The sequence below is a fragment of the Scophthalmus maximus genome, chromosome 17, assembly GCF_022379125.1.
Source record: "Scophthalmus maximus strain ysfricsl-2021 chromosome 17, ASM2237912v1, whole genome shotgun sequence".
Lineage (NCBI taxonomy): Eukaryota > Metazoa > Chordata > Actinopteri > Pleuronectiformes > Scophthalmidae > Scophthalmus > Scophthalmus maximus.
The window spans coordinates 18,599,383-18,671,471 of NC_061531.1; the positions used below are offsets into that span (position 1 = coordinate 18,599,383).

At 46.9% G+C, this 72,089-nt stretch overlaps 1 protein-coding gene across 1 annotated transcript; it reads right to left on the reverse strand.

Annotated features, from left to right (window-relative positions):
- Positions 1–7,574: 7,574 nt before the first annotated feature.
- Positions 7,575–54,203, reverse strand: grin2ca (glutamate receptor, ionotropic, N-methyl D-aspartate 2Ca). The gene is made up of 13 exons (XM_035616523.2): positions 54,118–54,203; positions 39,400–39,847; positions 30,245–30,846; positions 26,255–26,369; positions 22,226–22,437; positions 18,207–18,375; positions 16,381–16,534; positions 15,957–16,082; positions 14,661–14,890; positions 12,446–12,606; positions 12,143–12,330; positions 11,157–11,389; positions 7,575–10,102 (listed from the first exon to the last, which is right to left on the reverse strand). The coding sequence occupies exons 2-13, from the start codon at positions 39,829–39,831 to the stop codon at positions 8,477–8,479; spliced, it is 4,248 nt and encodes a 1,415-aa protein (XP_035472416.2). The 5' UTR covers positions 39,832–39,847; positions 54,118–54,203; the 3' UTR covers positions 7,575–8,476.
- Positions 54,204–72,089: the final 17,886 nt, after the last annotated feature.

The following is a 72,089-nucleotide window of genomic DNA, read 5'->3' on the forward strand; positions in this document are numbered from 1 at the left end:
AACACCACTATGGGATTTTGCTGAAGACATGTGTTGGGTGAAAATTAATTTCTTGGAAAGTGCAAAGCGGGAACGACACTTCTCTCGCAGAGCAGCATCCTTGCTGCTGCGGCGGCAGCAGCAGCTGGTGGGTTAAGGACATCTCCGCGGTCGTTACCGATAGAAGGGACAAAGTGGTTTTTCGAGATTTATCATCCCTGAAAATCTATCAATGCTTAGATAATGTAACGGCATGTGGGCAATCCTCATCATTTCGCAGGTAGAGGCGGTACCTCACGTCGTTAAATCCCTCCAGTTGATATATCCAGTAAAGTCAGTTTGTAAAGCCATAAAAAAAGGAAAAATTCAAAAAGGGGAGGTGGGGATAGGGGGTTGGAGGTAAATGGATCTGTCGATGGAGTTTTGATTTTTACCATGATTACTCACAGGCTTCCCAACACAAAAAAAAGGGGAATAAGCAAAGTATTTTTTACACTTCACCTTGGCGCCGGCACCCTCTCATTACCAGGAAGTGAGCAGCTCCTCCGTAATGATCCCGGCCTGCCCTCCTCTCATGTGTCCCTCACAGACACGGGAGATGAGATGGAGGAGGAAGGGAGGACCCCATTAAAGCACTCCCATTGCCCTTGCACCAAGTCACAACCAAAGACGAGCCGTGCGAGAGGATTAAGCGCATGATGAGGGGCGGTCACGTGCCGCGATGTGGGATTTTCTTTTTGAAGGTCGATACCTGCCGGCATCAGAGAGTGGATGTCACGGATCGGCTCATCGGGTCTGGTTTTCAACAGAAAGCCAATATTGGCTTTGTTGACAGGCCGGCGCCATACACTGATCAAACACGAGCCGTGGCCTCGCAGCATCTGGAGAACAAGTCGCACGTCGGCTCAGGCTAACGTGAGAATCTGAAGATTTCTCGAATCGCAACGATATTGTAAATAGTCCTCTGCCTTTTTTTGAGTGTGTTGCTCAAGGTTCAAGTGGTTTGTGCTGATTTGTGAGCTGCTCTCGAGTCAGCTGTGAATCCAACAGAGGTGTAAATATGTATTGTGTGTAATTACTGATGGAGATGGCACAGACTTTAAGGTTCTGCCCCGTAAAGGACTTCAGAGTGACTTTGTGGAATCTGTTTGTCCTAGTTTTTGGTTTCATATTTCAGCTGTTGGACTTTAAACTTGTCGGTCAGTGTCTTTGCTCCCCACTCTTCTTCGTCAGTCTGTCGAAATGATTCTGTTTCTCGCTGTTTTTGTTTTGCTGTCGGAATTTTGGCGATACCCGAGTTTGGACACATGGCAAACGGTGACTTTCTGCTCCGGCTCGCATCCTCTTCTTATTCTCATCCACACACACACGTGTCCTCACACCACCCCTACCACAGCCTCAGAGTGACTCTTGATTTATGGAGTGGTAGGCAATTTATTCAATGTGTGGATGTCCCAAGAATTCAGATATGAAGCTGCTCTGTGGATGACGGAGACTCGGAAGGAGGAGGGAGGGTCGATACCAGTCAGACTGCAAATACTGGGGCTGTCTTTGTGAGGACCAGTTTGAATGTTGCAGAAAGATTTGGGTATTAGGGAGATCTGGGTTGCTAATAATGTTTGTTATCTGAACCGAAATGGTTTTAAGTAAGGCTTAAGTAGAGCAGGAGAGCCAACATAACCTGTAACATTTCCATTATAGGCCGGAGCTCAGAGAACATGAGGGAACCTGGAAGATGCAATCGAGTCGTTATAAGTACTGCGATAAATAGTTGACTTTCAAGGTAAGTGCTACCCAGGCGAATTTATGTATTTCCATAAAAAAGAGATCAGCATTAAAGTTCCGTCCCTTTGCCACAAACATCAGTGCCCTTTGCATGTGCCGAGTGTGTGTTCTGTCGTTTGTACCGTGAAGAGGAAAAGGTCCGTTTTCCTTTTCCATGACCACCACACTGACATGAACACATACTCATTTGAATGCGGGCGCCGTGTGCCGCAGAGCAGATAAGTGGCGGAACCTCAGCGACCTGACGACGGTGTAAAGGAGGAGGGAGGAGAGAACGAGCAGAGGTCACGAAATCAATTGTGTTTTCCAAACGGTCCCGAGTCGCTGCTTTTTTTCTGTTAATTGATCAGACTGCGGCTTAATTAATGGCGTGCCACTCTAACGGAGGATGGTCATCAACGGCACAAGGTCGCCGGGGAAGAGAGATCCCGACCCGAGGAGCCGGAACAGCTGACGTGACAAAGAGGTCGACGTACAGAAATGTTCCTGGAGCGTGAAACATTCAACACGACTCACTGCCGTCACATCAAAAAAAAAAAAAAAACATTGTTCAGTTCGCGCCATCGAGCTGATGGTAGGACGCGTCATGGGCACCGAGCTGTGTGGGTGAACGGCAGGTCACCGGTTTGAATGTCCGGGCCTGATGGCAAACTGTTTCGGATGCAAGCGAATGATTACAGGGTAAATGTTAACCAGCCTGTGGTTTTTAGAGGTTTACGGCCATATGGTCATCCACATTTCAAGGGTACGCGACACACAAGGTCAAAGTCTGTGGAGCAGGTCACGACGAGCAGGATTGAACAACGTCCACCCCCGACCTCCTGCTCGTGCAGACTCCCTCCCTGCATCAGCTGACAGCTTCCTCCCATTCTCCCCCCGTCATAATCACGGTGGCCTCTAGATGGCGCCTAACAATGTAACAATTCACCGTAACCTTGGTTTGTATGAGGCCCTTCTTTTAGCACACAGATGACGAGCGTGCCCTTCAGAGGACGCCAGTCTCATTCTTTACCCAAGGGATATCTATGCTGAGATATTTTATACTAGGAGTTAAATATATAATAAACTTATTTGTCCCATCATTTTGGCAAACTCTGTTAAAAAAAGAACATCCCTGCAGGAAAGAATAATACATAATAATCAAGTTAACAGAAAGGGATTTGAGACGTGACTTGAATGTATCTAATATTGTACATTTAAACTTCTGACTGTAAACAATACATTTTAAAAGCTATTTTTTTAAATGTATGTTTTTCAAATTGTGCCTCTACATGGTTTAGTGAATGACACAGAACAAAAAAACTTTACTACAAGCCTTCAGAACAGCTTCAGCTTGTCGTAGATTCTGTGAACTCGGGATGAACTTTCCTTTTTGGGGGGATTTTTATAACACTGCCCTCTCAGGAATGTTACCCATTATTTTCTTTTGGAACATCATATTTTTCAGCTCATTTGTTTGGATTTTTCCTTTTATTGTGTCTCCTCTCTGTGCGACAAGTCATTAAACTGCAGGTTGGCTTTATCTTCCCTCTGCATGCACATTCTTGAGAGAAGCCAAACATATGATTTTATGTCCAAAATCTATTTGATATGAAGCAGAATTGCCCCTGTAAGCACTGAACACTCAACTATATTCTGTGGTGCATCATCCCATTCCCCTGCTGTCCTGGCACCGCAGACACTAACGCGTGTGGCCCACCATCTTGTCCTGAGAGTGCAGCTCAGAGGAAAGCCCCTGCGGGACCCCGACTCAACTGCAGGCCTTGGGATAATGGCTGATGGAAATCGGGCTCCGTCATGGCCGCCAATCTGCTCCGCTGAGCCTGCGTGGGCTCCTGGCCCCGGCTCACTGCCGGTCCCAGCGCATTGCCCCGCGGTCTGCTCGGTCACTTGCCAACCCCGGGGCCCAGATGCCGCGGCATCTGCCCCACAGACACAGCGTAATGCTGATGCCCCCGCGGGCCCGGTGGACCGGCCCGCTGCCAAAGGACTTGGATCCACCAGGCGCCTGTTGCTGGCCTGTGTCCCGTGGCTCGTGGATCCATCCTCAACAAAACTGCTTCGTTTCATTCACCCGGTCCGGAACGTGTGGACATTCGTGAACGACGTGAAAGGATGTTTTTTTGTTGAATGATAAGATGGAGGAGAAAACATTTGCATAGATTAATGCATCAAGATTTTCTTTTTCTTCTCTGTTTACTTTTCCCCCGCAAACTAACTCCAGCAACACTTTGAGAGTAAAGGAACAACTTCATTGTCAAACTTGGAAGAACTTGAAGTTAGGCCAGAATTCCCTCTCATGATCCCCCCCCCCCCTCCCTTTTCTAAATATGAATGATCCTCTGAAGGTTTAATCTGAGACGATGCTCAGGTTTGGTTGGAGGCGTTTTGGACCTTCGACAGGAGACGAAGCTCTGACGCATCTTTGGGTTGTGGCAAGTTTCGCTTCCAATAAAACAGATAAAGTTAATTAATCCTTATTTGCATGTCTCGACAAACATTTGGCCCATCACTCATGGGATTACATACCACTCTTTATTAAAAAAAAAAATCTTATGTTTGTGTTTCCTTGGAAAAAAAGCAATGGAAAACAAAAATTTAACATAACTCTCCATGAAAAGTTTATACAAATAACTATGAAAATAATGATAAATACACTTATACCTACATGATGCTCTTCCCATTTGTACATTATGGATCATGTATAATGATTATAAAGAGCAAAGATATGAACATCTTTTACAAAATGATCATAGACTGAGAATATTGATCCGCCCACCCCTCCTCTACGTAATGGTTCAATATTTTATAATTGGCGACATTGAGGGGGTCAACACCGTCGCTTTAATCCATACCAGTCGCTTCACGGCATTATTTTATTCTTCCATTAGCCTAATCTAGTGATGCCTTTGACCGGATGTCCACAACCCACCTCCCTCCTCCCATGGGCTGATGAAATGGATCCAGGTCATTCATCAAAACTACATGGACACGTTTCCCCTAATACCACACACACACACACACACACACACACACACATTCAACTCTTCACCCATCTACCAGAGGCCTGTCGAGGTCCGACAGCCGCGCAAACCAAAACCCACCGAAATAAATACGGTCAATACCAAACAGCGTTTTTTTAAACAGAATTATGTTACAACCAAGTTTTCGGCAAGTCGCAGCAGCGACTGCGTTCCCCCCGCTGCATGAAGGGGGTCATTTGAAGGTGACACGGTCGACTTTGACGGTCGCGATCCGGCGGAATAAAAAGTTGAATCTTTTTTCACGCCCCGTTTCCCGTTATTCTGTCCGGGCTCCCTGCGCAGAGCTGTCATCCCTGCGGCGGACGGGGAGTTCAGGGATCCGTCAGGCGAACAGCGGGCCTCGGCCTCCGCCCCTGGTCCACACACACACACACACACACACACACACACACACACACACCATGACTGTGCTAATGAGAAGGGCCTCGACGGGTCAGTGTGTGTGTGTGTGTGTGTGTGTGTGTGTGTGTGTGTGTGTGTCGGGCTCTGAGCCAGCTCTTTTCCGTCCAGGTGGTTTGATTAAACACTTCGCTAACACGCCGTCTGCGGGTTAAGTGAAGGGGTCGAGGAGAAAGCGCGAGGGGCGGAGCAGAGGCAGCGGAAACGCAGAGTGCAAGTGAAGCATTGTGTCGTAGTTGTTGTTGTTGTTGTTTGGTTTGTGTGTTTTCAGGCGAACAGACTGCATGAACAGATCCGTATCCAGGGAAACCAACTGTAGGTGTTTTTTTATGGCACGTTGTGTTTCTCTCAACGTGTGAAAAAAACAAGAAGAATCAATTCTTCCTCTCCTGCGTGGAGGAAAAATGATAAGATGAAACACCACTCACTTCTGAGCTTAGTTTGAACTCTCACTGACCTCTGAGTGTGTGTGTGTGTGTGTGTGTGTGTGTGTGACCTATGAGATGTCCTCATTATGAAGTGACGGTCTCCACAACTGCACAGAAACGGCCCAAAATGAAGTTGGCACGACGACCGCGGCGCGGCGGAGCGTTGGCAGCCAGGCCAGGAATCCAGTGTCATTATGTTTTTTTCCTGGCGCCTTCCCCGGCCCGTTCATCAGGACTAAATTACCACTTAGTTTCCACTTTATTACTCCGTCTGACAGTGTTCGTCTTAATGCTGTTTGAAAGCGACGCGTCATTTTTCCCCCTGATTGATCCGGAAAATGAGTGACACCCGTCACGTTGATCCGGTGTTTGTCAGTGTTCGCTTGTCCACGTGAATGCCTAGACGAACATCCTCAACCAAATGGAACGTTAGCACCGTGGTCGACTTCTCTCTGGCCAAGAGACACTCAGATGTGCCCACTGAATAGATCTAACTTTGACGTGTTCAACGTGCTGAAGGGGAATCAAGAGTGAAATCATATTCAGTAACGCAGTCCCAGACTTTAGATCTGAAAAAAAAAAACATCCACTATTAATGAGGTAAAATTGGAAGAAGAAAAAAGAAATGTCTCGCATGGCTCGTCCCCCGTACGCGCTCCACCACTCCGAGAATTCGTAGATCGCGGCGCGCGCGAGGGAATGAGTTTGTCACGTTGCGCAGCGCACAGATCACAGAATTAAACATTAATTACTGTGTGAAACTTATTGGAGACCGCTCTGGCCAGTGAAAAGAGCTCGTCCATCCATCTGCAGAACATTTACTCACTGCGTTTCCACAAATTGGTTTATTCAGCCGGGAGTCAGTTTCTCACACGTATTAAGTGCTCGTGGCATTAATCTCTCTTTGTCCAATTAGGAGCGTCGCGCTTCTTTATGATCCTGGGCCTCAGTCTGTGATATCAGGGAGAGTGCGCCAAGCCGAGCGGAGCAACTTTTCCACTGTACAGTCCTGCATATTGATGATAAATATAGTTATTGGCTGCACACACTGGAAAATAAAGGTCCTAGTGATATAAATATCAGTAAATCCATGCACTTGGTAATATTTACATCATAATTCTTATAATAATTCTAATAATTCTCATCCCAAAGGTTTTTTCATTGATGTTATAATTCTCAACCTTCAGTTGGTGAATCCTGCAGAGACCCTGCGTGTGTATTGGTCTTTTTGAACGTTGATCCTTAAGTTCCACTAATTTCTTCACAGGGAAATCCCAGGTCCTAAAATGGTGTAACACAGTTTACGTTAGAGCTGCAACAGTTAATAATGGATTTCTAGATGAATCGCCGTTGACGTGTGAAGCACACGTTTGTGTCCACGCACCCCGGAACTTGGCGCTGTGTGTTCAGCGTGCTCAGAAATACATGGTTGTTCATGCTGCTGTTCTCCAATTCTGCTTCTGGTTGATTATTATGTCAGTTTGAACTCTTGTGCTGCTGGTTTGTATATCTGCTCTTAATTCTGAATACATTTTTGCTTTGGTGGCTGAATTAAATTCATTTTCTCTCACGCTTCTTGTTCGGCACTTGCGCAGCTGTGATGATCTCACGCTATTGATTTGTGCAGTGACGGAGCATCAATCCTGGTTATGTTAATTAAATAATGCAATGTCTTGTTCCCCCCTCAAAGCTCACTGAAGTCGTGCTTTTGGCAGAGGATTTTTGGTGAATCACTTTTACGGAAGTAAACCCGACAGTTGTCCTGCGCCCGAGACCGTATATATATAAAGACCGACGACATGACAGCTCCCCAAATAAATCCAAATCATCTGCATCGACAAATATCTAGATTCATCTATCTCATCCACTATGGGCTGTTCCCAGGTAATGGCTGGAGGAGGCATTTTGTCGGAACACACCAAGGTCAGAAGTACAGACATTCATTATCAACTTTGTATTTATACTGTATTCACATAATCACCTGTTCTGTGTGAGTTGACAGAGTTGAAATCATAAATTGTGTGTACAACAGAGCACAGGTAAAAAGTAGAGTCACATTCATTACATCAGCATGTTTTACATACAGATCGAGATGACAGATGATTCCAAAAAGGTCCTTGAGATGACCTTGTTCTTTATTATTAAAGGGAAGTGAAACATTGGAAATACACATGATATATATCTATATATATATTTTAAATAATAATGGTTTTCCCTTTTTTAAAATCCTAGTCAATTACAGTAATGGACTAAGGAGCAGAAAAGCCCCAGAAGCAACTTTGCACCCAAGGTCGTGGTGCTGGAAAATTCACAGAAGAGATGTCAGGGGGTTTGATGACAAAATGATCTTGATGATTGATCTCTCAATTGAAATGGTGAAATGGTGAGTACTGAAATGATGGTGGGGGGGGGGGGGGGGGACATCTGAAGTTGTACTCAGATTGAGAGGCTACAGTATAATATCTCCCAGTAGTCTTTCACATTGCAACACATCATTTAAAAATCCTTTAAATAACAATCACTAGGTTAAATTTTTTATGTATTAAATAATTTCCTAATAATGCCTTTTCTTTTTTCTTTTTTTTTTTTTTTTGCTATTATTAGTTTGGCTTACAAAGTCCCAGCATCAATTCACTTCTCAGTGTCTTCACCTTTTACATTTTCGCTGCCTAGGATATTTATTGCACTCATAATTGAGAGTCGGCGCTCTCAAATACACTGTTGGTGTAGAGTTAGATTTTTGCTTTAACCAGAGGCTGAAGGGTGAACCCCCCAGGCATACCCCCTCCTCAGAGGGGACTCGGCGTGAGAGCCGATTGGCGGTCCAGTAAGGATGGTGGCTCAGACCTCAGACTCCAGGCTGGATACCCTGCCCCAGGGCTTTGGCACATAGGGACTGTTAACTCTCCGCGCCACCAACACCTGCCTCCGCTCTCTGCTCGCAGGGCCTGGGTCCTCCCTCTTCCCTGTGGCGTCGTAGGCCCCGAACATATTGTTGTGGTACACCACCTGCCTGTCACTCATACGAGGCAGCATTGCTGCGTTGTCAGGGCAGTGGCTTGCGCAGGGGAACAGGTGGCACATGTCCTTGGAACCGTCGTACAGGTGGGACGGTCCCTGGGCCAGTGGCCCCACATACACTGGTAAGTCTGTGTATGAGTTCAGGTAGGTGGAGTAGTGTCTGTGCACCACTGTGGAGGAGGAGCGGCGCAGGGCGGCGGCATTCTGCAGGATGGCTTCCCTGTACGAGGGCAGCCGGGTGGACTCGGAGTACTTGAGCTTTTGCTTGTATGGGTAGGAGCCCATGTGCGCTGGGTCCAAGTACGCAGGCTCAGCAGCCAAGGGGTAGCAGGACAGGTTGTTCCCCAGACTGCCATATAGCTTGTGGGGTTTCGGGTTGGCCACTACCACCCGTGGAAACAAGTCAGGCATGTCTGCGCGGGCGGAGGGAGATTTGGATGTGGAGGGCTTTGTTTCGTCTACCTGATGGACCCTGTCGTTGCCCCATGTGGCTCTGAGAAATGAGGCTCGGCGGTTGAGTTTGTCCTTCCCCAGGAGTGGTATGTCATCCGTTTCGGGCTCCAGATAAGACTTCATGCAGGAGTTGCAGCTGGTGCTGCTGCCGCCTGGGTAGTGTCTCGCGGTGCAGGAAAGGGCAGCAGCATCAGAGGCGTGGCTGTTGAGGAGTTGATTTGCCCTCAACTCAGCAAGGCAGGATCGAGGTTCATCGTAGTCGCCTCTCGCTCTGGGGTCTGCAGCATCAAACACATAGCTGTGGGACCGCCTCCTCCGGGTCACACAGTCAGGCGGGTAGCTAAACTTCCTCCTTATTGGCCCTTTGTGCTCCACGTAGATATCGGGCACCTGAAACTCCCTGTAGGGAACAAAATGAGTCGTGGGGTGCCGCGCCGGATTCTCCACATACAGCCTGCCGCCGTGGTGGGGGTTGGCTGAACCAGAGGGAGCAGGGTCCCTCATGGCAATGTGTGGGCTGCTGAGGCTGGAGATGGGCAGAGTTCTCTCCAGGACGTGCTGACTGCTGCGAGCGGGCAGCGTGTAGCGGAGTGGGGTGGGCCGGGTCACCACGCGGGGCTTGTCGAGGAGGGGCTGGGTGGAGGTGTCCCCGTAATGACCTGGGAACGTGGGTGTGAGGGCCCTGTGGGGGTAGGGCGAGTGGTTGTCAGTGATGCTGGAGATGTAGGGTAGACGGCCGTGGGTCATGTCCGTGGCCATCACTCGGGGTGGCAGGCCGGCCCGCACATTGTCGGCCCCCCGCCTGCTCCAGCTCTCTAGTGTTTTGGTGGCGTTGTCCAGCGAGTTCTCCACTCTGGCGGAGGACACCATGTCCTTGGCCGTCTTCAGCATCTTCAGCATATTGGCTTGTGTGTAGGTGGTCGTGACGTCCGGACTCGGCATGCTCCCGTTGCGGTCAGATTGCTCCACTCCATTGAAGCAGCTGTAGATGCCCTGCAGGGAGACGGAGAGGTGAATTTACTATTTTAAAGCCTTATCAGATTCCAGAATGAACCGCGACGATCCACTGAGCTCCCAAAAGTCTTTCAGGCATGTTTCACAACTGTCGTCTTGATTCATTTTGGTCAGTTTCTATAGAATATCCATCAATTTAAACTGAGCAAATTAAGTGGAAAACAAGTCATATAGAAAAACTGTCAACGCAGAAAGAGATTCATTGTTGTTTTTGGGTAGTTTTTATGTTAGAGTTTGAAATGTTGTTAGCACGGCCGGATCTTACAAAACCCCGGACCAAGCATATAAATGAGTTGCTGATCATGCACCCACCATGTCAGTTCCTCCATTTTTTATCCCAGTGGCTTTATTTTACTTTCAAATTTGTGCATCACTTTGGAATTCTTAATCTGACCTCTGACTGCTGTTGACACACAGATGAAGGTGTTTTAATGGGGCAATTTAAATTCAATTTCTCGGGCGTGACGACCATCACAATATTGCAGCAAGTATCCATGAAATCCTCTTTTATTGCTTTCAACTCATTTTTTGTCTTGTTATATTTTTTTTATATTGTTGTCCCTGAGCAGAACCATGGTTCTTCACTGATTTGATTCGACTGCACCGACAATATTTGTCAAAGCTACGTTTTGAAGGATACCCCGGAAGGACGACAGCAGGCTTCATAACTGCATATTATTCATGCAGCGAGGCCGTCGCATGCGTAACCATCACGTCGCCTGCAGCTTCTGTCTGCGTGGTGTTTTGTAGCTTGTTTGGCCGTAAGATTACTTTAATTTGAAAATGTTCATAGAGCAAACACAACTCGGCTATAAAAGGAGCTGTAATCTTCACTACTGAAGATTTCACATCCACAGCTGTTACTGGAAGACACACACGAGCGTTTATGGAACGACACAAGTTGTACTTCCCATGTTGCTGCGTTTACGTCCTACATTTCATTGGCCAAATATTTTAAACATTGCATAAAGGTTATAAATGCTGTATATTGCAGTGAAGTGAACCGATGTGCGGTCTCTGCAGGGTTACGTACTCTGCTGATAGCCAGGAGGAAGTCCAGGCGCTCTGACTTGCGGACCGAATGACGCAGTTTCCAGTAGAGCAGGTGTTCCCACGCAAAGACCAGCAAGCTCAGGCCCATGGCCACCAGGAGCATGTAGAAGACCCCCGCCATGTTGTCAATGTCCAGCTTGGTGCTCATCACCTCCTTCTTCTCGTTGCGGCAGATGCCCGTTAGCCAGACTGTCTGGAGCTTCTGCGTGTCACCTGTGTGTGAGGAGCACAGCATTACGGTACAGGCTTAATCCCTTGTTTGCACAACTGTATTATGTAGGGAACTTTTTAAGTGAGTAATGAAACATTTGACAACCTCTCACGAAATGCATTTCCATGGGATAATAAAATGTCCTAACCCTTCACCCCAGGTTGGGGGTATCCTCAAGGCGGTTTGGCTTGAGGATAAGGCTTATTGATAATCTGCTAATTTATTAAATCCCTGTATATGCCAGGTTATACTAGATAGTCCAAATAATGTGAAAACTATTTTCCCCTACTTTTAGTTTAGCCTTCACAGCACTTTGTGTGTGGCCTCTCGGTTTGACATATGCAATGAGCTGCATAATCCCTCTTACCATTTATTGCATATTGCTGCCGCAGGTGATCAGGCTTCTGCCAGAGGCTTCAAAAATATTTTTGCCAGAGGAACTCAGGCTAGCAGAGAAACTGTCCACATTACAAACCACCTCTTGAAACTAGATTTATCGACACACATTCATGATTTGGTTTAAAATGTTTACTATCATAACATATTGTACCTTATATTCATACTATTTCCCCCTTGACCCTTTTATAGTTTTTCTTTAAAAATGGCAGTTTTTATTGATGAAAATTCATTAATTCACATTTGGGTTTATGGAAAAAAAAAAACACTTATTGTAGCTATTGTAACATTATTGGTGATATTCAATGAAATCCAGGATTTCTCCCCGTGCGTCCTGCATGTACATATAAATAAATTACCATCAGCCAGGAACTGGAGCAGAGCCAGGTCGATGGGTCGCTTCCAGCGTGAATCCTTCTGCAGGGCGATGCCGTAGCCAGTGGTGGCAAACACTTTGCCACTGCCAATGGTCACCAGCTTGCAGCCCTCGTCTTTGCCAGCCATGTAGTTCAGCACAGCAGCGTCATAGATAAAGGCATCCAGTTTCCTAGTACAGAAAAGGACTCATGACCCTTTGGCTCCGCTTTACTTTTTCCAGTTCTGCTGTGTGTATGTATATAATATACATGTATACCGTATTACAACGCTTGGCAGACACCTACCCTGTTTTGAGGCTGTTCAGGGCATCCTCTACTCCCTTCTGGTTGTATTTGACCATGTGGGAGTGCATCTCGGGGTAGTTACTCCTTATGTTGCGCTCCGTGCTGCCATTTGGGACCGTACCAAAGCGGAACGGAGGATACTGCTCCTGCGGCTTTTGAAACTGTCGAGAAAAGAGGTGGCGAGAGGGTTGAACGGAAAAAAATGAATCTCTGATATTGATGGTTTTGCACAATTTTTCATGTTCAAACATATATGAACTGTCATTGTAGAGTCCTTGGCTTATGAGCATATGGTGTTTGTGTTTGCGATGTCCGTACGGCACTCTGCGTCGTGTCGTTCTGGCCGTTGGCCCAGATGAAAAGCTCTGAGCCACTGATACACTGACACTCACCACGCTGGCGGTTTTGTCATTTCCTGCCACAACCTCCGAGTGCTTTCTTTCATGCTGCTTATCTCGCCGGCCTCTCTCGCTCTGTTCATTTACACATCTAACTCTACAATTCAAAGGCCTGACTATCAGGAGAGGAACTCTTGTGTCCCAGAGGGATCCGAGTTTCTTTCATCCCTTTCTTGTCTGCGGTGAAAATTGAACTTCTCATTTTATTCTTCTGCTTTTGGCAGCACTGTATGCATTTAATTAGCTGTGGGGGCAGGAAGTGGGACAGGGTGGAGAGGCAATCGACAAAATTGCAGTTTTTCATTAACCTCAGGCAGATATGCTCGCGGTACGTTAGTAAAAGGCGCTCTGTTATCAAACTCTTGAGCAATCTATCAAGGTCAAGTTTATCCCTGAGAGTCTTTAAAATCTGTCCTCCGTCCGTCCTCCATCCTCAAAACAGACTAAATTAAAAAAACTTAAAAAGATCAAAATGGTAGAAACCTCGAACTTCCAGGATGTCAAATTGTGGGTTTGTGTAAAGAGTGGACAGTAGTAGTAGTAGTAGTAGTAGTAGTAGTAGTAGTTGTTACAACCAGGAACTATGAAGGTTCAACAGAGAAAGGATACCATGCCGTCAAGTGATAAATGACCATTACACAAACAACTGCGTTTAGGTTATTACAATGATGTGTGTCGGCGAAGGGATAGATTGCGGTCATGGCTATGAGATATGTCGATTGTAGGATGAGAATCTGTGTTGCTCTGAATGGCTACGCCGACGTCACCTCTATGAAGACATCCTGCTATTTTTGACCTTTGTCGAGACCCACGGGAGGTCTCTCACAAGGAAAATGTTAACATGTGTTGCTCAAAGTGTTTGACCAAAGGGCTCGTGCCCAGCTCCCTGGGTTTTCCTATTTTGCCGGCAACATTTTCTGCTCATATAGAACAGAGATGTAGTGCGACGCAGACGAATGGTGGACAGGAGGAAGGGCGATGTCAGAGTCAACATGATGTGTTACCCCCCTAGCACAAGGACTTCCTTGATAAGTGAAGTGTCCGCTCTGTGGGGATGAAGTAATCATCTGCCTTAACACAGAGTCGCTGTGCTCGACTCCATCACTCTCTCCTCTGATGCAAGGTCACTTTCTGTGGCTTCATCTTGTTTCCTCATTTACATTTACTTAACCCGAGGGGTTCACACACAGCTGGACTGACCGGCGATTCAACCCTCCTTTTTCCAACACGGGATGCTGTTAATCTGTGGACTCGCTCTTGAAATGGCTCCGTTTCGTTCTCCGCGTATAGCGGAGTCAATATATAATGAGACGAGAATTGTAAACGCCTGCCAAAGTCATAATGAGCGGTGGACAGCTTGGTCTTCTTTTTCCACAAATACCTCCTTAATCCTTTCAGTCGCCTGCGGATCAAAGAGTCGACAAATCATTTCTTCTGCTGACGGTTTAACGCGGATTTCCTTGTCAGTACTCGTATAAAAAACACATCCGCAGGCCAGAAAAGTATATGCAAAAGGTACCAGAAGTTATTATCACCGTCTGCTCCGTAAAAAATCCTCTTGTGTATTTCATTCAAAGGCCTTTCACAGTCATTCCCGTCTACAGAGTCTTGGATGTAAACCAAGTCCAATACTTAGTCAATGAACTCCTTGTCCAACAAATATCTGAAGGCCCGATGGCCCAATGGCCGAGGGCCATCAGATATTTGGCAATTTTCCTCTCATAGATCTACCACACACCGCAAAAATAATCCCGATCTGTACGTCCAACAACAACACACACACGGGACGGTCGGCCGCGGTGGCGGGGGCTCTGTACCTTTTTGTCGCTCAGTCCCGAGACGGTGTCGATGTACTGCTCCTGGATCATGAAGGCGGCCAGGTTGGCCGTGTAGGACGCCAGGAAGATGACGGCGAAGAAGGCCCAGACCAGCACCATGATCTTACTGGTGGTGCCCTTCGGATTCTCGATGGGCACCGAGTTGTTGAAGACGATTCCCCACAGCAGCCACACGGACTTCCCGATGGTGAAGGTGGGACCGCCGGGATCTGAGGAGGGTTACGGTACAGTCTGAACGTGGTGGACAACGCTGGAGGAAGTACACTCAGTCCTGTACAGTGACTGCAGCCTAATGGTCCCATTATTAGTATGACTGCCAGAGCTGTGGAAACGTAAATGTAGTTTCTGCTGATTTATCCTCCCTTTTGTTCCCATCTAATTTACATTAAGAGAAATCATGTATTATGTTCAACAAGGACATTACATCAGTCCCCCCCGCAACCTTTTATTGCCTATTTCACTTTAGAACAAATCTGAATTTGGACGGAGCCAATGTGCACATCTGTCACAGTTGTGACTTGGTTGTGTCTGAAAGAAAACTCGGTGTCCAAAGTCCAAAGTAAAATGTATCAAATTGATTTTCATGTCGCCGCTACGTGAAGAGAACAAAGGCATCTGAGAAAAGATCTGGAGCCGAGCCAGGAGAGGGGCCCCCCTGTTGGCCTCACTTCATCCATTAAAAGATATTTTATAGACCACATGGCTCCGAGATGAAACCGCAGTGTCTCAATTTTCCAGGCATTGATCCGACATGTGGCCACTGTAGAAAGTCTTTAGATTCGCAGGTTCTCCGGCCCCTGGAGTCGAGTGTGTGCCGCGGCTCTTTGTGGGAGCGCAGGGATGCGGATACCCTAACGAATTACTTAAATCACATTATGCCTTTCCATTTCCTGCTTTTGTCTGCATGATGGCAAAATAAAATTTAATTTTATTGTGATGTATCAAACTGCGTATTCAGAGCAAATTTAAAAAGAAAACCATTTTCATCGTGTGAATACAAATGTACAAACAAAAACTTCTATCCAACTTCATTAATGTGAATGATGAGTTAAAGCTACAGTGTGTAACATTTTAAAGAAGTTATTCGTTGTCCATAACTATGTGTTCATATATGTATAATCGTATAATGTAATAATAGTTACGTGAGGTGGACCCGACCTCCGTGTGAGTTGTTTGCTACGTCGTGGCGAATACGGTTGTTGCACAAAACGGTCCAGAATTCGTCGCATTCGCGTTGAATTTTCAGCGTGGCCAGGGGAGGGAGGTGAGACTCACCTTTGGCAGTGACCAGGCTGCGGTTGTACCCGACTGGACTGCAGTATTCAAAGACGAAGACTGTGATGGCCACGACGGTCAGACACATGACGAACATCATCACCCACACGGCCGGACTGTACGGTTCTGCAAGGGATCAGAGTGGCCAAGAAGCCAAGAAGAAATTACATGTAATAAATACAATTAATATTAAAACTGCAAAAATAAGACAATAAAAAAAATTGTTATAATACAATGCTATTGAAGATTATGAAGAAAATATAATCATGGACAGTTTGACCAGAAAACTATTAAAAACTATTAAAATACAATATTATTATGTTGATCAAAATAACAGACACTGCAAAAGACAATACACAAAGTGAATTAAAAAAATAAAACGATATGCAAAGCCCTATGTTTTCATTCCTGTCAAGTATCTTACCCAAAAAGGCAGATGGTGAGACCGTCCCGTTACTTCTGGCCACCATCACACTGATCCCCGTCTCCACGAACGGCACCGAGAAGTCGATAATCTCCGAGCGCTCTTCGTTTATGGTCAGCGAGCCGATGGCCATGTCCGCCCGTTTGTAGAACACCTGTGACGGGGACGAAAGTCGACAGATCATCTTTTTGTTGTGGCTTGAAAGTGCAAACGTTTGCCTGGCGCTGTCGTAATTTTGGTAATAATGGACGCCTGGTGACCTTTGAGTTAAATCTCATCCGTCGCTGATGTCAACACACGCGCCGACACAACCAAACATGCCAGACGGACGGCGGCGGTGACATTTCCACGTGAAGCTTGATCCGCCATCTAATCCATCTCTAATCCATTGTAAAGTATTGTTGTATATAGTGTAATGTACTAATATACTGAAGCATAATGTCTGTTACGTAAGGCAGGAAGTGGAGCTACAGTAATCGCTGCGGGGCAAAGGTCGCTGATGGTCTTGGCTGAAGAGGAAGTGATGCTATTTTCGATATGAGGTTGTGAACCTCGCAGCGTTCCACTGGACTCCCCGTGACTCCCTCTCCTTTCAACTTTCAGTCCGACCACACCACTGTTCATCATGCTGATGGTAGATTTACACTGCCAGCACTAATGCAGACTGTACGCTCCCCTGCGGAGGTCGATGCCTCATTGGGCACAGTCCCTTGTTTCGGATGGAAGTCGTGGGGAAAGACGCAAACCGATGTTGTGTTCTCCGACTCCTGAAGAGGAGGGCGGGTCCGGAGCGACCTGACTGTGGTGATTACTCACATCGACACGCCTCCTCCTCCTCTTTCGTACAGTTCCTCCTGCACCCACCACAGTGACCTTGCAACTTGTCCGTGTCCTCACTAATCTTGACTGGATATTGCTTTATCCATTTTTTAAATGTAATTTTTTAGCCAAAGCAAAAAATTAAAGACTCACGTCTGAGGTTTTCACTTTGACGCGGGACTCGTAATGAAAGAACAGGATTCCAACTATTACTTTCACCGGGTGTCAGAAGTTAAAAATTATGATTTTCATACGTACAAACTAATGTTTTACTGTAGGTTTTGTGAGCAATATGTTGCAACTTTAAACTGTTGTGTTTTCGCTCCAAGACAATTTGTATTAACACGTACAAATCTTCATTCAATCCGCGACCTGGTCAATACAACGTAAGTAACCGAATAACTTCCATTCTTTAACCTGGTATATGGTTTGGCAGCTGTCGAGGTTATTAATCAGTCAGGGAGGATCTGAGGAATGATGCTCAAATGAAAATATGAAACATAGGATCCAGCAGTCTCTGATGCAGAAGTCAGGATGTCTCATCCAGATATTGCCAAGATCTCTTGCAACATTGTGAAAGTGCAATATTCTAATCCTGAAGTTTGCTCCTTAAACCTTTTTCTTCTAAGGAGCAACTGAATATTAAAACGCCCTTCGAAAAAATAATATATTTTCAACTCTAATTCACTGACGTCAATGCGATTAAAGGAATATTTCCCCTGATGTGCTCATCAGAAAAGTTCCCGTGCACATTCAGTTTGGCACATTCAGCTTTTCACACGCAAGGCCAATGCAATAACTGTAACGGAGCCAAATCTGAACCTTTCAAATAACCTCAAGACTCCGTGTCGCTGACGACGGGAACGTCTTCATTTAATGTTGGCTCTCTGAAGCAGCGGACACGTGTTTTGCTTCACTCTGTCCCGTTGAGAACCAGCCAACGGGAGAATCGACCTCGTTGGCGATCTTCAACTTGATCTTTGTGTAAAACCAGCAGCAGTTCTTACCTCGCCGATCATCCCGTTCCAAATGCCGCGGACCAGCTTGCCGTGCTTGCCGTTGGTGACCAGGTAGAGGTCGTAGGAGAACTTTATGGTGCGGGACAGCTTCTTCAGGATGTCGATGCAGAAGCCCTTGCAGCACAGTTTTGTGTACGCCTCGGTGTGACCCACAATGCTGAACGACAAGAGAGGGAGAGTGGACGTCAGTGCATGTGTCATTCCTGCGCTGTCTCTTTAACAACTGTCTTTCCTTCCCCCCGTTGTTCTGGACTGCTTAGTTGTCATGGTTATGGATGATGCTATTAAACCCTCGTTATTTTATCAATTTGAGGGGAAAAAAAATCTATTGTCATAGCCAATAAATGATTTGTATGATGGGAAAAGCTTATATTTGAAATGAAAATGGCTCCTTGTGAAACATTGGCAATTATTTTGATTTGTAGGGTTGATATGCGCAGAAGGGGAGAAAGAATAACCTTGAACAGGCCGTTATGTGATTATAGCAGAGCTATAATAATGGGAAAAAACACATGTAAGATGATAATCTTATGCAATACAGCAGCCCAGCAGTGAGCACTCGCTTACACGAGGGACAATGCTCTTATTTTTCTTAACAATGTACTCATTAAGGTAATTTAATAAAAATTTGAATACAGTACCTCTGTTTTTTTCACATACAGAAACATTACGTAGTAAGTTTATATGGATACAACCGTATTGTCAAATCAATAATAGTCATTTGATATTAGTAAAAATTTCCAATTTCTTCCGATACTGAGCAATATCTGCATGTTTTTCTATTATCCCTACACAGAAACCAAAGAATCTGAAGAATCGTTAAATGACGTTGAAACACAGATTTCCGATGATACACTGATTTCCATGAGAGTTTATGGCTGCGAAGGAACGAGAGACGGAGAAGTCGATGTAGAGCAGGTGGAGAGGTGAGTGGGGAACCGGTCCACTCCTCACCTCTCCACCGTTTCGACTCTGACGTCAGAATTATTCGCGGACTGCAGTCGGTGGAGTTGGAGCTCGTCCACGGGCTTGTGCATTATGTGACGGCCCCGGCAGATGGACGGACAGCTGGGGCGGCACAAAACAAATCTGACATAAATGAATCACAAACAAACAGTTGCAAGACCAGAGGGGAACTCATCGCTCGGGCTGGGTAATGGCAACTTGGCCATCGCCACCAGTGTTTAAAATGTTTCCTGAAGAGTAGAAATCGAGCAGTTAAAACATCGATACGACGCCAGCAAATTAAAGGATCAATCCACGATTCATTTGCATTTTTCCACTCTCAATCGGTGGACGTCCTTAGATGCTGTACTGTGAATGTATTTTTTTCAAAATCCCAAGAAGACGTATCTCCCTTGTCAGATACCCACTCTGCTCGGAGCGAGCCCCCCAAATTCACAATGTGTTCAGTGGGGAGTAAAAAAACAGCTTTTCTCCTCCTGTGCTGTGAAGCGGGAGGTCACTGGCAAATAAGCTTGGTGCATTGACTGTGACCCAGTGCGTATATCTGGAAAGCAGTTCTTTACTGAGACATGGCTGCAGGTTATGGCTGCACACAGAGTGATAAGGAGAAAGGAGAGGGGGGATTGGAAACGCCTGTGAACAACCCGATGATGTAACCTTGGACGTGTTACGATGAAAGGCCGTCTGCAACGGAGTCAGCGAAAACTCGCTTGATAGTCGCGTCTTTGCATTGACTTTGTATGTGATCTCTGGAGCGTTCATTTGCTTTGGCAGAAACCAAAATGGGCACACTTCAGAGCATACGAGGTGAGCAGTGTGAGGTGATGTGGCAGCGAACCACTGAGCCATGGACACGATGCAGAGAGCACTAATGACATGTCACCCAATCGCCCTCCCCGGGACCGTCGTTCTGATGGATTCTGCGCCCGACCGTCAGGGCCAGGAGGCGATGAGTCAAGCAGGCGCGGCGGCGAGCTGGCAGATCTGAGCCACGACGCTGCCTCAGCAGACCAGCAAGTAAACACAGAGGTCCCAACATCCCCCTTCTCACCAGCTGCCTCTGTTCAGGGCCGGGCCCCGAGTTGGCTGCCAATCGCCCCAAAATGGGTCTTTGGGAATTTCTTGTGAATTAGTCTATTAGGTAATATATTCAAAGTGTGGACATTGTTTGAATAATGTTTTGGAGCTGCTTTATCAATAGTGGCAGGCACCAGCATTTGTCCGACAGTTATTTCCCCGTATGCGCGCTACACTGTCAGTGGCCATCTGTGTAGCCGTGAATGTCTGTATCCCATCTTGAGAAAAATCGAAGCGAGTCATCCACAGCTCATCTTCCTTGGTCAATACCTGTGAATGGATCTGCAGCACCGTGTGCCGCGAGAGACGACCGGCCGACTGCAGTCCAAAGACTCTGGATTTTTCCTCATCCCAGCGGAGCCCGTGTCTGATTTAACGGGAGAGGAGCGTGTGTTAACTGCTTTGGGCTACTTTCATTGTACGTTTGTCAGTTGTCTCTCAGGACAGACAGATGAACGAATGGCCAAGGCGCTGAGAGATTGAAATGGAAAACCCACATTGACTGATGACTTTCCAGTGAGGAAGCGCTGATGTGTGTCTGAGATGTTGAGGGGCCATTGGGGAACTTGAAGGTTTGGAGGAAGTTCAGATAATTAAAGGTGGCTCTGCACAGACTATCAGGAAACACAATTCTCAGCTTGACTGTAACTAAGGGTCAACATTAGTTGACATTAACAACAAGAGACGGACAGACTGGGTAAATAGCTGCTCAGAAATGGAACCAACAGAATAGGCGCTAATGGCAAGAATCTAAAGATGAGGCCTTCGTCTCACTATACACAAAGACCTGAAGCATCTTCACACTTCACCGTTACCTTCGTTGCACCGTCAGTGTCTCCTTCCGCTGACCCAAAGTGTCAATTGCTCTGTTGAACCTCCACCAAAAGACTTTATCTGCTCCTGCCCTGAATTTCCGTGCAGCTCTGTGAAAATGTTCCGTGGTCCGACGAGGGGAGGGATGCACTTCTCACGCCGGCAGAATGATTTGGTCAGCATGAGCGATAAAGCACCCCAGTCGCTCTGTAACGCCGAAGGCACGCCATCTCAATCTTCCATTCCCCTCGTCTCGTTAACACCATTGTCAGTAATGGATAATGGCCCGAGCCTCTCTCCACCACTAATGAACACCAATATCAGTATGCAGGTGTTCGGGATTGATGACATGGCCTAATCGCCCCCCGTCTAATTGATACCCTACCCTGCAGCACATATATTTTCCCGATTGGGTCAGAAGGTTGATCCCTGGGATATTGCTCTCTGGCCAAGCAGCATAATGAGTATCTCAGCTCATTGAGTGATAAGAAGCCATGCCTGGGCTAATGGCACGGGAAGAGCCTCTTAATCTCCCACCTAATGGCACTCTCAAGCTGGATACAAAATCAATTGGGCTGAGCATGTTAACATGTGAGAGTGCATGTGGGACTGTACCGTGATGTAAAGACGGCTTTCTTTGAATGTTTGACTTGAGATGAGCCGCGCACATTGCACACGATTTGCGAATACTGATGCAGCAAACGCTGACGGACTGCAGAGAATCTCAAAATCCCTCATATCCTTTAACATCACCGTGGTTGAGGTGCTATAACCAAGGCACCATCTTTGGAGTCATTGAAAAGGTACGACCCGAGGCCACCGCTCCGGTGTGAGGGGTTGGAACGCAGCCCCGGCTGGTGAATAGAGATCTTTGCCTCTCGGCTCAGCTCACCTCTTCAACAAGATTGGTCTGGTTCAACGCCGGCTTTACCGATGATGCTGCAACGATTACTCTCCGTTTTTACCCTTGTGCCCCCTACCCTTCGATAATGAAAAGCACGACAAGAAACCACAAGCACCTGACCATATAACTGGACAGCAACAGTGGAGACAGGAAACCAGGACTCGAACCGGGGACCAGGTTGATGTGTAGGTGCCGTTTTTGGCTCGTTATGCTGGTGTCAGTGTTGTTGAGTGACAGCACGACTTACGCCTCCGTTTTGTTGGACTGGCGTCGGCAGGGCACGGTGTTGCTGACACATGTACCCGTCAGAGGGTCCACCGCCTCCACGATCACAAAGGGCCGCTCCTCCAGCGTGGCCACCGTCAGATGCCTGTAGTCGGACACGGGCTCCAGGTAAGAGCCGTAGCGTGGCCACACGGGGTATCTCATCTGCAGGATCCCCACCTCGTAGGTCCCCACCTGAAGGAATATCAAGGCAGGAGGGAGGAGGAGTGAGTCGACGCCAGCCAGTTGAGCAGCACAGACATAAGACGCAGGGAAACGTGGATTCTCCTGAGAGAACTACATAACAACAGTTGATAATTAAAAACCTGTTAAACTTTGCAACAAAAACACAGATATGAATAAGTACAGGTGAGGAAAACAAATGAAAGAAAAAGCCTTTTCCTCCTCATATATCTGATGAAACCTGTGAGCATAACCATAATCTATCACAGCCCCCGGTGTTATCCCCAATCCTCTGACTGTATGCACTGTTATCTCACATCTTTGATTTGTGCAAGTGGACGCGGTGCAGCGAGGAGAGTTTTTTTAGTTCGTAGACAGTTTGGATGAAATTGATTTTTGTGTCCCTGGGGAGGTGGAGAGTGCAAAAATACATCTAATGCATTGAAAGCAATTCCACCCCCTGCTATATAAACCAGGCCGGCTAAATTTAATTGGATTGTTGTGGGGGGAAACAAGCGTTCAAGCGAGACTAATACATAATCAAGATCTGGAATTAAACATTTCAAGCTCACTTATTTGAAGATGCCACGACCTGCTTAGTGTCACGTTCCGTTAATTCGACCGTCTGTCTCTCGACTGTTTGAATCAGGCTGTGGAATGAAGGGATGAAGGTCGCCGAGTACCAATCGGGGGAAATATCCCAAAATACAATGTTACATTCCACTGATTGTTAACTTTATGCTGAATCAGACGAGGCTTTTTAATGCTGCTCCGGCTGCCCTAATTCAGAAAAATGTTTTTTTCACCAGATAGTAATGAGAATTGGCCACAGTTGGTTTTTAACTTTCTGAGGGTTTTTTCTTTTTATGGTACAGTAAACACAACCGCTATGATGTTTCTGTCACGTACTGTTTTCACGTGCACAGAGCGATTACACTTGTTATTTATCAACACAGTTGTGATGTTGTATGGTTATGTAATAATCTCTTAATAAAATGAGTTAAATTATTAATATTTTTAAAATGTTAGCTGAAGCCCAACCCCGTAACGAGTAAATGCTAATTAATGGGATTAATTACTGGCAAATGTGTAAGGATTGTTTTTTTTACAAGGCAGTGACTGATAAGAAATTAATTGAATCATAAGCTTTACAATATTTAAAATGTTTTGGATTGTTCACCCAGTGAACCCAAGTGTAAACCAGGGACTCCTGCATATCTCCTCCTTGGATCAATGAAGTATTTCAGATTCTATTTAGCTTTCAACACAAACGCAAGCTCTTTTTTGTCATGTGATGAATTGTGTGCTGAGCAGTTTTGCGTCTGGTTATTGCATTTCCATTTTAGTTTGAACTTTTTTCGAGGACTTTATTAGTTGCGCTGCCTCAGCGTGGTGATTTAACAACAAGAGATAATCTAATATCCTGATAACTTCCCACAGTATAGTCCTGCTTACCCCTGATCTCACAGCCTGTGCACAGTGTTTTAGTCTTTTAAAGCCCCAGCGTCACAGATCTATAAGGCAAACCCGACTCGTGTCCAATATCATCATCTTACCGCTTTCTGAAACATCACGCGCAGAGCTAACTGCAGCTTTACAGCTTAAATGAACATAATCAAATACCGCATACGATTAACGGAAGACGCGTTTGGAGTCTGGAGGATTTTGAACACCTGGATTATTTCAGACGTAGCAACAACATGTTATTTCAAAACCATAAGCACTTGATATTTTGCCGTAACAATCTCCACTCTCGTGGGTTTTTTTTTCGGCTGTTCACAAGATTTCGGAACCTGGCTGCGGGGATTTGGTCCCATCCAGCCACAAAGGCATTAGTGACGTCGGCCACTGATGTTCTGTCTGGCTCGCACTCGGCGTTTCACTTCAGCCCGAAGGTGCTGGATGACCTGGCTGTGCCACACAGCTGGAAAAATAAACCCCTCAAATATTGTTGTCTATACCTTTTAGAGGCTTAGACCAAACCATGAAAACAGCCCCAGATCAAGAATACATGAACAAGTGGGCAGTGCCACTGTACAAATTTGTCCCTACAGTTATTTGTTCCATTTAACATCAACTGAAAAATGTGAAACCAAATTGATTTATTTTTTTAAATTTGTATACAGAAGTGATTTGTTGATTAATATAGTCATGCCGTTTCTTTTTTCTTTGTAAGTGGGGATACAATAAATCCATCTTCATATCATCTGTAGAATATTACTTTAACCCGGGAACCCTGTAATCGGTTATGATATCAAATCCTCCATAGGTATGACAGGAAGTTGACGTCTTATTTATTCTTAATTCTTTATTTGCATCCCCGTCTGAAGGGGAAGGAAAAGGAGATGGGAAAAGCGACATTTTAAAAGTCAGTTTATTTGAGAAAACGCTCGTTCGTGCCGCCGCCGCAAATTTTATTAACTTCCTGAAGAGCTTAAAAAAAACAAAAACACAACAAAACAACAAGTGTCAGTGTGAACAAAATGTTTCTCCTCCCACATAATCTCTGCTGTTGACGCAGGAAAGGGAGACAATCCTGTCTGATCGCACACCGGTCAGGACAGCTTGTCAAAAGGAAATGAAACAACTGAAGGTGCAGGTGCGTGTGTGTGTGTGTGTGTGTGTGTGTGTGTGTGTGTGTGTGTGTGTGTGTGTGTGTGTGCGCTCTTCACTTCAGTTATTCCTCTCTCAGTCACAATGATCCGTTCTTGCTGTTTAAATTCCACTACGCTCACTGGCAATTTTTCAAAATCAATCACAATTTCAATTTAATTTCAGGAAAGTAAACGCATACTAATGGGTTTACTTTCGAAATACCTTCTCCCAGCAAAACAGTTTCTGTCAATATATATATCACGAGCCAATGTCCCCGTTGTAATTGCACCCACCCACCCCCCGACACACACACACACACACACACACACACACAACTGTAATCAAAAGCCAATGTCTGATTCAACAATGAATTCATGTTTCACTGGTGTGCGCCTGTAATTACAGTTACATAACGCCTACTGCCCATTATATCAAAAAACACCACAGAGCAAAGTAATTTCTGTTCTGAGAAATTCGGTTTTTAATTGGGCCACACTGTGCTTATTGATTCATACACAAAATGGCTTCCGTCTTCATTTGACGCTCAAACTGCCCGTGTGCCCCGTCGCAGCGTCCCGTTAGCTCGGATCCTCGACACACATATTGGAAATTAATACTTTTGAACGTGACGTTGAACCGAGGGCTGCTGCCTTCAAACATGCAAACATGCATGATATTGTCATGATCCGCAAGGTACAGAACTATTAAGTTATAGTGGACTCTTTAGTTTGTTTATTTTATTATTCCCCTTAGGTTCTTGATCCATTGTTGTTGTTTCCTGTTTTATTTTGAAGTCCTTTTCCTTTTGTTGCTGCACTTCCTTTCCCGTGTCTTGTTTCTGGTGTCTTTGTTTTTCCTGTGATTGTCTGCACCTGTTCCTAATGTGTCTCACCTGTGTTCAATTTGCCCCGCCCACTTGTGTATATTTAGTCTCTGTGCTTCCCTTCGTCCCCCCCCCCCCCCGGCTCAAGTGTTTTGCCACTGACTACTTTTTGCTACATTTTGTGGACACTGAGTTGGATTTAGTTTTTCTTAACCTCGTAAGTTTGTTTTCTTTTCAATTTATTAAAACATTTAAGTTTCACCACCTCTGCATTCGGGTCCAGTTCCTGCTCAACCCTGACAGATATGAAACTGCGACCGACAGAATTCTCAGTCGGGCGCGTCCCTACTTAGTACAAAGAGGACAATGTTCGGAAATCGCACGGGGGAAGACGCCACGCCAGCGACTCACCTTGTCCCACAGTCGCTCTCGGTCCAGAGTGATGATGATCATGGCCGGGTTCACCAGGTAACCGTTGCTGTTGAAGGAGAAGTCGTTGTGCTCCCACGTGACGTTCAGCATGTGTCTGCGGAGAGCGAACCAAAGAGAAAGATGTTGAGTCACATCGCGAAGAGAAACCGCTCGTCGCCACTGTGGACTGGATGTACTGGGTGAGTTGAAGTCCACAGGCCACGATCCATCTTAGTCACGTGACACGTGCAGTCTGACGACAATAAAAGTGTATATTTTAGAATGGAAGATTTCGGTTTTAGTAAAGTAACGAGAGCTCGACAGTCGTCGTATCGCGGCTCCGTCGATCTGGATCTGGATCTGGAGAGACCAGATTGTGGGACGTTTTTCTCACGTAGTCTTGGTTTCAGAATCGTAATTGATGTAAATTATGCCCAGAAACATTGAAAAACCCGCACATCATAATGTCCCAAAGATGTTTTCAGAAGTTATTCAGTACAGTGTCACATGGAACTTCTCAAATGGGAGCAACGTTTCAGATCAACATTTTTTTTTTTTTTTTTTACCTTTGGCAAATTTATTAAATCAGCATCAGCATCAAAAGGAAAAGCCTGGTGCTTTTACCTACATTGTCTTTTGCAGGTGAGATTAAAGACATTTGATGTTGTTAATCTTAAGGAACAGGAACCTGGTCAAAGATGAGGTATGGAATATTAATATTAATATAATCTGGTCATTAGTATGAGAAACCAGCCTACTGATCCAAATTTATTGACTGGTTATCATGAAATTATTGTTATTTAATGAGCCAATTACACCAATCACACAGAATAATACCTTTTGAATTATTTAAAGTATTTTCAAGAAAAGATTTGTCACAGATTTAATTGACTATTTCTAACATTTACAGACTTTGAATTCACTTTAAGGCATATAAACACGCTGCATTTATTTTCCAAATGTTTTCACGTCGGGCTGCTGCAATTATTTAGAATTATTTTTTTCAATGAATAGATGAAACATTAGTCTATTAAATGTTAAAGAAACGTAACTTCTCAGAGATTTAGGTGAAGTTCTCAAACGTTGCTTTTGTCGAGACAATTAATCAATTATCAAGACAGCAGCAGGTTATTTTTGTAAAATCGACCAGTTGATCAGCCCTCTAACTGGGCGTTGTGATGGGATGACGTCATCGAGCGGCGAGCTGCCCTCCTCTCCGACTCGTTCCTCTCTCACCTCAGCCGCCCCCCCCCCCCCCCCCCAGCGGAGGTGTTGAAAGCCCCGCTGGGGGGAGAATGGCCTTCACCCTGGTCCGTGTGAAAAGCCTATTTGATCTGGTAAATCTGCCATAATCCCATTAACAGGTGATCTGACTCGTTAGCACAAAAAGAAAAAAAGAAAACCTACTTGGTGGGACAATTTAGAGGGGGGAAAAAAGTCTCCAATGGAGTGAGGACAAATGTGCGAAGGGAGGGGGGAGGGGGGGCGTTAATGTTTGATTTGGCTGACGACCGAACATAAAGCTAATAGACAGAGCTTTGTTCTGTCTCGTCGACCTTCACCGCCATCCAAATCCCACCTGCTGGGTTCAGAGAGACGGGATTCGTACGGTATCAAAGCGTGACATGATGATTCCCCATTTACTTTTTTTTTTTTTTTCTTTTACAAAAGGAAAAGTTGCGTCCCCTTCGGCTCTGCGTAAAAACTCTGAGAGAAAAATGACTCGTGACGTCAGAGGGAGATGGCGACGCTTCATAATGCAGCAGGAGTGTGTGATGATGCTCGCGTCCCATTTGCAGCCCCTCGGTGACCATCTATTACAACACACACTCTCCCTGAATAACCTTGGCTTATATGAGCCAAAAGATGATGCTGGAGTTTTCTTTTTCTTCTTCCGGCTCCACCCCTTTGCTGATTAAAACCTTTTTTTTCCAGCAGCCAAAACAGGATTTGCTTCATATCCCGTGGCGCAGATGGCGTCAGATTGCTCCTCCGAGGCAGGGGTTTAAATGAAAAGAAGCCCCGCCCCTCGGCGTCCAAGAGATGTATAGTCGGGGGGCGCTCTGTGTGAGATAGACGGCAGCAGCAGGGAGAGGGACGGTCGCCATGAAATGTACTCCACAGCGGCAGACAGATGGGGAGCCATGAATAAATAAACGACTGTTGACCTCTTTTTTTTTTCGCCGGGTCTCACAGATGATATAATATCATAATCAAATCAGAGCGGTTACGTCTCAATGTGACCCCCTGACAATCAGACGACATTCTTCTTTCCGCAATGAGCTGATACTAATAAAATCCGAACTGAGACCATCGACGTGTAAATGAAGATGGACGACGCGCCTCCACCTCCTCCCGCCGTACAAAGATGAAGCTGAAAATATCTCAGATAAGGGGCGTCGCCATCTTGGCGCTCGTGGCATCAATTGGAGCGAGAGTCTGCGCAGTAGCGATCGTGGGAGATTTGAAGGCCCGGTGATCTCAGCTGTCAATCTTCACGTCTCAACTCGTCATAGCATCAAGTAACAAATTAAAAACCAAACTTGAACATACATCAGTATAATAAGAACTATACCTAAAACCTTAAAAACGTATTAAACGTGTACTTTGTCTTTTAAATTTGGTTAATTGTCGGGTTTATGACCCATACTGCCGCAAGCCACCAGGGGGCGACTGAGATGATTTGGCTTCTCCTTTGTCGGGGGCCTATCGTGTCGTCCATCGTTCTTCAGTCTCTGACTGAGCCGGTGAACGAGACCGTCCTCTGCAGGAGAAGCAACAGACCTGGTCGTCTTTTCCCGTCAAGTCCAGATCGGGCGTCCGAGCGAAGGCAGCAGTCTCGTGCTGTGTTTCCGCAAAACCTCGTAGAAAGGCGGCGTTGGACACAGGAAACTGCCGTTCGCCCACAGTCAGTATTCATTTCTTTTGTGAAAGTTTCCATTAACCTTCACCAAAGTCGCTTCATTTATCCAAACCCCACCGTAGAAGTGACAGATGAGCTCGTTCTCTCACCGGCACAGTGGCGGGAACAGTTGTCTTTTTTTTTGGGTTGTTTTTTTTGACAATACTCTGGAGTTCAATTTGAACGTTAAGTGTTGTGTCTTGTTTATGATCACACACAGCAAACAAGTCACTGTAAAGTACAAGCGAGACGGTTGAGAGCCGCGAGGGTTCCGTCGGCCGTCAGCATCATTAACAGGGAGCCGCGGCGACGTTATTTCCCTGGGAAGAGATTAGGACCCGTAACTCACTCTGCCCCGTTTATGAGCGCGAGTCGTCGGGGGGCCTGTGGCCATTTCACTAAATGTGATCGCTGCCTTTTTTTAATGTCTTTTAACACGCTGGGACGCATCGTGCTCTGGGCCGGTAGTTCTGCTTATGTACAAGAAAAAAAATCACAGCATTTACGAAATGTAAATACTAGTCCACAGAAAGACAGTAAATCCTTAAATAAATGACAGCGTTCAGATAAGACAAAGTACTCGGGAGTGTGGCACCGGGACAAATAAATAAAAAGCCAAAGTCTCAAAAATAGGCCGGGGATGAAAAGATAATTACTTCTGCTGTGATAGCACGACACTGTAAATTCAGCATAATGTACATTTTTACTGCACCAACTCATACTCGCCCGCCTGCCGCGGCAAGTTTCCCCTTTATATTATACTTATGCCGTACACCGGCTGTGTACAGTTACTTTAACTTTGCGGTTGCTTGGGTCGCTGCTGAGTTATCGTCGGTCGAATGTCCCACTTCCTGTTCTGTTTCATACTTGTGGCTTAATGGAAAAGTGTGTGATCTCTGAGCCGCTTCAAGGCTTTTTAATTTGAAACATCTGTGCAGAAAAGCTTGTGAGCCTAAATTTATGAAGAGACAACAGGTAAACTAAACAAAAATGAAGAAATGTTGAACGAGTGAACATCGTCAACACCAAATGAGAACGGGTGGTAGTATGAAACATCATTTTAAAAGGAGAGATAAGCGACAACGCACCTGAACAGCGTGTCATTGGCGGCCGCCGGCTTGACGGGGTTGTGGCAGTCGCTGTGGTCCTCGGGGACGAAGCCCCTCTGCTTCCGAAAGCTCTGCACGCCTTTCACCACGATGGCCACGCCGTCCCGCACCCTCTTCCTCAGGCTCATCCTCCAGCGGTCCGTGATGATGCTGATGAGCCCCACGGGGAAGCTCTCGGGCGGGGGGATGTCCGGGTTGCCCACGGCCAGGCTGGGGATAATCCAGATGTAGCCCGGCCCCACCAGTCCGGCCCCGGCCGCCATGGAGAACAGGTACTGCGCCTCCTCGTGCGAGCAGTACACCAGCAGCACCTGCGCGTCGATCTGCTGCAGCAGCCGCCCCGCCCGGATGTCGTTCATGCCGTCGGCGGACATGTCAAAGGTCAGCACGTCCTGCAGGTCCCATATGAAGTAGCTGGTGTCGGTGAAGGACTTGACGTAATCCACGTAGGCTTCGTAGCCCGGGTAGAGGCTGGTGATGACCACGAAGCTGTCCCAGTTGTACTCCTCCATCACCTTGAACATGCCGTTGATCTGCTGCTCCATGGAGGAGCCCAGCTGCAGGAAGTTGGAGCCCTCGCCCTGGAGAGACAGGAGAGCGCGGCGTCAGTAAGAAGAAGACCTCTGTGGCCACTCAACCCGCAGCACGAGAGCAACGGGCGGCATTAACGTGTCTGGAATTCAAATTGTGTAATGTGCGATGAGATCCCTGGAGGACGCGCTCCTCCGAGAGTGCACACACGTGTGATTTGCACCCAGACAAGTCACGGACAGTGCGCAGCGAGTTGCCCAGCCACTGGGGACCGTGGTGCCGCTTTGACACAAGCTGTTTTATATATTTTTTTGCTCTTCCAGGAGCCACAGACTCATTCATCACTTAAACGCACGTGTCTTACTTTTGCCGTGCAAACGCCCGGCTGTCATCCACACGTGCAAATTCAGAGGGATGGCACCACAGCAGCGGCGCTCCCTGCTCTGCATCGCATCTCTTCTGCAGATGCATTGACCTTGGAACGGGAACGAACGTGGCTTCTCTGGTTAAACACTATTATTAGAAGAGGTGGGCAAGACTGATCTGGGTGTGGCCAAAGATCCCTTAAGAAAGACCTTCCCTGTGATCTAGTGTGGAGTTAAAGTTCTTGGATTTTCACAGCAAAGAATCGTCTTTGATACGTAAAAACCATTTGGTAAATTCGTGGAATCTCCTCATGCACGAAAGCAAAAAGTTGTTTAATTTGTCGATTTATAATCCAATTATGCTCTCAAAAAGAGGGTAATGCTGCTTATTGGAAATGTGGCACAAACCCATTTATAATTGCTTCATATTGATAAAGAGGGTCATCACAAGTTATTATTGAATATCTGTATGTTATCTGCAAATACATATGTGAAAGGTCAATAATGATTTTTTCATTTTTTATCTTTTACGTCAAATCAAAGCTGCTGTTGTAAATGTTAATAAGTTGGTCATTTTATTGATTCAGGTCCCGCGCCGCATCAAATGGATTTTTCACAACCTTGCAGCCTAAAGGCTTATTAGTGGTTTACAGCTGATCTGTTAACAATTACAGGAACTGGCGGTTTGTGAGCTGCCGTTTTTTTCAAGCCCTCAAGTTTTTTGCATTTTGACCAGCGCCATGTCGGTTTTCGTAGAATTGGGGGTGTGGTCTGGCTGAGAGCTCGTCCACTGCACGCCCACCAACACTTGCACCGATTGGACGGTACCATCCGTCAATCTACGCTACGACGCTAAGACTTGATACTATAGATTGAACCATAAACATCCTCAGTAAAGTGTTTACTGACGTTATAAATCCAGTGAGGAGTAAGAGTCGTTTTCTCATAGACTTCTATAGAAACAACCAGCAGAGTCGCCCCCTGCTGGTCAATCCAAAAAATACTTCAGCTACTTATTGCAGCTGTTGGTTGCAACTTGCACCAGAATAAAGAGCAACATGTGACACAATTGATACCCCAAGTCACAGCAACTGACTGGGCCAATATTTTGACGTCATAATAACTGGTAAACAGAAAGGGAGAAGATTGTGACCATATTTCCTGCAGCTTGACTTGTTGACATGGAACCATACGGCGATAATTTGAGACGAGGTTCAAATTCACAGGAGACTTACTCGAAGAGGAGGAAACCAACGACTCAAACATAAAGCATCAATACACAATTTGTCAAACATTAACAATAAACATTGGTCATAACTTAAAACCCTTTTATGAAGAGATGCTTCTCGTCGGTGGGTGCGTTCGGCCAGCAGTCGTTACTTCACAGTAATTATGCCGAGGTGTCATAATTAATGTGACAGTGATGAATCGATGCTGCTCTGCATGTTGAACCATTAGCTTCAACGGGGGATTATTGATTCTTCGGGGCCGACGCCCAATTACTTTGCCTCGTCTCCACCACCGCGCCACAAACCCAACAGCATCATTACACGTTTGAGGCGGCGTGACATTGGTGTGTGACCATGCTAAAAAAAAAAGAGAAGAGAAATCCATGTGTAAACAGGGTTCGTTATTGAGTTTGAGGATTAATGATGAGACGTGTTTGTATTAATGGTACTGATCTGAGAATGACCCTTTTTTTGCCTCTTATAACTAGAAAGTAGAAAATGCACATGTGTTCCGACGCCGGCGTCATCGTGCGCCACCTGAGCCACCGGCTCCTCAGAAAACAGGAGGTCAGGAATCCTGAGACTGGAAAGAAGCCAGTTTCCTTCTTTTTTTATTATTTCCTTTTTTAATTTAGCCCGTCTCCTCGCCGTCCTTGAGAGGAGCTCAGTGATATTGTGATGTACGAGCATCTTCCGATTTCCGACGTCACAGCTTAATCCGTCGACTCTGACTCTCCGTGCCTGATAACATCTCCGTCTTCTTCTTCTTGTCTCGTTTCACGTGTTTCCTCAGACTTCTTACGTTCCCCCAAAAGCTCTGAAGTGGCTCTCCCATTACTCACTTTGACTGATATTAAATTCCGAAACATAAAACGTAAAAATGGCTGGATTCATCTGTTAACTCATCAATATCCATAGAAATCACGTCGGCGTCTTTACTCGGAATCGGCTCCCGCTCGGTGGAAAGGGGACCTGCAGTGGACTGAGATGGATTAGACTGCAAACAATCCCTATACTGTGTGCAGGGATCTTATATGCAGGTTAGTCACGGAGAGGAGTTTGAGAAGATCGTATGAATCTGCTTATTTTCTCCCCCTCCTCACCGTCCCACAGCAAATCTGTCAGGGTTATTGCCTTATTCCTAGTACGTGCTGCATCGTGTTCCCGCATCTGCAACAGTGCACACTCGGTGTATTCCCTGACATTTGCTCAGGTGTCTTTGTTTATGCGCAAGTCACAGTGTGTTGGCTTCGTTTTAGAAAACTGTGACCAAATGTGTTCGGAACTGACCCTGTCCGCAGCTCCATCCATCCATCGTCTAACGCTTTATCCATTTAAAGGTCACGGGGGGGGCTGGAGCCAATCCCAGCTGACGTTGGGCGAGAGGCGGGGTTCACCCTGGACAGGTCTCCAGCCTATCACAGGGCCACATACAGAGACAAACAACCAGTCACTCTCACATTCACACCTACGGTCAATTCAGAGTCTCCAATGAACCTGACCCCATCCTGCATGTCTCTGGACTGTGGGAGGAAGACGGAGAACCTGGAGAGAACCCACGCACACACGGGGAGAACATGCAAACTCCACACAGAAAGGCCCTGGTTGGTTTGAACCGGGATTCGATGTATTGCTGTGAGGCGAAGGTGCTGACCACTACACCACCGTGCAGCCCACTATTTAAATCAGCTGAGGATAAAAAAATACAAAATCAGATTTTGGCTAATTCATTGAAATGAATACTGACAATTCCACGTGTTTCAAATATCCTTTAAATCCAAAATCACATTGATTCACAACAACTGGCCACAACGGCCCAGTAGAGTCACGGATATTACAGACCGCGGTGGAAACAGTGGAGTTTAAATCTCCTTGTGGACGATTTTCTCTCATCTCACAGCACATACAGTACGATTATACTGGCCAACACTGTGCATAATGACTGTAGATTATAAACGGAGGCGCGTTTGTAAATGGGTGTGGACCGCGACTCTGTCCGCTCCGTAAGCCGCACTTCCACAGCGTCGTTCACAGAAGCTCTCAGCAATAGTCCACGGTCCCAAAGAAGATTACAGCCGTCGAGCAGAAGGCTTAGGCTTCTCAAGGCCCAGATTAGATTCACCGGGGTGAAAGAACTCGTGTCCGTTCGCAAGTACGGACGCAAAAAAAGTCTTTGCGTTCAACTCTGACTTTTTAACCCTTTCGCGTATTCGTCGCGGCGCGCGGCCCTGGAATCTTGGAACCGACCCGTCGAGCGAACGGACACTTTGCAGGCTGGAGATTAGCTGTGGAGATGCTGCGAAACCGGTCTGAGTTTCAGTCAGATGAGTGTGTGACGCAGTGATTATCTCTAAACCACAGCTGTTGAAATGGGAACAGTGGCGACGTCGCTGAAAACCAACTGGGAGGAAAACAACAACCTTTATTCGCTGTAATACGCTTGCTTGATGGCTGAAGGTCGTTTTGAGTGACTCAGGCTCAATGATGTCTATTGATAGATTTTCATCCATGAACCCAAAGGACACAAGATTAACGTCTGGCCTGCTTGAGGTAAATGTTCTGTGGCAGTGAGTGAAATGAACACGGAGCAGAAAGAAGAGTATGGTTTCCCCCTCCCCCTCCCTCTATCCCTACGAAGAGTGACTTCTGGCCACGGCTCTTCGCTGCGACATATGTCTGCCTCCGCCGCACAGCAGGAAGTGCCCGGGCGCCCACCTTCCTCTCCCGTTGACGTCACGTAGATCCTGCACGGAGACTGGGAGCAGACTCACGAGTCCCTGGTCCACTGTCACAAGACACAAATCACTGCATAGTAGAGAATGTTTTCAACGTGCGATTCTGTAGAAATCAAATCTGTAGCCGTGGTTGTCGCTATCTTGCAAACGATATCCAAGTATATCAGCCCACCGTGACCATTTTTTGTGGGTGTAATTACTTCTGAAGGACGTCACCGCGTGTGTTTTTATTTATTCAGAGATCATCACGGCCTTATACTGTCGCTGTCGACAAAGGCCAGGAGGAGCAAGGACATCCATATTAAAAAGAACACCTCTGTGTCTATTGACCTGCCGTCATCATCTCTCACAAACGTTTCCCAAAGAGTTTGATTTTCCAGAACCTCAGTAAAAAAAAAATGAATATGAATCTAAAAGCGGCCATATTCAAACTTTTAAACCACGTTTAGCTTTTCTGGGTCTTTTGTGTCAGCCGTGATTAACGCCATTGATTTTCCCACCGTTTGCCCACTAAGCAGGGCCTGTGGGAAGAGATTGATCTGTGAAGCATCTAGCTTTGTTTTTCCTTTTGTCCGTCTCAAGTTGACATGGCCGTTTGAATGAATGGGTCTTACTCTATAGCCGCATAGATAAGCAATATTTGTAGTGGGGTGAACTTTACTCGATACATACTCGTCATTGTTTCCCGTTTCTTCTTCCTTCTCGTCGGGATAGAGAACAAGAAGAACGATGGTTTACATGTGCTCCGACGTCGCCAATCATCAAACCGAAATGTCCCGGGGACAAGAATCGGTTCATCACCCAATTTTGTGCCTGTCACTTTCGGAGGGCTCAAACCCTTCGGCTCTCAGCGATACGTATGAAAAATGGAATGAGCGCTGTTGCCTTGTTGACTGCTGTTGACAGCATCCCATAAATCAATGGACTGGCCGGCGTTCTCTGATTATTGAGAGGAAGACGAAGACAACTCAAAGAGAGTTGGACTAAAAATCATCCCTGTGCCTCTAGTACACTACGACCGTGTGTCGATTTTGTATGTTTAAATGTTAATAGATGCCAAGTTGAATCATTAAGAAATGACTGTTAACATTTAAATGTGAGAATACCTTTTTGTTTCAACGAGACCCGTCACATCCTGAATCATAGAGTGACAAATGAAGCTCTTACTGTTTTGGGGAATCGGGATTTGGTCCCAGTTGAGAACTGGTTTCAAATTGTCTGCAAAACAATAACTTAAAAACCTGCACGCTTCATTTTCACAAAGAGAGATGACAACAGTGGAAGCTTTAACACATCAGCACTCAGCTTTATAAATCAAGTAAGAAGTTTAGGTTAATTTTCTCGCAGACTTTTATAGAAACGGACTCATTTTTTGTAAGCGGGGGAGTCGCCCTCTGCTGGTGTTTCCAGAGAACACAGGCTTCATGAACTTCTGCACTGGCTACGTCCATTTTTGTCAGAATTTGGGGTCCAGTAAACTACAATAGTCAACCACAAACTGTTTAAACATTTTCAGCACATCGTATTACTTTTGCTCACTATAACCGTGACCGTACGTTTTATTTCTACGCGGTACCTTAGCAGACTACGGTTGATCTCTGCGGCCGTCCACATGAATAATGGATGCACTCACTGTTCTGTAAGTCACTTTTAATGCGTTCACTGAACGGCGTATATGAATGCTCTCGACCAATTTCTCCGGCTAATTGCAGATGAAGTTCATTCATATTTCCAGCTGTTGGCCTTTGTCATCATGCTTATTTCTTATTATATGTATTCATTCTGTGATTTATTGTGATTGAGTCGCTTTTACTGTCTTCAAGTTAGAATAGTTGGAGTGTAAATGAGCAGCGGGAGGCAATAACTGCTGGGTGACATTTCTTTTATTGCCGCCGAGGAGTCGTTCTGATGGCAAGATCACCCAACGTGTTTCTGGAATGGATGCAGCTGTCGTGGGAGCTGTCTACAAACCCATTAGAATGAAGTAAATTGCTGGAGTCTCACTAGTTATTACTAATTTCTCAAAATATTTAATGCCCCAAGACTGAAAAATGGCAACTTATAGTATCCTCTAATAGATAAGTATCCTCTCATCCTCTATGCATGGCTTGAAGACCACATAAATTGTAAAATCATTTCAGAATATTTGAAAGGTTTCGTCCCTCCCATCAGAGTTTGATCTCTCTCAGAGAGCAGTGTCATCGATAAAAAAGTCATGATTAAAGTTATGCTGATGTTGGTTAAAAGGTCATTCATTCAATAATCAAATACATGCCAAATTATTGCAAAAAAATGAAATACTCTCAATCATAATGCCTCGCTGGTTCATTTATCTGGACTATGCTCTGATTGACAGGTACGCAGATGACTTTCTAATTAAATTACAAATCAAAAAACCTTTTATGGATGTAAACGGGTGGGCATGTGACGCAATGTGAGTTACTTGTGGTGTCCCTCAGGGATCTGTTCTTGGACGTTCCTTTTTTTTTCATACACTCCGAATTAGATAATTTGGTCAAAATTTAACATAAATTCTCTCAATGTCAAAAAACAAGAACAACTGCATGATATATAGCAGTGAAATCTGCAGAAGTTAGTGTAAATCCACTTCCTGCCTTTTCATTTTATAACTACTATCGTTTCAACCTTCTAAATTCTTAGAAATTCATTTTCTAAATCTTTAGATTCTTGAAAGAATCGTGTCGCAGGGCTTCAAACTATATCTGTCACAACATGTAATGTTATCCCTTGATGCTCTGCTGTACTGTGTATCCCAGGAGGCTCTAATGGATTCCTGTGCAAATTGGTAATTCTAATATTTATTGATCAATTAAATCATTTTTAATGACAAAATGTGCCTGTCCATCTACCTCATGCTCATTTTGGCTGATCTAATTAGCGGTGAAATTACTGTACGTGTGATTGTTTGACTGCTCCCAAGAAAATATGCAACATGATTTAATTTTTGCTTGGAGGGTTGTAATTACCACCAGAGTATCCACTGCCGGCTCTGATGCAGTTTCACGAGTGTTCAAAGTGAAGACAAATCATCCATCCGTCTGTCTTCAGCAAAACTGAAGTCCTTGACAGTTGGAGAGAAAAAAAATGGCTACAAGCAATAATTACTTCTGCAGAAAAAAATCATCATAAAATGATATCAGTTTTTTTTATGGCCTTTTCCTCTCCTGTCGACTTTTATCACAATCCGCTAGATTATTTATGGTGCGTCATCAGCAAAAGTCTTAATATGTGTTCTTGTGCTTTTCAAAAATGATACTTTACTCAAAGATTTCCGTCCACAATTCACCTCTCAGCTTCAGGTAACGGCTCAACAATAATTTCTTTAAAATACTGTGTTCATGTTAATGAATCAGTGATAATTAATCATAATAAACATAATAAACAATATTTTATTCCGCTCTGCACAATGAGTACTTTTGTTAAAGTACGGTGACCCAACCCGAGGTTGCGACGCAGCGGGTTCCATTTTATCGGTCTACATGGAAAGTTAGCTGGATTGTATCGGATATCCTGTACACATCTTAAATTGTGCTTCTGGTTGTGTGTTTTGGCGCCTTGTTCACTTGGCTTCACAACAATCCTAGATGATGCAGGTGCTAGTTCGACATCTAGAGGCAACGAATATCAAAGATCCTTGTTGGACCTGTTTTATCACGATCCTTATTTTTGTTTGTGTTTCATCTTATATATGAAACAATACGCCTAAAAGGTACGATAGCGTACCGGCCCCTTGTCTCCTGAAGGTCAGAGTTTACAGCGGTTCCAAAGCAGGACGGTGGTGAGAACTGATGAAAAGTCATTGTCTCGCACCTGTATGAAATGAATTTGAAAGCCTGCAGCCGGAGGAAATACAACACGTGATTTACAACCACACATCAGGCTGAAGCTGCTCCTGCTGTGCGGTCGCTGATGGTCTGTATTCATCCTGTGATTTCTGGTATTCATTAGTTTATACTGCTTTCTGTTTAGCTGCAGTGTCGTGTTGATTGTGAATGAAAGACATCACTTGAAGAATAAACCAGCTTCACCCGCTTCCCAGATTGCATTTTAAATAGTTCTGTGCAGCTTGCATATTTCATATCTAATACTTCGGGCACATTTCATACAAATTCAAAGGGGTTAAACTGTGAAATAAATTGCTGTAGTTGGATCAGTTTCCAATTACATTGAACAATGAGGTCTCCCACAGTTAGTGGGTGTAGCTAAAGCTTTGCTGGCCACTCCCCACCCCTGACCCCGCCCCCTACACTGACCTTGTATGGCAGGACGACGGCCGAGCCTCCACTGATGCCCACGATGGGCACGGCTGTCTGAGTTGAGATGAAGTCCAAGATCTGCGCCACGGCCTCGGAGCCGACGTTGTCCTCGAACACCACGCCATGGACGCGGTTGGTGGAGAGGGTGTCACAGATGCGGGTGAGCAGCGCCCGCGGGTTGGTGTTGTTGACCAGCACGGTGATGGGGTTCACCTCCAGGGGCAGGTCCATGAAGTTTTCCCGGCTCAGCCGCCCCTTGATCTCCGTCTGGTAGGCCGAGCCGCTGAACACCACCGCCACGTTCACGGAGGGCGTCGGGACCCCGAACGGCCGGCCCGCACAGCCGGGGAGAGTGCAGAAGAGCAGCAGCAGCAGCGGCGGTGGCGGCCACCACGGGGAGTCGCTCAAGCAGCCTAGACGAACGCCCATCTCAGTCACCTACTGCCTGCAGGAGGAGGAGGGGTCAGAGTTGGGGGAAAGGGGTCAAGAGTGGGGATTGACATATTATATACAAAAGGATTTTTTTTTTTTGGATTGTTGTGATAATTCTCGGTAATCCCGGCCCGGCCAGCCGACCAAGTGCCTTTTGTTTGGAGCTGGCTTATTTTGATTAATGACCTTTTAGCTTCATCTCATGCGCCGGTCTGCCTGCCATAACTAAGACGGCGTAAGAGCCCATTAACGGAGCCCCGGACAAGTATTTTTAGAGTGTGTCAGCGTGCAACATTAGGCAGTGGCCGGGCTGTCGCATCTTAGGTCGGCAGCTGCCTCCCGGCTGCTGTTGTATTCCGTGGTCCGATGCAACAGATGGTGTCCAGTGTTTAATGCAACAAATGGAGAACAAGAGGATTTATAAATAAAAATAAAAAATTCCCGCTCGTGACATTACTTTTGAAGCAGTTGCTTGAATTTTTTTCAACGTTAATCTGCATGCATGGTTTGTGTCTGTGCTGATTGATACGCATCCGTCGACTCCTTGTTGTGACGCGTAGCTGTTGGAGAAAAGATTATCTTAGTTTTGAAACTGACAGTTGAACTATCCCAAAAGTTACAAGTTTACAAAGAGGAATTGAAATCTCCAAGTTGGCCTTTTGAACAAATCCACGCTTTTTGTGTGTGTGTGTGTGTGTGCGACATTGCATCACAATTGCACTGGATTGCAAAACCACAAACTCTCGGCCGAACTATTTTAATTTCATCCAAAGAAGCCGAATTGCTTCGCTATCTTACCCCGTGGCATTAGTTGAACATTCGCATCGGTAGCCAGACAGCGGTTTTTTTACGTTGAGCTGTCAGACAGACTTAGGCTCTCTGTCGAATCTGTCACAGTGGTTTTTTGCGGCCCTGGGGGAGCGCAGCGCACTGGGCCCCTTGTCACCGAGATCTGATCCACCATGTGATGGAATCCCAGTGGGGTTGAATATATTGTAATCCCCTTTGTAATCCCCGCATGGCGTCACGGCCCTACGGCTTTGTTGCAGTGTATAAACTTATCGAGAGATTCGGCTACTGCACACGGTTCGCGGCGGCCGCGTGGCGCAGGTCTCTAACTCTCCTCGTGAGAAAACACACAAGCTGTATGCAGCAGGCACAAAGACAGGCAGGCTGCAGAGGAGCGGGGAAACACTCGGTCGCTACGTCTCTAGAATATTCATCACTGGACTGTTTCCCCCCCCCGGGTCATGTCACACGCTGAAATCCAAAACAACACACATGCGTGGGGAGCTGTCCTCGCGCTGCCCTACATGTGATTCTCCAGGTAGGCGCTGCCCGCCGTGTCACGCCGCGTTCCCCTTCAACGACACCGGCCATGTTTCAGCTGCGACGGCGGTGCAATAGTTCAAGGGTTATTGTCTTTGCGACGCGCACGTGGTCAGAGCGCTCAAAGGCGCTGACCTTCGCGCGCGGCAGGGCAACGACGGAGGAAGATACAGGAAGGACGGATCCTGGGGTCGAGACGGGTGTAGAGTCGAACCGGCTTGTCGATAGCATTATGACGAGGCATCCGCGCCGACTCCGGAGGGCCGGCTGTAACAAACAGGTACACGGCGCCGTTCACACTGAGACGTGAGCGTGGGACAGATTGCTGCTTGCGTCATGATGCTCCGGCATGAGTCATAGTGTGTGTGTGTGTGTGTGTGTGTGTGTGTGTGTGTGTGTGTGTGTGTGTGTGTGTGTGTGTGTGTGTGTGTGTGTGTGTGTGTGTGTGTGTGTGTGTGTGTGTGTGTGTGTGTGTGTGTGTGTGAGATCAGTTACTACCAAAACCTGCCGCCCTTATGTCACATGCGGACACGCTGCTACGACCCGTTGGACGAAGACTCTTTACAAACCTCGTCCATTTTCATGTTACACTTTCCTAAACATGTCGTACCCAAGGCTCTCTTCCCAACATGTGCTTATCTTATCGTCAGGTTAGAAAATATTGATCCAAAAACATTTGTTACAGATGAGTGATTTTTAGGAGTACAGGTTATTGTGCTCGCTTTATCTGCAACAAACATCTAGTCGCTCTAAACTCTGTCTTCTGCCTTTTATATCATATATAGATATATTTTAACCTTCCTATCGCTTCTCTGAGCTTCCGTCGGTCGTTGGGATTTGGTTTCGCGTTTTTTCCCACAAAGGCCGCACCTAGAAGAGGAAGAGTCTGACACCGGTCAGGACTGTGAGCCAGTGAGAGTCGAACTCAGAAGATGGAAGGAGACATCAGCCGCTGTTGTAACTTCACATCTGCAAAGACATGGAGCCAGTTTGCACCGCCGGGGAAAATATATGTATCGTAACCTGGATGTGATCGGTCGCGTCTCGCGTCCCGAATCGCACTTTCAGAAATGCGGCCAAGGATCTTTCAGGTTTCTACGTTTTTCTCTCTGGGTTTGATGTAAAAACAGAAACAAAACATGCATGTAAACGTGTAGAATGTCGCAAACATTGAAACATGATAATCTGGAAAGAAATATCTGGAAATTGATGTATTAGTCACTCAATCACAGGGGCGTGAACCTGGAAGTGGCCATTTCCACAGATATTAACTGTTAATTACTCCTGGGAGAAGTAAAGATGCATTTCTTTTTTTCATCATAGGCATCTGGCTCGGAACGCGTCTCCAACCACCTGCTCACAAACTAATCCATCATTAATTCTTCCTGGTTGCATCTGCACTTTCTTGTTAAACATAACGGCCCTCTGACAATAAAGCTGAACTTGATTCGCCTCGTTCGTCAAATTAATTAGATAGACGGTAAGAAATAAAGTACAATTTTTTCACAAGCCCGTTTTCAAACAGCCCCTGGTTCCGGCGTCTCAAATGAGAACGGAACGCTGTTGCTTTTCTCTGGTCTTCTGTCTCGGCGAATTAAAACATCCCTGAAGTTTGGGACGTGTGCGTGAACACAACAAGACATCGGAGATTCTGACAGTCGTCATGAGAAAATGCATTCCTTCGCCGTCTGTGTTGGTTTGACTAACAGTCGTTTCAGATGTGCCTGTCCCCCTCTAGTGGGTGACACACGGGTGGAAGCGGCTCCTTCACAGAATTAGCTGTCGTCACAGAAGCGCAGATAAAGGACTGACATGCGCTTCTTATCCGTCCGTCCGTCTGAACCGGTAATAATGCAGAATATCCACATCATCTTGCATGTTCAGCCGGTTTGCGTGTGCTCCTGCAAATTTAATACTGTTGATAAGGTGAATGGAATTTTCTGCCCACATAAACTGACGCTGCCCTGCTCAGTATGTATGACCTTTCCCCGACTCGGTGATGGGAATATGAACACATTTTGATAGACACTTGGCACAGAACATTACATATGTATATATATTCATTTATTTGGTTCTATTTTCAAAAATTCAATGGGAAAGCCCAGTTTCTGGACAGCGCATATTCATCAGTCTCATCTCTTCGCCCCTGTAAACACTATCTGTTTCTGATGGTGACCATATGAGTTATGGAGCCACAAATAAAAAATAAAATAAATAAATAAACCAACCCCTGCCATCTATTGATGAGTTGCTGCCGAGGTGTCAGCTCCTGCGACTGATTTCTGATCCTGCTGATTGGTGTGAGGCCGCGGCGGTAAATGCTCTACAAGTGAGGGTTGACGGCGGCCCTTTGTATTCCGGACACGCCGCCCCTGCTGCAGCTGTTTCCGACCATGTGCACCTGTCCCGTCCTCTGCTCCGTGATCAATACGCTCAGCCGTGGATCCGCAGCCCCGCTCGCCTCTGTGGCTCAAACACGCGCACGCTGATAAACTCGTCCTCCTCTGTGGCATTATCAGTAAAAAGTGCTGACCGGTCAAACGCTCCAAGGCATCTCAAACGCTGATGTCACCCCCCCCCCCCCCCCCCCCAGGAACACGCAAAGAGGCCAATCGTGAATCCATGACCTTGGTTGACCTTCCAAAGGAGTGATACACTGATGTGGATTAGAAAACACTGATTTGACTTCATAGTTCATCTTCATCTTGCTTTCCACCTCCCACCTATGATACAATCCTCTGTAATGGACAGAAGCAAAGTTGCAAAAGAGTTGGGCGCAAATCTACTATTAAATTAATGAATTAAAACCAGCAGAAGCACCTTTTTTGAATGCGACAAAAAACGACACGGTTTGAAATTTCTATTGATAATTAAACTGCTCAGGAAACACAACTGACACTTTGACCTCCCCTACAAAAGATTAATTTAACACGACCACATAAATATAACTATCATGTCTGGTCATGCTTCCACCTGTATGAATCTGAGCTCTGAGCTCTGTGTTTTTAGGCTACGCTTTATTTATATATATATATATATATATATATATATAAATATATATATATATGTATATATATATATATTATTAAATAAATGCACAAATATGATGACTCTTGTAACCCCTCTGCAACAAGCTGTATATCTGCATTAAAACATTCTTGTTCGTACTCATTGTTAGTTTATAGACGTCAACCACAACAAAGACCATTAACTAAAATTTCAATAAGAAACCCTGAGAACGAGATTTCAACAACATTGTGGATTAAAAATGAATTTTGTCCAGAGAGTGTGACCCGCAAACTAATGTCCCAGAATAAAATGGTTGGTTTTCCTTTTAAAACGACGAAATTCAATTTGTCTCTTCCACGGATTTCACTTTTTTTTTTCGGGTAGGTGCTCCTGATTATGAGTTCAAAAAAAAAGAGAATGCTTTAATGCAGACTGTCCCTGGACACGCGGAGTCTCGGAAGTGGGTTTCTTTTCAAACGGTGAAACAAATTCGTGGTATACTGCTCATTTGAAACCATCTTCCTGACGCTAAAGAAAGCAGAAGACTGATCCAGAATCCGTATGAACTCGCCGTCTCCTTTTCTTTCCCCTTTTCTCAACAAATGAGACACAAGAAAATACACATGACGTCGCATCCTGACCTCAGTAACTTGGCTGCTCTTGTGCCGATCAACTTAAAAAACAGTTTACAACATGAGTTGTACTGTTCGTCCCTACGGAGTCTCAATAAAGCAACAAAAATCCAGTTAGCTCCGCATCAAGACGACAACTTTATATTCATGGGGCCCGAGTACTGGAAATGGGAGTTAATAAACGGCGCTGGACGACTTCTCGATCGCAGTCGTCCATGTAACTGACGTCGCACTGTGCTGCTCTACAAGTGCCCGAGAAAAAAAACCAATGGCCGACGCAGCCTTGGTTCCTGAGTGCCGACACCGATATCAATCAGAGTGCTGTGGATGTTTCTGCCACTTTTGTGACATTTGTGCTCGGTGGCTTTCAAGATCAGCTCGGCACTCAAAATATCAGAATGAAAAAAAAGGAGAAAAAACCAAGGTGAGTCTCAGAAGCTGAATCTGATAGGAGTTTACAGTATTTCGTTCTTTTAGTTATCGTCACGCAGTGTCCTCGCGTTGTTCCGAGGCTGCGGGTAGAAAACGCTGTCAGCGGGAATCAAATCACAATATCATAAGTCTGTGTATTTATTTAGTCCTCTCCCTCTTGATTATTAGAAACCAGAGTGGACACATGTAATAGTCTGGTACAGCGACGTGATTCCGCTCAGTTCTAAATATCTGCTGCTATGTTATCGAAAGCCCCAGTGTGTCATTTTTTGTAATTTTCTGGCGGCATCTGGTGGTGAAGCTGCAAACCGCAACCAACTGAGCGACCGACAGGGGACACTTTACGTAGAAACATGGAGACTCACACGGAGGTCGGGTCCACCTCATGGAACTATATTTAACTCATAGATGAACACAGAGTTATGGACAATATATTCCGTTTCTGTGAATAAGCTCTTATAAATATTACACGCTGTAGCTTTAACTCTTTTGTCCCCGTCAGGATCCTGTGGAAATGATGACTCTGGTTTTCCAGTGATCTGATTGGTCAGTAGTTCGCCTGTTGACAGGTTTTCATCTCTTATCTCGATTGCACCGGAGCAGGTGAGCACGTTCAGCGTAAGTTCGCAGTGCAGAACCTCGGGGCTCGTGGCAGCACGCCGCTCAGAAATGACGACCGTTGAACATTCACCATGAAGAACAGTCTGATTCTGAGATGGAGAAAAGAATCCAGGGAAGGATGGGACTGACAGAGGATCGCAATGTTTCACGTTGGATCACAATATGCTGTATGGCTCCTCAGTCCATTAAACAACGGCATGCTTTATGATTTTAAGTGTCACCGTGAGTGACAGTCAGTATGAAATGTAAAAGCTTGAAGCTTTATCTTCATGTAGACGGACGTGGCACGACGCTTTTAAATCCACTGAATCCGAAAGCTGAATTTAGCGAAGAACGGCAGCGCGTGACGAACAAGTCGTGCGGTCGCGCCATTAAGTTTGCAAATATCTAATCAAACAGTAATGCTCTCCGTGTTTGCTCACAAGCCCAGAACCTCACAAAATGTGCGTTTACTTCCAGTCACGATCTTGTGGTTCGTTTGGGTGCTGCTCTTTCCGCAGGTCACCTGAGGAACAAGACGCTCGTTCACCGGCCGGCGATTCTACCTTTTTATGACCCCGTTCAGTTGTTCAGGAGATCCATGAAAAAAGTGTCATGGATGAATAATAACTTGTGTACTTTTAAAAAACGAACACAAGAAAATCAGATGCAAAGTCGATTTTCCTCTCAGATGGACTGGAAGACAAAATAAATCGACTACATCTTCTGAATCGGAAGTAAACGATCATGTTGGGAATCTGATTGAAAATATCTGCTGATGACAGATTATATATATATCTATATATATATAGATATAGATATAGACATACAGCCACATAACGTGTGTAAACCATAGATTGTAAATAAAGATGGCCGACACGACGGCGCCCCAAATGTAAAGGCAAGATATCTGGATCGCCCCCCGGTGGCCGGCTGCGGTATAGGCCATAAACCCCACCCTCCTCCGTGTTAGCAAATGGGACGTGAACCAAACTAAAAAACGTTGAATCATTTTCATTTTGTCATTTTCGGTCGTTCTTATCACACTGGTGTTAGGTGTGATCAGTCGAACGCGTACAGGGTAACTGACACTATCAGCGATTGTTGTCTTTTCCCATCTTACATTTTATCTTTTGTCTTGGGCAAATATAATCCTTTTAATAAACCATAGGGAATAACATTTACGTCGTAGTGCCACCGGCAGAAGATAGTGAGGCTTTTATGCCCCGAGGGGGGAAAGACGGTGTGCATCAGTCGTTTGTATCTGTCGCCTCCCTTTTCCTGAAGGTCACGCTTCAGGACTCGTGGGTCCGCCTGTTGCCCGACTCTAAACCTGTCCTACCTGACTTACCGCTCCGCTCTTTACGATACAGTTTTCTGCGCCGCGGCCGACGTGATGAACGGCACCCGCACGCCGTCGTAGAAGGTACAAGACAGAAAAAGGCGCAGACGTGAAACCGTAGCCGAGGCGTCCGAAGCACCCCGAGATTTATCTGCTCCCGCTGACCCCTGGCGTCAGAGGCACGTCACACGGAATCACTCGGCGGTATTAGTTTCTGTCACTTCTGGACGAACGTGCCTCTACTGTACATTAACTGCACACGACAGAGTGATTGACGAACACCTGTCGGACACGTGGTCTCCACCGTTGTGAGAAGTGAAGTGGGTCCTTAAAGTTAACGTCGTCCCCCTACACAGCAGGAATCAGCTTTGGGCTCTGAGCCGTCAGGGCTTTTTTTCTTTTTTTCTCACTCTATAGCATCAGATGGAGCGTGATCAGCAAGTTTTAAATGCCACGGCAGATGGAGAGCTTGCGTCGTTGTGCCTTTATTACAGTTCTGCCCGTTGAAACCCCCGTCTAGCGCCGGAGCTCCCTCCACCGCAACCTGCACCGACGACGTCGCTGTAGTCGGAATAAAAAAACCAAGATCGTCGGACAGATGTTTGATCTCCATCCCTCCTCAGCATTCGCTCCGTCGCCCCCCGATTGCACAGATTGTATGTGCGCAAGTGTTTGGAGGGTAATAATCTTTTCGAGGCTGCAGATTACAACGGTGCTGCGAGTGTAATCCATTTTGCGATGACACATGGATGAATGTTTACCTGAGGCTTACGGGGCCTCGACATGGTCGTCTGATATTAATATTCCTACTCGGACCCTGCCACCTAAACCAGGGTGTGTGTGTGTGTGGGGGGGGGGGTTTACATCGGAGGACGGCGGATGCGCTTTGGCGGCCTCCGCACTCGGCCTTGTGTGTGTGTGTGTGTGTGTGTGTGTCCTGATTGGAGCAGGGATCAGTGTAAGACCGTGGTTAAGCTGAAACTGTGGCTGCCACAGAACCAGACCCCCCCCCCGCCCGCCCCCGCCCCACCTCCACCCCCTCCACCCCCTCCACCCCTGCCGCCGGTCCAGCTGTCACCAACCTGCTCTCACAGTTGACTGCCCACACATACAGCTGACCCCTGACACACACACCCACACACGCGCACGCACGCACGCACACACACACACACATGCTCTAATCCACATATGAGCATACCACTTTGTTTTTAATCCTGTGCCGCTTCAAACTGCAGTGACAATATATTTCCTCTCAGGGACGTAAAGATAAACCAAACTAAACTAACCTTAAAGGAGGGGTTGTATTTTCCTCCCCCACCCTTTGTGTCGTCTAACTATTATTATGAGCGGACGTGTTTTAAAACATATACATATTTTAAACCAATTTAGTTTTTCTAAAGATGGAATAGAAAAAAATTTAGGTTAGAAAAGGCAACATGTGTCCCGGTCCTGGTCCCAAGTAGTCAGCTGACTTTACTGACAGTTTTCTCTTGTGCCGTGGTTCTTCAGCCCCAGTCGCTCTAATGGCATCTTCAACATGTAAAAGCAAAGGGGAGAAGCACGTCGTAAACAACTCAGGCTTTTATAGTTTTCCTTGGAGATGACGGTTGGATTGATTTTTGTTTTCTTCTCTTCTTTTCCTTTTTGCTGCAGTCTCCGGGAAACAATTCCTCTTCATCCTTTTGGAGAAGCCGGGCGTCTTAATGCAGAATCAGAACCAGCCGCGTCTCCTTCCGGGTGTGTGTTTGTTAGGTGACGAGAGGAGACGCGTGACAGAAAAGAAAAAACACGTTAAGCAACAAGTGCCCAGGTTACTGTCCCGACTTCTTTAAATTCATCACGCAACGTCCAACTGCTCCTCTTTCCATTTTGGGCGCCCTTTTCGCTTTGCTGGTCCTCAGCTCTGAGGTTATATCGCCGCCATCATCCTTTCCCACCGTGTCACCGCTCAGGGCTAATTGTGAATATGCAGCCGTGAATAGAAACAGCAATTAGGGCTAATCGATTTAGGCGTGTTACAAATTGCGCGCGCGCCCCGGCGGCGCCGCACGTCCACAAACACTCGGCGTCGGTGTCAGTATCCACGAGAGGCAGCGCGATGACGAGGGGAGAGAGGCGATGCACCAGCCCCGCGGCCTGTCTGTTCTCCCTCTCAACAGGGACAGGACGTTAGACGAGGTGCAAGCGGCGCTGCGCCATGAATATAAATGGGCCAGGAGCCTCTGCTGTGCCCGCGAGCGCAGCCATAAAGTCAAGGGGGGAAAGAGAAGCGCGGCTCACCCGGCTTCTCTCCCGCCCGGGGGGGGGGTTTTAATGTCTCATCAGATCGGCTGCGTCGCACGAGCGCAGCCCGAGGACCTGCAGGATCCCAACATGCGTCGCTGCTGTGACCCTTTCAAAGGGGGGCCTGTCAGGTGTCTATAAATTTGGCGGGAAAGGCGTCACGTGGGGTGGGGGGGGGGGGGCTAATGCAGCATCCCCTGATCTGGAGCGAAATTTACTACTCCTCGTCCTCTCTCCTGACCTTGGATAGATTGCTCCGATATCCTGAAACCTCCGTCGCCTCCCCTGCACTAAACGTTTTACTGCCTCGGACGCCCGCGACTGGCTGTCAGTCAGCACAGCATCCATTTCAAACTGTTGTCTCAAACGTGAGCATGCCCGGTCGCCCCGCATCCCTGCTTTCCCCCTCGTCTCCATCCAGCCATCCTCCCCGTGTCCTGTCCTGTCCTGCCTCCTCCTCCTCCTCCTCCTCCTCCTCCTCCTCCTCCTCCTGTCTGCAGAGACGTTGAAGATGGCGTGAGTGAACTCCGATGTCTTTAACATTTGATTAAGCAGATCGGCTCTGTAAGTGTTCGTGGAAGTGCTGGACAGCTGACAAAGCAGCCGCTAACCCTGGGATACAAACCCAGAGGTCGTTTCAGTCTGCCTGACGGCTGCTAACACGCACACGCACACACACACACACACATGCACGCTAAGACACTGCAGCCTCACGTGCAACTACAGAGAACAGTTTTAGATTTTTTTTTAAAAAGGCCATTACATCACTTCCCACAGACACATAGACAACACCAACAGTCCCATTAATGTGAAAATATGGAGAGGAATATTACGTTTTGAATAACCCTTTTCATGACAAGAAGCCGAACACGCCTTGATATTGATTCGGACTTTTGTGCGTCTGCGTTGAGCTTTTATGTGATCACGGCAAGTTTTTAACGTTTGTTCGTAGAGACGGATGGAATCTGCGAGGACGTACCGCACGTACGTGTCGCGGTTCTTCCGCTCTTTTCATAAAACATGAAACCGAGTTCCCCTTCGCGACAAAGTCTTGAATTATTAATGTAGGAGCAGAGTGACGTGCATAAGCGGTACTCATCTATCTCCCTCCCTTCAAACTGCGAAGCTACTTTTATGTAACTTGCAGCTGCAAAAGTTTCATAGATAGATGCTTTAAGAAAGTTACTTCATCCCTCAAAGTGACTTACTCCGTTCAACTTCAACTTTGATTCTGTTTCCCTGCTGTTACCTCTCGTGTGTGCGTCCGTATCCTTTCTACTTCAGCGTTTTGAGGAACAGAGGGGAGACAAAATGCAATTTAACCGACATGAAGATACACTAAGTTAAATTAATTCAGTACTGAGACCCCCCCCCCCCCCCCCAAAAAAAAGGAGAAGAGGGAAAGCGAAGGGGGAAGATGCAATTGCTGCGTTCGTGTGACACATTGACTTTTAATTACACAAGTAAAGGCACGAATAATACAAAACACCGCTCCGGTCTGTAGTGTGTGTGTGTGTGTGTGTGTGTGTGTGTGTGTGTGTGTGTGTGTGTTGCTCACTTCCTAATCCACTAGTTGGCGCTCCGGGCAGTTGTGTCGTCCTGGAGTCGTAGCAGTTAAAGTGTCAATTATAAGTATTTAGTTCATTCAGCTTTTATTGTGAAACCTCAACAGGAAGTGGCCCAGTGAGGCTCGGCAGCTCATACCTGCAGGGGGGGGCGTTCAAGGGCCCATAATCAGCCGTTGTTTTGGGGCCCCCCTCTCAACTCAGGCGATTGCCTACCCCACCCCGCCCCCGTTGCTACGCCCCTGCCCGCCTGTCACCCTGTCGTCTGTCCTACGAGGATATGGAATGAATTTTTCAGCGCTCAGACAAAACGGATCACGTCGCTGGCAAAAGCGGGATTTGGGATGAGCAGCGGAGCGACGGGGGCCGCTCGCTCTCTGTGGAGACACTGTTCGGTTTGACTTGTGATGAATGACCAAGAAAACGTGGCTGCGAGTAGGACGGACGGGACGGAGCGCTGAAGACGCGAAGGTTGCAGCTGATCGGAGAGGTTTTGGACGTATCCGCTGACGAGGCGTGTAATCCCGTGAGAGGAACATGCTACTGATACGTGTATTAAACAGGTCAGATGGAATTTGCAGCTTAAAAATGTCTCTGGATTAGTCGCGACGAGTGGACTAAAATGGCGGGAAACGAACTCTTACGGGGCCAAAGTCGAAATCTTTAACCAATCAGCCCCCCGCCCCCTTTATTGTTTTGAACAGTCACGACATAATTTGAACGTGAGGACACTTTGTCCCACGTCCTCCTCACCTCTTGTGCGACTGTTCTATGTCAGCGAGGGTCCTCACAAATACAGAAGTACAGATGTGTGTGTGTGTGTGTGTGTGTGTGTGTGAGGGGGGGGGGGGCGTCGGATTAGTCGAGCATCTGTTAAAAACAAAATAAATCTGCTTAATCACCGAAAGTATCAGCTGTGTGTTATTGATCAAGCTCCTCCCTCGGCGCGAGAAACAGATCCCCCCGTCGTGGTCGTCGGTGTGTGTGTGTGTGTGTGTGTGTGTGTGTGTGTGTGTATGTGTGTGTGTGTGTGTGTGTGTGTGTGTGTGTGTGTGTGTGTGTGAGTGTGTGTGCATGCGCGCCACATGGGCGTTCCCGTCGCCCCTCACATACATCCCGTTACACATCCAATTACTGAAACCAGGATATGGTTGACATGCCATAATGAACAGCCATTTTTCAGCTGCCTGACCACGCGCTCTTGAGACTCCCGTCCACTGGAGGAGACGCACGTTCCGACCTTCATGAAGTTGAACTGCTGCTTTGTGGTGTAGAGGGGTAAGGAAACGATTTGGCTCCGATTCAGGAGCATCACCAAATAATCTTTTTTACACGTCTGGAACATATTTCAACACATGCATCAGCAAAGTACAATGTAACTTCTGACGGACAGTTTGTGAAGTGGCGAGGGGGAGGAGCAAGCGGACGTGTTCAACTTGGAGGACGTAAAAAAACATCCAGTGTTTCATAAAAACCAAAAGTTCTTCACGGAGCAAACTTTATTTTTCCTTCATATCTTTTCAATCGCCATGTGAACCGCCCCCCCCCCCGCGTCCCATAACTGGACCTTCGTCTTCAGGCAACGAGTCAGATTATCCGTCTGTGTCTTATTGATAATTTGTGTTTATTTACGCACAGAGAGATAACATCTCTTGTGTCCTCCACAGGCTGCACGAGACACGTCCGTCTGTCCTTTCATCCTTTGACGGACGCATTAATCAAACGTTGGAGAGCAAAGAGGTTTCTCGTGCTTCGGCTCTTGAGAAGCCAAAACCTCGTGCCTGATGCCCCCGGGACGTCCCGGTGGACTCTCCGTCTCACTGCGTCACCTTATTGGCTCCTATTTGAGCCAATCGACTGAAGGAGCCCGTGACCTCTGTGACACCGGAGCCATGTCCACACTCACATCCTCCCGATAAACAACCCGCCTCGACACATTGTTACATTTTACAAGGAAATGTTGTGGCGGCGTGAATATGAATAAGGGGTTGTTGTTTTTCTTCTGTCCTGCTCTTCTGCTCTTTTCTGTCTTGTTCTCTCAATTAGAAAAAAAAGGGTCCTTCACCTTTGGGAAGTCATCGATATGAGAAATGAATGTCTGAGGCACAACACTTCACCTGCAGACTGTTCTGTATTCACGGAGCTCAAGTGCCTGAGCGGATCCTTCAACAATCACCAGGACCCTCTCGTTCTCTCGCATCCCAGACGAGTCACTCTCCAGGGGCCGTTCAATTCCCCCCCCGGCGCAGAAGCAGTGTCCCAGGTCTGATGGGCAGCAGGTATCAGAGCCCCCCGCTCTAACTGTTGACAATGACGCATCGATCCGCTCCGCTTACACCCCCCCAGCGAGTTAAAGCAACAGTTCCAGCCACAACACACACACACACACACACACACACACACACACACACACACAAACACACACACACACCTATTCGACAGCCCAACACGGCGCGCTGCCTGACGAGCATCCTGTCCAGTCCTGCTCCTGATCCGATCCTCTGCGCTCTGATAATTCCTCTGTTGACAGTTAGAACAGAGGACGAGGACGAGGAGGATGAGGAGGAGAAGGATGAGGACAACGAGGAGGAGGACGAGGAGGATGAGGAGGAGAAGGGGGACGAGGACGAGGAGGAGGAGGAGGATGAGGACGAGGAGGAGGATGAGGAGGATGAGGAGGATGAGGAGGAGGAGGAGGAGGAAGAGGAGGAGGAAGAGGAGGACAAGGACGAGGAGGAGGACAAGGAGGAGGAGGAAGAGGAGGACAAGGACGAGGAGGAGGACAAGGAGGAGGAGGAGGAGGAGGAGGAGGATGAGGATGAGTAGGAGGACGAGGAGGATGACGACGAGGAGGATGAGGAGGAAGAGGAAACAGGGATGCTACTTTAAAAAAACAACCCCCCCCCCACACACACACACACACACACCTCCAAACCAAGTATAAAGAAGCAGAAAAAACATTTCACACTTCATCGCGCTCATTTTCCTAAAGTGGTAAAAACCACATTCCACGTTTCAGCGCGCAGGTAAACGACGGGACCAGACGAGGTGGTGACACACGTGGGCGGAGGACGAAGGTGAATCTGTTTACCTGTGTTGGCGATCCACATCCAGCCCTGGCTCGTCACCGCTCATCCCGCGTTCCACAGCTTCAGCTGTCCCGTGTTTGTCTTTCTCTCCCCCCCCCCCCCCTTCCTCTTCTCTCCTCTCTCTCCCCTTTGGCCCCCTTCTCCTCTTCTCCCCTCCTTCGTCCTCTCCCTCCTCCCTTCCTCTTCCTCCTTCCTCTCCCCGCACTTGTTTGAGTCTATTTCAGTAGCAGCAACAGAGGAGCCCGCTGCGACGGTGGCATGGTTTCCAGCACTTTGGCAGAAGGTCACATTATCACTCGCTGGTAAAAGAAAAAGGAGAGAGGGCGGGAGGGGGTTGGAGAAGAGGAGGAGGAGGATGGACGGAGTGATGGAGGGAAGTCTCAGTCAGCAGGTGCCAGAGGAGAAGATGGAGGACGAGGAGAAGAAACAAAACGAATTAAGGAATCGCGGATCTATTCATGGAATGAAGAGTTGGAGACGTCCACCCGGCGGAGGGGGTTTCAGGTGAGATGTCCCACAATGCTCTGAGTGGAAATCTGTGAGCAGTTGCCTGCTGGAGGTGGTCAGCAGCTGCTCTCCTCTGGTGGGGGAAGATAATTCCTCTCCTGGGCTGAAGACTGAGATCGTCTCGCCCCCCCGCCCCCCGCCCCCAAAAAAGCTGCCGGAAAAAGTTACACCACGCCGCGTTTGTCAGCGGCGAAACAAATCCTTTGAGCGCTCGTCTCTCTGCTGTCGTCCTCCGTCACTGCCCAGTTTCGCCGGGACGCGGACGCACTCCATCTCCCGGCCGACACACCTGTCCACGCCGCGGCGGCTCCCCATCGATCACACGTCCCGCAGGGTGACCCTCGTCTTCATCCCGCAGCCTCCCGTCTCCTCCCGCCTCCTCCTCCTCCTCCTCTGCTGGTGCGAGCAGCTCCCGCTCGGCTGCTCCATCAAAATGAGAGGAGACGATCCAGACGCCCCGGGACGAGGCCGACAGATGGACGGAGCCGGGGGGAGGGAGGGGAGGGGGGGGGGGGACAGATGTGTGTCAGCCGCTGGAGTTTTTTAGAAATATCTTCTTCTCTTGGATCTGCCCCCCCTCCTCCTCCTCCTCCTCCTCCTCCTCCCTGAAGACACACCTTGTTTGCTTCTTCTCGTCTTCAGTGAACTGCCCCCGTCCCGGTCGCCTCCACCTGCGCCCCTCCGTCGCCCGTCAGCAGAGCTTTTCACTCCACGTCTGCTCCGGCCGGCTGTAATCCGGACTCCTGCACTCTGTCACAGCAAGGGGCTTGTGAGCTCTCATCATTATGTAGTAAGGATTTATCCTCTCCCTCTCCATCCCTCTCCCTCCCTCCCTCCGCCCCTCCCGTTCATCCCCCCCTCCCCTCCGCCCCCTCGACAACTCTCCAACACACTACAGCCTCTTTTTGTCAGCCGTCGCCGTGTGCTCACACATCATCTCCTCCGCGGAGAAGCAATTCCTTCGTCAGCTCAATCCCCCTTTCGGCAGTTTTTTCCGGGGGCTTCTCCTGCTCATGACGCTCCGTCTCGCGCATCAACAGGTTTGTCCTTGAAACGATCTCTGGGCCGAACGGAGCGGCCGCTCATCTTCTTCCCCTCCCAGTGTGCTGGAATGTGTCCGTGTGTAACGGCTGTGGTGCACCAGGATTCAGGGTCTGTGCATTTAACCCTGTGGAAGTAGCGAGGGACACGGTCAACAAGTTTCTTTTAAAAAGGAAAAAATATACATAAAACATTGCCATAAACAAAATGTGCGCAGCAGAATGATGTGTGCCCTTACGATGACGACAAATGTGTCCAACACCTGAATTGAAAAATAAATCGCAAAAGTAATTTCTTCATTGAGAAGATGAAGCGCACCTTCATAAAAACACATGACAGATAACAATTCAACACCATTACACACCTGTGGAAGTAGCGAGGGACACGGTCAACAGAGGACAAAATGGAACTTGAACAGGAAAGAAACAAACGTAAAACGCTCAATGTGTCAACGCTGATACCGTCGCATTTATACACAGTGCAAGACAAAATCAAAAACTTCCCAACGTGCTCAGTAGACCAACGGAGCGAGAGCCCCCGCCACACGTCTTACCAGCACAAAATCTCCCAAAGTTTTGGCGGGAAGATGCGGCTGCGTCACCGCAGCGCCATTGTGCGCCGTTAGTTCCTATGGGACGTATCATTTCTAGCAGTGTAATGCATTCGCTGGGGGGGGGGGGGCAGTTCTGATTATGATTGTGATCTTATACCTGATTGGCTCCTGTAACGTTGCGTCTTTGCGATATTCGCCATGTGTCGCCATCTCCGTCGCCCCCGCCGCGAGCCGACGCGAATTTTGCGTCACTCGTGTCTCGGCATCGACTGTTTACATCTACACAGTCCTGGTCTTCATGCGGCGGCCCGTCGTGTGAACTTTGCGTCCCCGTCGGCGTGGACTTGGCGTTCACGGTAAACTGTGAGGCCTGGGCCGGGCGGGCGGGCCGAGCGAGGAGGAAGTGACACCTGTCAGGGGCCCGGCGGTGGAGGGGGGAGTTGGGGCATGTGCTCTCTCTCTCTCGGGGGCCTGGCCCCATTCTGCTCCACTGGACACAATATGGCACGGAGGCGCGTGTGACCCACAATAAAATGTCCTCGCAGACGTCGCCGCGGCTCAAACTGCCGGCATTCGCAAGCACTCCTTTCTCTCCCACTCTCTCTTACGAAGCATGAGCATCGTGTGCACGGACGACAGCTTTAGATATCCTCCCAGTCGGCATCGATTTGTGTACTTCAGGATCCAAAGAGCTCCCAGATTAAATCCAGGTTATTTGAAGACGTCTTGTCTTACTTGTAACCGTTGTTTCACACAGCGTGTACGTTACGATATCTCACCGTGAAGACGGGGATTTGCTCAAACAGAGCAAAACGATTTTTTTGGGCTTCATTTCTGTACAAAGGCCGGAAGTGGAGACGCGTCGTCCATCTTCATCCACAGGAAGCTGCAGGTGAAGCTCGGGAGCGACGGCGGGAACATTTCAATCTTTACAACCGAAACACACGACCGAATAGTTTCTGTGCATCAAGTACGAACAAACTCTCGTACTAAAACACTGCAAACCTCAAATCGAACCGACTGAAACCGACAAATTGAACACGACCGAGACGCCACATTGTGTTTCCTCTCTGTCAACCTGTTGATAAAAAACACAGCACCTGAGATTTGTGTAATGATTCATAAAAAAACACAAACGAAGGGACAGGCCACGTACAGTAGGTGCAACGGTTCCCAGTCTGACTCTTTGTGTACGCGTTTCTTTCTCCCCTGCGGTTCTGTTCATGCAATCAAAAGGAGAGAAATGACCCCAGACACCAAATGAAACTGCAAAATCTCAGTTTTTCGCTCCGGGCCGTGGCCGAGGTCTGACAGCGGACGCTCTCTGCGGGCGTGCGTCACTTGTAAGCACCAGCCCCCCGAGACTTCACACGCATGCGGCGGCCGAGAAGTGTGTCCCCAGCGCCCGTCCGTCACCTCCATCCCTCCCTCCATCCCTCCATCCCTCCCTCCCTCCCATCACCAGTGTGGCAGCGCCCCCTGTCGGACGCCCCGAGCGCTGCGCCGACCTCACACCACTCCGGCACCTGTCGGCTCCACTCGTATCCAACAATGTCCAAAGAATTTAAATCCCTTATACGTTTGCACGCCATTAAAGAGAACGCACGCCATTTTCCGTCATGCTGTGGATGCAGAGCAGCCGCCTGTACGGACATCGTTATTATTATTATTATTTATTTGATTTTTTTTTGGGCTGCGGCACCACGTGGGCATCCTTGCCAACTAGTCCTATAATCCACAGGGTAAATAAAAATGGATTTGGCTGCAACAGACGGCCAGTAAGCTGCCGGCCGCGCACGGTCCCTCGTGCTCCACAGGTCACACTTTATCTGCTTCACTGTGGCACCAACCTGCGAGCACATTTTCAAATCCCAAATTTCGACACAGCGTCCAGAGAGAGGAATGTGAGCCAGCATCTTGCAGAACTTATCACACGCATGCGACCGATCGCCCCCTCGGTTCGTGGCTCGACGCCGAGGGGGGAGCGGGCCTCGACTGCAGGTGTTTGTGGAGAGGGCGTCGGGGTGAGCCGGCGTTCCTTGGCACGGCGCTCGCTCCTCTCGCTCCGTCTCCAGAGGCCTCGGGCACGACAGACGGGTCACAGCGGCGCCGCACTTCTTAAATCCGGTGTGCAGATGGGACACCAGGAGCGGGTTCTAAATCCTGAGCGCCTCGTTGGCACCGGGGGCGAGTGCAGAGAGCGGGGTCGGGGCCGGTGCATCGCCGGGGCCGTTCTCTACGTCTGCTGTGGATTTGACGTGTTGGACCAGTTCGGCGTCAGAGGTGAAAATATGAATCCCTTGTGTTTGAAAAGGCACATGTTTGCTTTGCTGATTAATATTCTTGGAGTTGTTGAAGCTCCAGACTTTTCGACGTCGCTCCACGTGCTTCACAATTCTTCTGGCTGCAGCAGATTGAGTTCTTCACGGGATTCGGGGGGAAGAAGCAACAAAGTAAAAAACAATAATTGTGCGACAACGCGACGCTTCGGTCGAGTTGTAGTTACTGTGGAAAATCCCTCAGGGGTCAGATTCTGTTTTGCTCTTGACATTGTCTCGATTTAATTGATCCGTTTTGATTATCTGTGAATGATTTCATTTTATTTCTTTTATGGAGTCAAACACTTTTTTCTGAAACGTACTGGATTTCCTGGTTTTTTTTGTCTTTTGAGAAATGAACATTTTGTGAATCTGGACTGTCGGTCGGATTCACAAAAATTATAAAATGTGTGTGAAAGCTTTGCAATTGGGAGGAAGCGTGATTATCTCTTCATCGTACAGCCTCACACCTTCCTCCTCCTCAGCCTCGTTTCCTCGTCCGTCACCGATTCGCCGCCTCGTGCCACCACGTGCCACCACGTGCAGTTTCCTGATGCCCGGCGCCACGTTGGCCCGGTTCCCCTCCCGACCCTCCATCACCACCAGTCTGCAGGTCGTCGGCTGCTAATCCCGCACATTTACAGACGCGGCTCCTTCCAGGATTCGTAGCATTATTTTCCCTGATGGGTTGAAAGAGGGAAGGTTGAGTTTGGGCTGAATTCATAACCGAAGCTCCTCCGTGCTCATGTAATGGATATTAAAACATTCTCACGCCGCAGGACGTTCATGTTTCTGCTCGTCCCGGAGTGAACATGGATTCATATAATCTTACACAGGCTTGTGCGAGTGATCTGTAGCTTTTTCACTGTAAGACTCTTCACCACTTACTGTAAACGCCGGAGGGATGTGATCAGTGTTTCCCTCCAGGCATCCGACTTGAAAACCTTTTGGGAATTTTCTGAAAGAAGAAACTTCACGTTTATATTAATCAGGTAGTGAAGTGGTTTCATGACTTCTGTAGTGACATACTATATAAGGACATTTTTATGATGTACCATATAAGGACATTTTTATGATGTACTATATAAGGACATTTTTATGATGTACTATATGAGGATATTGATAATGATATTTTCGACTCAATACCTATGAAATTTTGTGTCATACAACACTATGAATTTTTATTAGAGCTGCAACAGTTAATCGATTAGTCATCGACTACAAAATTAATCGCCAACTATTTTGATGATCGATTAATCGATTCAGAAGTTATTAAGGAAAAATATACAGTCAAATTTGTCTGATTTCAGCTTCTTAAATGTGAATATTTCCTGGTTTATTTGCTCTCTACGACAGTAAACAGAATATCTTTGGTGTGCAGATAAAACAAAACATCATCTTGTGGTTTTGGGGAAACACGATCAACATTTTTTTAACCGTTGTATGAAACAAACAACTAATTGATTAATCGAAAAAATTATCGGCAGATGAATCGATTATGAAAATAAGCGTCAGTTGCAGCTCTACTTTTTATGACATGATATAAAATGACATTTTTATGACATTTTTGTGAAATACCATAGGCCTACTATGACTTTAATATGTCATACAGTTCATGTGCGACGCTTCAGAAGAGTGTCGCCCGCTTTCTGTGGTGTGGCACAAAATAATGTAGGTGTTGTAGTTATTTTCATCGCTGCACATTCTTTGCATATCACAGCTTACTGCAACTGAAGTCGTGAAAAAATGTCAAAAAAGTAAAAGGGGGAAAAAGACCCACTATTATAACTGTGTGTTCTCAGTGGATGTTTAAATCCCTGATGTTGAACATTTGTGTCCCTCTTGTGGACAGACAGGGTAATTGCAGCATGTGAAGTTTACAGTGGTCCTCTGCTACAGTAATTCATGAGCATGTGACATAATTGTAAGTGTACCCCCCCCCCCCCCCCCCCCAACTGTTCCACCCAGAGCGAGTTGGACGACTGATGCTGCAGCTTTGCTACCTGATTTATTTTTAAACCACCGTTTCATGACACACACACACACACACACACACACACACACACACACACCTCTTCTGTTCTCCACTTTAAAAGGCCACCGAGCACTTGTTGTGCGTCCAGAGTTAAACTTCTCCGAGCGAGGTTGGCCGCAGATGGCGATGAGCCGGGCCAAGCGCAGCAGATGGCGGAGTGTCGTGCTGATGGATGCGCTGTCGAGAGCTCCAGACCAGAAACCTGCTGGTGCTCCTCTGTCTGAGAAACTGAGGATGAGGAACACACACACACACACACACACACACACACACACACACACACACACACACACACACACACACACACACACACACACACACACACACACACACACACACACACTGAATGGTTAAAGCACTGTTGAATGAATGAAAACAATAACAAGATAGTGGCTTTATTCATTTGTCTTTCTACCAATGCCTGTCGATAACCGATGATCGGTCAGCTGTTCGGCAGATAGTTCTCTTTAATATCACTGCAAATTAATCTGTTTTTTTATTCTTTTTACTCTTGGACGGACATGGAAAAAAAGTCATCTGAAGACAAGGAACATGAAATATGCTTATTGTCGTTAGGTCCAATGGTTATTAGACATAATATGTAATATTTGATACTGTAGCATGAAGTAACGACCTGGATGACTCGACTTGAAAACACTTACTTACATACAAGCACTTGCAATATACAGTGTAGCGCATATTCTGAATAAAACGATATAGTAAGGAATTTACAAAAGGATGCAGCAGCTGCATGTACAGCAATGCAGACGTGTGCAGAATTTACTGTCTGTTTTGTTTGTTTGAGGTAAAGTCTTGGCCCAATTGTGTTTAATAATTAGCATTTAAATTGTAAAAATCTAAGAAAATCTTTAGAATTCCAGCAGATGTGACGAAGGGCGATGGCACGGTGGTGTGCTGGTTCTTGGTCTTTCTCTCCCACAGTCCAGAGACTCGACCTGTCCAGTGTCCAGGGTGTCACCCGCCCTCTCGCCTGACGGCAGCAGGGACAGAAGCGGTGTGCGGATGAACCCACGATTGATCTCTTATCGTGTTGTCGACCTCAGGAATACGCCAAGTTTTGCGGGAATCCGTTCTGGAGTTTTTTACGTAGTCCTGCTGACAAACAGACGGACGGACGGACGGGGGTGAAAACAAAACATCAAGTCCATTACATTCATTTAACTGACGCTACTTTTGACTAACATCTTTGCAGGCGGCATTCAGGGCGGCGTCGAAGGGCCCACACTGGGTTTAGCCATGACCCTCAAACTTCTGTGCCAAGGTCAGATCTTAGTTAACTGTGATCAGACAGAAATGTGCGGCTCTTGTTCCATCTTTGTTCACATTATTTGCCGCCAGAGTCGCACGTCAGAGTCCTGTTGCTGTACCGGACAAATAAAATTGATAGCGCCTGCAAATGTTTGAGCAGCATTTTTTTCTTCGTCGACACCGAGCGACTCGTCGTCCCCCCTCCACCCCCCCGACTCTCTGCTCGACGTGCCGTGACGTGATGTGTCGGGTCCTCTCGCCCCCTCGCGCTGGCTCAAATCCAAGGGCCCATTTTTTACAGATGGGGATTTTACGTGGGGCCATTTTAGCAAAGCAACCTCCCCATAAAGCCAAGTGTCTCATGGCTTCATGATTATGTGATTATGGTCCAGTGCTGCAGGTTCGGGGGGGGGGGGGGATTCTATTGGAAGGCCAACAGATGCTTTTATCATATTTGAAGTCGCCGTTTGACCTTAATCAACCGTTACATGTGTGAATAAAAGGGGAGGGGGGGGGTGTAATATTTCACTCAGGTGGCGGAGAGGAGTGGCACGGTTGGGTTGGGGGGGGGGGGTGTAGAGAGCTGCCGGTCACAGCTGAGCACTCTCAGCCCTCTCAGGCCTCCAACAGAAATAAATCACACAGAGAGGTGGCGCCACCTGGTGGGAATCACGCAACATTACAACGACCACGTGAGAACCTGTGACAGACATGTAAAAAGAATATATACACAACATTATTTTGAATATTTCATCGTTTTGTCGTTCACGTGTTCTTCATACGTCACCTCAGGTTCTCACCTCGTCTCCCTGTAAAGACAGAAGTGAGGTAAGTGTAAAACTTCCCGGTAACCAGCGGGCAGAGAACTACTGCACTGACAGCAGTCAGTATGGATGCTGCAAGTAAAAAACATGGAGGTAATCATATGTTGCAAAGTGAGAGCGCTGTTAGACTTGACGTGTGAACTCGTAGGACGTAAAAATCTGAACTTGCGCGTTTGAATTTCGACTTGTGAAAATGTATTCGTACACGTGACCTGAATCTGAAGTCACAGGAAAAAAAACTAAACAAAAAAAAAAGGGAACTTGTATGTTGAAAATTTTCACTCGGATTGACAACCATCCAAGAGGTGAAAGGTCATCAAGGTATTACAGCCGAGAACTTGAGACTACATCTCTCTTTTTTTTAAAGGAGACGTCTGGCAGCTTGTGTAACAGCAGCGTCGAGTTGCTCCTCTTGTCCCACCTGCTCAGATTTAGACGATGTGACACGTGAAAATAGAAAAATAATGTGATCTGCCCAGAATGAGCAACATGCAGGTTTTAAAAAACCTGATACGAACAGAATCAGACACGCGGGGCAGGAGCCGGATGAAGCAGGTGATAATAATCTCTCACGTCATTATTATTATTATTATTATTATTATTCTGGACTGTCGTCAGAACTTAATCAGGAAAAAATGGATGAGAACTCGTTCGCCACGAATCATCTCAAAGCTCCGTGTTGATCCGCACTCGGCAGAAATGTGACCAAAGCTGCCGAGTGCTCGAGCTCGGGGGTCGAGTTGTCCGATTTGCTTGGGAAGTTTCCAAAATGTTGACGTGACCCGGAAGTCTTCAATCAGCAGCCATGATAAGAGAAGTAAGGAAAAGTAAGGAAAGGAGATAAAGACGACCCACAATTCATTGCGGCGGCGATATTTCACGTGACGCGCCGTGCACGGACGTAAACGATTCGATCCGAAGTAGAAGAAGAAGAACATGAATATGACCGGGAAGAGACGTCATCGTGTCAGTTACTGTCACATATGAATCATAACATGTGATGGAACACGCTGACGGAGCCGCTGAGGTTTTTGGAAATCATCTTCGGAAACGTGTAGTTTCACCACGACAGACGCGTCAACAACATCCGCCGGAGTCGGATTCTCTGAGCAGCGCTCGCGACTTTCCCTGAGTCCTATCAGTCCTCCACGACACCGCTCCTTGACCTCAGGACCTTGAGGTCAAGGAGCGGTGAGTGAGCGTCCGTCCTCACTCGCTCTCCTCCTACGCAGCCTGAACATCATCACGTGATCAGCACCTTTTGCTGTTTCCACCAGCGGCTTGTGATCGTTCAACCTCAACGATGACAGACGGCGCCGAGCGTCTGATTTAATTGGGTTTCAGTCGAGGCCTCGGGCAAATAAAAAAAAAAAAGAAGACGTGCCCAAACTGAAAAAAGCAGCTGCAGAGCATCAGCATCACCTGCTGACAGGAAGTGAGCAGAGGCCTCGCCGCCGGGGCGACACAAAGGACGACAGGGTTTTGATTCTGGATTTTCTTTTTTGGCTGTGACAAAAAATCCATCTCCCATTGTTTGCGGAGGCTCAGAGGATGGAGAGTCAACAGTGATGGAGAGGTGGTGATCTTTTCAAGTATTTACATTTGTGTTTCTTCCCCCTGCAGGCGAGCGTCTGCAGGTCCCCTCTCGCAGGCTCCGGGCTCAGAGTTTGTCTTTTGCTCCGCTCTGGTAAATGTCGGCCTCGGCGACAGACAGGTGGTCTCCATCTTGTAAACCCTGAGGGGGGGGGGGGGGGGGGGGGGGTTCACAGCATCGGACAAATAGGCCCCGCCCCCTCTCCACCTCGCACGGTGGCGTCGGCGTGGGCTTTGCCGAGCTCACAAAACAGCAACAGAGACACGGAGGCTGAAGTAGACAAGTTTATTAATGATAATAATGAGGATGATGAGGATGATGATAATATTAATAATTAGTCATAATTATAATAACGTTAATGTCATAATAAATAGAACTCTTTATCTGAAGCACGTAAAGAGAAGCATACAGAAAGAGAAAAAACAAAAACACAAAGTTCAGAGTACAGAGCCAGAGGAGGGGGAGGCGCGGGGGGGGGGGGGACTTCTAGAGACACTTTTTTTCAACCTTTCAATATATTCATTTTTAATTTTTTAACATTTTTAAACTTTATTTAACTGGAACATTTACAAAAAGGAGAAAGAGATAGATTTTAAAAAATCCTTATAAATAAATTTTGTCATTATTAGAACAAAATACAAGATTTCGGGGAGTCGTGGGATGTTTTTTTTTTCATTTTTTAAAATCTTTTTCCCCCCTGAAAGGACGGCTGAGGGGAAAGGGGGGGGGGGGCTATTATGTACAGAACACCAGGAATACAAAAGGGGCCAGTCGACTCACATACTAGAAGGCAGGGTGGGAGGAGGGGGCAGGTATGTCAGGGGTCAGAGGGGGCGGGGTCTCTCAGAGGGGGGGGGGGCGTCCTGCTAGTGTCACAGCTTAAGCAGTTGTGCTCAGGAAGATCAGGACCAGTTCTTTTTTTAACTCGAGGAATCTGAAGGAACGAAGGGAGGGAGGAACACACCCCCCCACCCCCCCCACCCCACTGCCGAGGAGCAGGCCGGAGTTCCAGAGCGACATCTCATTTATTATTTTATGTTTTCATTTTTTCATTTTTGCGGAGGCGGAGCTTCTGTCCGGACGCAGCAGAGACAACAACCAGCCACAGTTTTGTGAGAGTTCGTGTTTAAAGCTACCTGGTAGAATAGCACCTAAAAAACTAACCAAGAAGAAAAAACAAAACAAAACCATGAAATATTCTCTGTAAATTCATACCTGACCACTGATGCTTATAGTGCAGCTACTGGCGTGGAAGACCGGCCGGGCCGACGCGTTGAGATTATACCTTTTTTGTAAATGTTTTATATCTGTAATGTATTAAAAAGACCACAGGAGCAAAGTCTCATGGGAGTTGTAGTTTTGAACGTTTCAAAAAAAATAAAATTATCATAAATAATGAATAATGTTTTCTTAGAGTTGACCTCTCGACGACAGCGTTCGTGGATCGTCATCATCACATCACGTTTCTGTCTTTCTGTCGTGTGCCGCTCTGGACTCAAGCCTCAGGAAATATAACTTTATATATTGTTTTTTTTATAAATGTTTAAAGTAATAAATAACATAATAAAGACAAAATACTAAAGAGGAAGTGAAGTGATGATGACTGCGTCCCGTCGTAGCCTCCACGCTAAGAAAGTAACTTGAAAGTAACTGTAGGTCGATCCAGTCCATCACTGACTGATCATAAAACATCACGAGACTTATTAAAATATTGAGAAACCTTTTTTTCTCTGCAAGTGTGAAAAATCTTCGACCTTTCAATTTGCACTCAAACTCAAACTGTGACGTACGAACATCACCTCAACAGTTTCCTCTGTGAAAAGACCAAATGTGTGTTGATCCGTCACCAAAGAAGAATTGTTTTACTCCTGTTTGTTCGTTTTGTTTGTTGGTTTCCTGCATTTCACGGGATCTTATAGACAAAAATGTAAATATGGATATATGACAACACCGGCGTGAGCGTCACCTTGTACATGTCGCGAACTAGTAGCAGAATGAGACGAGAAGTGGTTTCTTCTTTGCCATTTGTGACATCACCTGTTTTTTCCTTTTTTTCTTTCTTTTCTGCAAAGTGCATAGATAAATTAGTGGACATCATGTGACCAAACAGAAAACTGTGATTGGCTCTTCATCTCTGCCCGAGGTAACCGACCGCTCCGACCGCTCCGCCCCCTCCGGAAGTCCCCCCCCCTCCCCCCCCGCCGCGTCCAAACTGAAAAAACTCCAACCTGCTTCCCGAGGCCCGAGGTTTTTTTTCTTTTTTCTTTTTCTCGTCACGCGACTCTCGGGTCACAAAACAAAACCTACAGGAAATGACGAAGAGTGCCGAAGCCTGCACGCGGTCCGCTGCATGGGAGAGAACGAATGACCGACTTTAACCCCATTTAGACTTCACAACAGTTAGTTGCCATGATATAGATACTCTGTGTAATATAATGAGAAGCAGTCTACAGGCGAGCAGAGGTCGCGTGGGGAGGAGCCCTGATTCAGAACAAGTCGGGGGCTTTTCTTCTAAACTTTTTTGTCCTTTTTTTTTTTTCTTTTCTTTTTCTTCGTTTCAACCTGAAATAAGATGAAGAAGTTAATCAAGAAGTGCGAGGTGAGATCTACTGTACAGGATATTAACAGTACACACTGCGGTGGGGGGAGGGGGGGGGGGTTTCTTTGTACAGGAAGTCCGGAGCTCAACCCTGTCACGTGTCGCCTTCCTGGAACCGTTCACACGAACCCCACCGCGGCCTGGTGCGTACCCTGAACTCTCAGACAACGTTGTGCTTCACCTGAACCCGCGCCCCCCCCCCCCCTACACTTTCTGCTCGGGAGGCGGGTTATTTCCCAATATGCAATGAAGGCCGCGCGACCCGCCCGCCCACCGGGGGTCAGCGTGGGGTTCGCAAACCGAAGGCTCTCCCCCCCCCCGCGGGGGAAGCGGCGAGCCGGGGGCCTCGGCGGCGCACGGGGCTCGTCGCGCCACGAGCGCTTCCTTCAGCGGTAATGAGCGACGGAAATCTGGGTCACGTCGATAACACATCCGGGGGCTTCCGCCCGCCGCCGCCGCCGAGTCCCGCTGTCTCCTGATCAAAGAGCACTGAGCCTGTGTTCAAATCATACTTTGGTTCGAGTAAGAAAGAGGAAGGGGAAAAAAAAAATAAAAATCAATATTCATCAGCTCTTTTCTTTTTTCTTTCTATCCGACACCTCGGACTAATTAGCCGCGCGCTGCTCCGACGGAGGGGCGGAACTCGCACATCACACCGCAGATGGGATCGTTCCTCCTCAAGTGTCTGTTGGGTGAGATGTGATTCTTTTTTTCTCTTTTTCTTTTTTTCCTCCCTTTGTTGCTCTGATTATATGTTATAAATATATATATAATTTGGGGATTCTGTGTGTGTTTAATTCTATACGTGTTGTAAAATGTATAGTTCGCTGCTTTGGATGTGTTGTTTTGTGTGGTGGAAGGGGGTGGGTGGGGGGGGGGGGGTCAATTCGCACTATCACCATCACACTTTCAATCATATAACACATGATCACATGTTACAGTAAATATCAGGGACATATGCAGTGGGAGGGGGGGGGGGGGGGGGGGGGGGTCTGATATCTATGTTCGGGGGCCAGAGGCGTTTCCTGCCCACCCCCTCTACTCCCTGACATCACCACAGCCCATATAATAGATATGTATATATATTTATATACAGAAAAAAGAATACATACTTATCGGACACCCTAGACATTAAAGTACATTCAAAGAACTGAACCAACATTCTTCTTTTAAACACGTTTACAGTGACTCTCCTGATAGAAAGAATTAAGGTTTTTCCGCTTCCACCAAAAGTAAAAACTCTTTTTTTTTTTCCTCGTCAAAAGTTTTCAGTGCTGCAAAAAAAAAAAAAAATAATAATAATAATATCCCAAACAAACAAACGAAATAAACCACACAAATAAATATTTTCAGAATACATAGACAAATAAAATTGACATATTTCAGCCCTCGCTCCTTGTCACCGTCGGATGGGCACTACTATATTTCTATAAATGTTTTTTTTTCTTTTTTATCTAGCGACATAAGTCTATACGCCTCAGGCTTGTGTTTTGGTTATGCACCTGCTGATGTAGTACAATGGGATTATTTCGATTATAATTCAATTTCTGTTACATGGACGTTGATGAGTTATTTCTTCGGCAGGTGGAAAACGTGCATCCTTGGTAGTTTGTACGCACCTTTTCAATCCCGTTGGGTCTGAACGTTAGTCAAGTCGGTGCAGAGCGACACAAAGGCTGGGGCTCGGAGTTCTGGCAGGTGAGTAAAGTCGGCGACGTCTGCGCCACGTTTCTCTTAACTAGTCCTTAGTCGTTGACCTCTGCTGGGGCGTGGAGAGGGGCAGACCGGGGAGGCTCGGCGTCACACCGTCTCACCGTCCCGCCGTGGCTCAACCCCCCACTCCCCAACGCTGTAAACCAGTGACGCTGCCCATTGGGGAGGGCGGGGATTTGCCCAATGGTGCTGCCAGGAGGAAGTGACATCACGACAGTATCCACAGGGGACGCTGCTAACAGTAGGCGCTGCCGGCCAGTGACACCGCAACAAGGAGGAAGGAGCGACATCACCGGCCCGAAAACGGAAGAAGGGACGGACGGAAGGACGGAAGGAAGGAGGGAAGTAAAGGAAGGGCGGTCGGGGGGCGGGGGGGAGCGGGGAGGTTGGAAGGAAGAAGGCGGAGCAGTGAGACCAGTGGGCTGACCTCTGACTCCACCCACAGGAAGTACAGCGTAGAAAGTGCTTCTGCCTGGATGCCGAGCGCTTTCCCTGCCGCCGTTCTGTTTGTGTGTTTTTTTTCTTTTTTCTTGTTGTACACGAGCTCGGCGACAGAGCAGTGTGCCAAAGAGAGGGGAGGGGGGCGCTGCTCCCTCCTCCTTCCTGCATACCACAGAATCAGCATCAAGGGCCAACTGTTCATCTCCCTTACCAAAAAACATAAAAACAGATTTGTACATATATACTGCTTTATACACACTTTTTTTTTTTTACCATTGTAAATCACAAAAGTATAGAAAAATAAAATGTTTTATAATAACGGGACACTTTTCTCTCTCTCTCTCTCTCTCTCTCTCTCTCTCTCTCTCTCCGCCTTTTTTCTACCCGGCAAAAAGGTGGTCCCTGGTGGAAACTGGCTCGCTCCGTCTGTCAAGTTTGTGGCTGGTTATGACACCGCTGCCGCGGCGCCACTTTGTACGCCTCCCGTCTTCCCTCGCCAGCCTCAGTAGAGGGACTCCTTCTCCTCGTCTTCTTCTTCTTCTTCTTCTTCATCTTCTTCTTCTTCTTCTTCTTGTGTTATTTTCTTAAAGCTAGATCTCCTCTCTTCGTTGTTTTCATCTGTGATGTCCATCAATACTGAGTACAGCTCTTCCCTTTGTATTTACTGGAAACAGGGGAAAGAAAAGCGGGGAGAGTGGTAAATATGCAGAAAGGTATGTTTCTCATGTCAGGCATTCATGGTGAGGGGGTGATGTGGAAAAGTTGGTTTCTCTCTAAACAAGTTTTTAAGAAGTGAGGATCAGAAAATACAGAACTGGGAGACGGCTCTTTCAAAAAAATAAAATACATAAAGAGGTAAATATATGGGATAATGTATATGGAATAAGTAACACAAACCTTCTTTAAATTCCTGCCCTCCAAAGAAAAAATAGCTTTTTTAAATCTATGCAGTGTCAAATATATCAATGAGGGAGTTGACAACGTGAGGGGAAGACGTGGAAACAACGTTTAAAACCCAAGTGACAATAAAACATAAAGAAATAAAATGAAAACCATAAAGTTTCTTGAGCAGAGAGACGACGGCTTCATTCACTCTTCATCCGTCGCTCGCACACGCGGCATGAGAAAGAGGCGGGAGCAGAGGCCTTCCGCCCGCCGCCCCTCCGCGGAATACAGATCAGAGAGGCCGCGATCACACGGGTGGAGGTCGTCAGTTTGGCAGCGCAAAGAGAACAGATCCGGGTGTAATGGGGCCGGATGGAAGCAGAGGGAAGGGGATGGGGGGGGCAGGCAGGCAGATGTCCCAGGACCCCCGTCACCACAGATGCTCGCTAATTCGGAATGATCCTCGGCAGCTCCGCGGAGTCCCTCGCAAATAAATAAATAAACGAATGAAAGAGGACGACGAAGGCTTTAATTCTGAAAGGGCTTTGTAGTGCATCGCCCCGCCCCCTTTAACTTCTGCTCCAGGGACACAGACAGTCAACGGAGTGGCACGCTCGATCAGCGTCTCCGTGTGTGTCTGCTTCTTCCTGTCATGGAGGAGCTGACCTGAGCTTCTCCGCCTCCCCCCCCCACTCCCCTCCACAACCCCCCCTCCCCTCCATCCTATACCTCGGATTTACCGTGGCGCTCGCCAGGGACCCCGCCATACAAAAATATCCACGCGCAGGCTCGCGGCTCGGCGGGGAGGGAGCCCAACACTGCCGGAGCCACATATAGCCCTCGCTGACAGGCAGCCTGCAACCGGAGGAGCCGCCGACACAAACATATTAATCACCCGCAACGTGAAGGCCCCAGGTCGAGGGTTAGTTCGGGTACCGGAGCCGGGGTGGATAGAAGTAACTTTGAAATCAAAACTTAAGTTCGACGCAGAACTAGACCAATCGAGTCCTGCGGATGGGTCTAGTTGTTTTTTTATCCGTCCACGTTTGAGAGTTCTACTGCCGCCCCCAATTTCTATATTTTGGAACGGACGCACTTGGTACAGTGTCACCACGCAACGACGTCAGAAATGTGTGATGGATGAAAGAGTTCAACGCAATGCCACTTTGGTCCTCTTGTAAGGCGACCGCCGCCCGTTTGGTTCCCCCTCATGGTTGACGTCAGGTCGGATTCTTTGTTTCAACGCGTTTGGCCCCTGACCCAGTTTGTGTCGGGGTCACGTCGCCTTCAGTCGACAACAAGCTACGATAACTTAACACATTAATAGTTGAGCATACCCCAAACACCTGCTGACATCCAAGTCGCAAACCGCCGCACAAAACCCCAACTGAGACGTTTTTTATCCTGATTCCTCTTTACACGTTCGCTCAATACCTCAACTATATCCACGAATCCCACATTTCTTTATTGGAAATCGCTAAATCGGGAATATGGCCAAATTCAGACTAGAATTTGGAATAGAAATTGAATATTAATGAACGTGTCAAACATGCTGACGGAAACGAGAAACCATAGGCAATCGATATCGTCAAACTAAAATAAATATTCATATTCACGATTTTCGACTTCTCGGTTTTTGCTCGTGTTTTATAAAAAGGAGAAAAAGCACATCTCCTTCATCGTCTAATGTCATTTGAATAAGCAGCATTGCGTTGAGCTCCCGTCCACCTCAGAATCTGCCCCCACCCTCTTTTGGCCGACGCCGCTGCAGGTGAGGAGGAAACACAGTGATGAAAAAAGGAAAATCCAAATGAAATGCAGGGCTTCGATGGAAAAACCCTTAAATTGACAACAACATCCACGTGTGCAGGCAGAACATAATCTTCTTATAACTGCTTTATTCTGACACTCAAAAAACAATCAGAGATTACGTATGTCACATATTGACAACAGAAGTTAAGTAATGAATAAAGAAAAGAGGAAAAAAAAAGTCATCATAATATACTTTGACCGATGAAATGAATCCAAAAGAAGAGGAAATTACTTTACACCTTTCAGACAATATATTCTCATCATAGAAATTACATACAATTCAAGAACAAGTTCAGCTGAATTGAAAACACACAGATAACCCCACTTCATATAGGAATACATATAAAACAGTTACTCAGAGAATTGCGATATAGTGCGTGTGT

What these genes read in the sequence shown, in the direction of transcription:
- grin2ca (XM_035616523.2), bottom strand. Translation starts at nt 39,831, where the DNA reads ATGGGCGTTCGTCTAGGCTGCTTGAGCGACTCCCCGTGGTGGCCGCCA. An exon ending in GCCAATGACACGCTGTTCAG is followed by an intron (nt 26,370 to 30,244) that starts GTGCGTTGTCGC and finishes CGCTCTCCGCAG; the next exon opens with ACACATGCTGAACGTCACGT. An exon ending in CGGGACTGAGCGACAAAAAG is followed by an intron (nt 12,607 to 14,660) that starts GTACAGAGCCCC and finishes TTTTCTCGACAG; the next exon opens with TTTCAAAAGCCGCAGGAGCA.